The sequence below is a fragment of the Entelurus aequoreus genome, linkage group LG05 (genome assembly GCF_033978785.1).
Source record: "Entelurus aequoreus isolate RoL-2023_Sb linkage group LG05, RoL_Eaeq_v1.1, whole genome shotgun sequence".
Taxonomy (NCBI): Eukaryota; Metazoa; Chordata; class Actinopteri; order Syngnathiformes; family Syngnathidae; genus Entelurus; species Entelurus aequoreus.
Window position 1 is genome coordinate 10618821 of NC_084735.1, and position 72089 is coordinate 10690909.

A 72089-nucleotide genomic window follows, 5' to 3' on the forward strand; every position below is an offset into this window, starting at 1 on the left:
TTAAGTCATCATTTTATATATTTTTTTAACTTTCAACACTTAAGTCTCTCGATCAACTTCACATCTATTTGTCCATTATAAGTTGTTTTAATGTCTGTTGTGTGTTATTTTGTCAAAGAAAACCAATGTTTTTTTTATGGCAAAAACACCAAATATTTGATGTAGTTATGACATGTTTGTGAGTGATGACAGTTTAAATTCCCCCAAATATAGTTCAAAGTGGAATATTTTGATGTGAAGTAATTGGAGCCTTAAATATGTCAATCATTCGTAACATTTATTTTGATTCATTATTGTTGTTATTGTGATAATAGAGTCAACTTTGACATGTTTTGCTCCTGTACTCCACTTTTCAGTAGTATGTTGAAGATGTGCTGTTGACAAATGTCCCCCGTGCCACACTTTGGACACCCCTGATACACAGAACACTGACCGTGCTCCTCAGCCCACATGTGTGTGTGTGTGTGGGGGGGGGGGGGCTGCTACTACACACACACACACACACACACACATCAGCACATACTTTGGATCAATGTTCTCACACTCTCATCTCCTGGTCCTCACAGAACAATACTATAATCAACACTTATGGAGGGGTTCCTGCAAGGAATGTATACTTGGACACCCCCCCCCCCCCATACATACACACACACACACACACACACACACACACACACACGCACACACACACATGCAGTACAAGCAGCTTGTGTGCCATGCTGCCGTTGGGAATGCAGAGGGCAGCAGAAAGTTGAAGCAGCAGGTGGTGGACCTGGAGGTTGTGTAATACTAGAAGGTGGAGGTTGTGCAATACTAGAAGGTGGAGGTTGTGTAATACTAGAAGGTGGAGCACGTACACCACAAGACGATACGGTACACAGATACATGTCACCTGGTGGCAGGTGAAGGGACACAAGTGGAAGATCTGCACGAGGGAAGGAACACAGCAGCATGGCTGAGAGGGGAAGGGGAAGAAGAAGAAGAAGAAAAAGAAGAAGAAGAAGAAGAAGAAGAGGTCCATCTTTGGACGTCTATGGCGGGACTTGTCGTGTTGGCGATGGCGGGGGTCGTCGACTTGAGTGGAGGACAAGACAAGACAAGAGGAGAAGTTTCAGTAGAAGAAGAGAAGACAAACAACCTTTTCCACTACACAGGGGCCCGGGGCCCACTCAAATATGAACACTGAAGGATTGACTAAGTAGGACCTTGTCACATGACATCGCAGACTAATCACATGTAAAGAGACTCATCACAACAATCATGTCATCACATGATCAATATGTTTCTATCAACTGTCACATGATCAATATGTTTCTATCAACTGTCAATAACATCAATATGTTTCTATCAACTGTCACATGATCAATATGTTTCTATCAACTGTCACATGATCAATATGTTTCTATCAACTGTCAATAACATCAATATGTTTCTATCAACTGTCATTAACATCAATATGTTTCTATCAACTGTCACATGATCAATATGTTTCTATCAACTGTCATTAACATCAATATGTTTCTATCAACTGTCACATGATCAATATGTTTCTATCAACTGTCAATAACATCAATATGTTTCTATCAACTGTCAAAAACATCAATATGTTTCTATCAACTGTCACATGATCAATATGTTTCTATCAACTGTCAATAACATCAATATGTTTCTTGTCAATAACATCAATATGTTTCTATCAACTGTCACATGATCAATATGTTTCTATCAACTGTCAATAACATCAATATGTTTCTATCAACTGTCAATAACATCAATATGTTTCTATCAACTGTCACATGATCAATATGTTTCTATCAACTGTCACATGATCAATATGTTTCTATCAACTGTCAATAACATCAATATGTTTCTATCAACTGTCATTAACATCAATATGTTTCTATCAACTGTCACATGATCAATATGTTTCTATCAACTGTCATTAACATCAATATGTTTCTATCAACTGTCACATGATCAATATGTTTCTATCAACTGTCAATAACATCAATATGTTTCTATCAACTGTCAATAACATCAATATGTTTCTATCAACTGTCACATGATCAATATGTTTCTATCAACTGTCAATAACATCAATATGTTTCTTGTCAATAACATCTATATGTTTCTATCAACTGTCACATGATCAATATGTTTCTATCAACTGTCAATAACATCAATATGTTTCTATCAACTGTCGCATGATCAATATGTTTCTATCAACTGTCAATAACATCAATATGTTTCTATCAACTGTCACATGATCAATATGTTTCTATCAACTGTCAATAACATCAATATGTTTCTATCAACTGTCACATGATCAATATGTTTCTATCAACTGTCAATAACATCAATATGTTTCTATCAACTGTCACATGATCAATATGTTTCTATCAACTGTCAATAACATCAATATGTTTCTATCAACTGTCACATGATCAATATGTTTCTATCAACTGTCAATATCATCAATATGTTTCTATCAACTGTCACATGATCAATATGTTTCTATCAACTGTCAATAACATCAATATGTTTCTATCAACTGTCAATAACATCAATATGTTTCTATCAACTGTCAATAACATCAATATGTTTCTATCAACTGTCACATGATCAATATGTTTCTATCAACTGTCAATATCATCAATATGTTTCTATCAACTGTCACATGATCAATATGTTTCTATCAACTGTCACATGATCAATATGTTTCTATCAACTGTCAATAACATCAATATGTTTCTATCAACTGTCACATGATCAATATGTTTCTATCAACTGTCAATAACATCAATATGTTTCTATCAACTGTCAATAACATCAATATGTTTCTATCAACTGTCACATGATCAATATGTTTCTATCAACTGTCAATAACATCAATATGTTTCTATCAACTGTCAATAACATCAATATGTTTCTATCAACTGTCAATAACATCAATATGTTTCTATCAACTGTCAATAACATCAATATGTTTCTATCAACTGTCAATATCATCAATATGTTTCTATCAACTGTCACATGATCAATATGTTTCTATCAACTGTCACATGATCAATATGTTTCTATCAACTGTCAATAACATCAATATGTTTCTATCAACTGTCACATGATCAATATGTTTCTATCAACTGTCAATAACATCAATATGTTTCTATCAACTGTCAATAACATCAATATGTTTCTATCAACTGTCAATAACATCAATATGTTTCTATCAACTGTCAATAACATCAATATGTTTCTATCAACTGTCAATAACATCAATATGTTTCTATCAACTGTCAATATCATCAATATGTTTCTATCAACTGTCAATAACATCAATATGTTTCTATCAACTGTCACATGATCAATATGTTTCTATCAACTGTCAATGACATCAATATGTTTCTATCAACTGTCACATGATCAATATGTTTCTATCAACTGTCAATAACATCAATATGTTTCTATCAACTGTCAATAACATCAATATGTTTCTATCAACTGTCAATAACATCAATATGTTTCTATCAACTGTCAATATCATCAATATGTTTCTATCAACTGTCAATAACATCAATATGTTTCTATCAACTGTCACATGATCAATATGTTTCTATCAACTGTCAATGACATCAATATGTTTCTATCAACTGTCACATGATCAATATGTTTCTATCAACTGTCAATAACATCAATATGTTTCTATCAACTGTCAATAACATCAATATGTTTCTATCAACTGTCAATAACATCAATATGTTTCTATCAACTGTCAATAACATCAATATGTTTCTATCAACTGTCAATATCATCAATATGTTTCTATCAACTGTCACATGATCAATATGTTTCTATCAACTGTCACATGATCAATATGTTTCTATCAACTGTCAATAACATCAATATGTTTCTATCAACTGTCACATGATCAATATGTTTCTATCAACTGTCAATAACATCAATATGTTTCTATCAACTGTCAATAACATCAATATGTTTCTATCAACTGTCAATAACATCAATATGTTTCTATCAACTGTCACATGATCAATATGTTTCTATCAACTGTCAATAACATCAATATGTTTCTATCAACTGTCACATGATCAATATGTTTCTATCAACTGTCAATAACATCAATATGTTTCTATCAACTGTCAATAACATCAATATGTTTCTATCAACTGTCAATAACATCAATATGTTTCTATCAACTGTCAATAACATCAATATGTTTCTATCAACTGTCAATATCATCAATATGTTTCTATCAACTGTCAATAACATCAATATGTTTCTATCAACTGTCACATGATCAATATGTTTCTATCAACTGTCAATGACATCAATATGTTTCTATCAACTGTCACATGATCAATATGTTTCTATCAACTGTCAATAACATCAATATGTTTCTATCAACTGTCAATAACATCAATATGTTTCTATCAACTGTCAATATCATCAATATGTTTCTATCAACTGTCACATGATCAATATGTTTCTATCAACTGTCACATGATCAATATGTTTCTATCAACTGTCAATAACATCAATATGTTTCTATCAACTGTCACATGATCAATATGTTTCTATCAACTGTCAATAACATCAATATGTTTCTATCAACTGTCAATAACATCAATATGTTTCTATCAACTGTCAATATCATCAATATGTTTCTATCAACTGTCAATAACATCAATATGTTTCTATCAACTGTCACATGATCAATATGTTTCTATCAACTGTCAATAACATCAATGTGTTTCTATCAACTGTCACATGATCAATATGTTTCTATCAACTGTCAATAACATCAATATGTTTCTATCAACTGTCACATGATCAATATGTTTCTATCAACTGTCAATAACATCAATATGTTTCTATCAACTGTCAATAACATCAATATGTTTCTATCAACTGTCACATGATCAATATGTTTCTATCAACTGTCAATAACATCAATATGTTTCTATCAACTGTCAATAACATCAATATGTTTCTATCAACTGTCAATATCATCAATATGTTTCTATCAACTGTCAATAACATCAATATGTTTCTATCAACTGTCACATGATCAATATGTTTCTATCAACTGTCAATGACATCAATATGTTTCTATCAACTGTCACATGATCAATATGTTTCTATCAACTGCCAATAACATCAATATGTTTCTATCAACTGTCAATATCATCAATATGTTTCTATCAACTGTCAATAACATCAATATGTTTCTATCAACTGTCACATGATCAATATGTTTCTATCAACTGTCACATGATCAATATGTTTCTATCAACTGTCACATGATCAATATGTTTCTATCAACTGTCAATAACATCAATATGTTTCTATCAACTGTCACATGATCAATATGTTTCTATCAACTGTCAATAACATCAATATGTTTCTATCAACTGTCACATGATCAATATGTTTCTATCAACTGTCAATAACATCAATATGTTTCTATCAACTGTCAATATCATCAATATGTTTCTATCAACTGTCAATAACATCAATATGTTTCTATCAACTGTCACATGATCAATATGTTTCTATCAACTGTCAATGACATCAATATGTTTCTATCAACTGTCACATGATCAATATGTTTCTATCAACTGCCAATAACATCAATATGTTTCTATCAACTGTCAATATCATCAATATGTTTCTATCAACTGTCAATAACATCAATATGTTTCTATCAACTGTCACATGATCAATATGTTTCTATCAACTGTCACATGATCAATATGTTTCTATCAACTGTCACATGATCAATATGTTTCTATCAACTGTCAATAACATCAATATGTTTCTATCAACTGTCACATGATCAATATGTTTCTATCAACTGTCAATAACATCAATATGTTTCTATCAACTGTCACATGATCAATATGTTTCTATCAACTGTCAATAACATCAATATGTTTCTATCAACTGTCACATGATCAATATGTTTCTATCAACTGTCAATAACATCAATATGTTTCTATCAACTGTCAATAACATCAATATGTTTCTATCAACTGTCACATGATCAATATGTTTCTATCAACTGTCATTAACATCAAAGTGTCAATAAAACACTTTAGTAATTTTTCTGCTGCAGGACTGCTTGTATCGCACATGATATCACACACAATTAATCCGCTGCAAGACTGCTTGTATCGCACATGATATCACACACAATTAATCCACTGCAAGACTGCTTGTATCGCACATGATATCACACACCAGTAAACACGCTGCAGGACTGCTTGTATCGCACATGATATCACACACGATTAATCCGCTGCAAGACTGCTTGTATCGCACATGATATCACACACAAGTAAACACGCTGCAGGACTGCTTGTATCGCACATGATATCACACACACGTAAACACGCTGCAGGACTGCTTGTATCACACATGATATCACACACGAGTAAACACGCTGCAGGACTGCTTGTATCGCACATGATATCACACACGAGTAAACACGCTGCAGGACTGCTTGTATCGCACATGATATCACACACGAGTAAACACTCTGCAGGACTGCTTGTATCGCACATGATATCACACACGAGTAAACACGCTGCAAGACTGCTTGTATCGCACATGATATCACACACGAGTAAACACGCTGCAGGACTGCTTGTATCGCACATGATATCACACACAAGTAAACACGCTGCAGGACTGCTTGTATCGCACATGATATCACACACACAAACACGCTGCAGGACTGCTTGTATCACACATGATATCACACACGAGTAAACACTCTGCAGGACTGCTTGTATCGCACATGATATCACACACGAGTAAACACGCTGCAGGACTGCTTGTATCGCACATGATATCACACACGAGTAAACACGCTGCAGGACTGCTTGTATCGCACATGATATCACACACAAGTAAACACTCTGCAGGACTGCTTGTATCGCACATGATATCACACACGAGTAAACACGCTGCAAGACTGCTTGTATTGCACATGATATCACACACGAGTAAACACGCTGCAGGACTGCTTGTATCCCACATGATATCACACACGAGTAAACACTCTGCAGGACTGCTTGTATCGCACATGATATCACACACGAGTAAACACGCTGCAGGACTGCTTGTATCTGTGTGAGTCTTGTGTTTTCTCCTACCCACCTGGGGATACTTGGAGGGGCCCTGTTTGGGCGGCTGGGGGCCTGAGGACTCTCAGCACTGTTGTTGAAGGGCCCCAGGGGTCCCGGGCGGTTAGGTGGCGGTGGGGCCCCACGAGGCCCGGGGCGCTGGCCTGCAGACATCCTCCTGGGACCAGTGGGACTGGGAGGCGGAGACCTTGACACCAGGGAAGGTTTAGAAGACATAGGACAAGTTCTTGATACAGGTGTGTCGGTACCTGCGACCACCGCTGGACTCGCCCACCCAGGAGTTGTCCACGGGTGGGGGCATGGGCACGGTGATGGTGGAGGTGGAGATGTCTCCAATGATGGCCAGAGCCTCCTTCAGGGCCTGGTGGGTCCTCAGCACCTCGTCCCTCCTCCGGGCCTGCTCCTGGGACTCGTCCATCAGGGCGTTCTGGTCTCCTGCAGAGTACAGCTGGGCCAGCAGCTCCGCGTTGATGAACTCCTTCACCTGTGGACAAGATGGAGGCTGCAGCGGGAGAAGGTGGTGTAGAAGGCAGGTGAGTGTTTACGTTGTTGATCATCAGGTGCATGATGGCCTTGGGCATCAGGTCTCTGATGCACTTGTTGACGATGGCCATGTAGGAGTCCACCAGGTTCCTGATGGTCTCCACCTTGCGCTCCAGCTGGGGGTCCATGGAGAAGTTGTCTGAGGCGGTACTGGTCTCACTCTCCACCTTCATGGGGGAGAAGAACACACCACACCTGTCATGCCATGTCTTGATTAATCACATTGCTAACGTTAGCTGCATTGTTAGCCACCAGAGAGCATTTTTATATGTTAGCATCTTCTTGTCTCATGGTGTTGTAACCATAGCAACCATATGTTAGCATCTTCTTGTCTCATGGTGTTGTAACCATAGCAACCATATGTTAGCATCTTCTTGTCTCATGGTCTTGTAACCATAGCACCTCGCAGCAGCGGTGACCCTCGCCGAGGACCACCTGGCCGTTCACCGCGAGGCGCAACCGGCACCCACAACGCGCGGACAAAGCACGCAACCGGCACCCACGACGGCGGACAAAGCGCGCAACAAAAGGAGGAGGGAGTATTGCAAATTCCCAAACATGACCCGTGTGACTCTCCCTCCGCAGGTCCCGGCTGCTGCCTTCAGAACATCTCCCGCGCAGACGGCCCCTCAAACGCTTGGGCAGGTGTGCTGGAGGCGTGGTCGGCCCGATCACGCGCGTCAGGGACTTCCGCAGGTGGAGACGTACTGTATCACGGTAAGGATACAAGGGAGTAGCGAGCAGACCTTGATCCACCAGAACCTGGTTCGACCCGGGGCTTTGAGGCAGGCAACACGGCTAAAAATTAGGTGTGTTCATGGGGTTGTGCACGAGTACCCTGTGGTGCCAGTGGAAATTTGGTATGAGGGTCAAAAGCATAGGGTCAAGGTAGCTGTAAGTACGCACCTTTCGCACCCCGTAATTTTGGGCACAAATTGGCCGGGGTTTAACAGTCTAGTGACACAATGCGTGGGGGTGCGTTCACGGACCGTAGGAAAGGGGAATACCCGTGCAGTTCTCAGTGGCGACGCGGGTCCATCCAACACTGCCGGGCGGGAATCGAGAGGAAACTTTGCGCGCGGCCTGGCACCAGGTGGCTTACATCGACGGTCAGCTGGTGCGCCCGGGAACAGCGCGGGTATTTCCTCATTTCTCAATTATTAGAGATAGATTATACCGGGTGAGCCGTGACACTCAAACAGGAGAGGAAACCACCCAGTTGTTGGTGCCTGGAAAACCATTTCCCGGCGGCGCACTACAATCCCATGGCTGGCTACATGGGGTAGGATAAAACACTAAATCGGGTCATGGTCCGATTCTATTGGCCGGGCATCCGGACAGACGTGCGCCGCTGGTGTGCTGCCTGCCCGGACTGCCAGCTGGTGAACCCGGTGGCCACCCCCAAGGCGCCCTTGCGCCCATTGCCGCTCTTGGAGGTCCCCTTCGAAAGAATTGGTATGGACCTCATCGGACCATTCCACCCGAGCACACGGGGATATCGCTTTGTGGTAGTCCCGGTGGATTACGCAACGCGCTATCCCTAAGCAGTGCCACTGCGCTCCATCTCTGCAAAGAGTGTCGCGCAGGCCCTGTCTCAGGTCATCTCCCAAGTTGGAATCCCGAAAGAGATTCTGACTGACCAGGGCACGTCCTTTATGTCACGCACGATAAAGGAACTATACGGATTATTGGAAATTAAAGCGATCCGCACCAGCGTATACCACCCACAAACAGATGGGCTGGTGGAGCGGCTAAATAAGACGCTGAAAACCATGATCTGTAAGTTTACGCACGAGGACAAACCCATCCATTCATCCATTTTCCAGGGTATACCCCGCCTTCCGTCCGATTGTAGCTGAGATAGGCTCCAGCGCCCCCCGCAACGAGGACAAACCAAATTGGGATAAATAGCTGGATCCCTTACTGTTTGCAATGCGGGAGGTACATCAGGCCTCTACAGGCTTTGCGCCTTTTGAGTTATTATACGGCAAGAAACCGCACGGGGTTTTGGATGTAATTAAGGAAAGCTGGGAGGAGGGGCCAGCTCCAGCAAAAACGAAATTCAATACGTCATGGACATGCGAGCAAAACTCCCCACGGTGGGGCACTTGTCACGCGAGAATTTGCTCCGTGCCCAGGAACGTCAGCAGGGCGTGTATAACAGGGGCACTCAGCTAAGAAAATTTTCACCGGGAGAAAGAGTGCTTGTGTTACTTCCAACATCCAGCTCGAAATTACTCGCCAGGTGGCAAGGACCCTTTGAGGTCACACGGCAAGTGGGTGATGTGGACTACGAGGTCCGGCGCTCGGACCAGGGCAGAGCCACCCAAATTTATCATATAAACCTCCTGAAAACATGGAAGGAGGCGGAGCCTGTTTCCATGGTGACGGTGGTTGAGGAGGAGGAGGATTTCGGGCCAGAGGTCCCGCGCTCTGTTCTGCCCTTCCCCCTCCTCTGTGACAATCTGCTCACGTTAGCGCAGAAAGCGGATGTTGCCAAGCTGCAGCAGCGCTTCTCTGATGTGTTCTCCCCTCGGCCCGGGCGCACGAACCTCAACCAACATCATATTGAGACCAGCGCGGGGGTTACGGTGCGCTCTCAGCCCTACAGGCTCCCTGAACACAAACGCAAAGTGGTTCGGGAGGAATTAAAATCCATGCTGGAGTTGGGGGTAATAGAAGAATCCCCCGGGGCGTGGTGCAGCCCCACCGTTCTGGTAGGGAAAAAGGATGGGTCTGTGCGGTTCTGTGTGGATCACCATAAGGTGAACGAAATATCACGTTTTGACGCTTACCCAATGCCTCGGGTCGACGAGCTCCTGGATCGGCTGGGTACTGCTCGTTTTTTTACGACACTGACCACCGACCAAGGGCTACTGGCAGATTCCCTTGTCACCAGAGTCCAGGGAAAAAATGGCCTTTTCCACTCTGGAAGGTTTGTACCAATTTGTGACACTTCCGTTTGGCTTGTTCGGTGCGCCCACCACGTTCCAGCGCCTCATGGACCGGGTGCTGAGGCCTCACGCTGTATACGCGGCTGCCTACCTGGATGACGTCATCATCCAGAGTAGCGGCTGGGAAGAGCACATGCGGCGGGTGGGGCGGTGCTCGAGTCCCTGAAGCAGGCAGAGCTCACCGCCAACCCGGCAAAGTGTGTTGTTGGCCGGAGGGAAGTACAGTATTTGGGGTACCACTTGGGAGGAGGGCAGGTGCGCCTGCAGGTAGATAAAACAGCGGCAATTGTGGCCTGCCCAATCCCCAAGACGAAAAAAGAGGTGAGGCAGTTTTTGGGTCTGGCAGGTTACTACCGGAGGTTTATCCCCCGGTTTGCGGACCTGACCAGCCCACTAACTGACCTCACCCAAAAGGGTGCTCCAGATCTGGTCCAGAGGACGGAGCAGTGCCAGCAGGCGTTAGAGAGGGTTAAAAAGGCCCTCTGCGAGGAGCCGATCCTGCACATGCCTGATTTTTCTCTCCCGTTTTGTCTGCAGGCTGACGCGTAGGGCAGGGGACTGGGAGCTGTTTTGTCCCAGCAGGTGGAGGGCGTCGACCGACCCATCCTTTGTATCAGCCGAAAGCTATCCGAAAGAGAGGCCAGGTATAGCACAGTGGAGAGGGAGTGCCTCGCCATTTGGTGGGCGGTCGGGGCCCTCCGATACTACCTCCTGGGGCGCCTCTGCACCTCTGCTCGGACCACAAACCCCTCCAGTGGCTCCATCGCATGAAAGATGCCAACGTGCGGATCACCCGTTGGTATCTACCTTTACAACCCTACAACTTCAGAGTGATTCACAGACCGGGTGCACAGATGGCCATGGCCGACTTCCTTTCCCGCTCCCTCACGGGATGGGGGGTAATGGGGGGGGGGTGGCCTGTGGACCTGCAGCGAAGCGGGGTGTGCCAGGGCCGGCTTCGAGATTAGCGACAGGTGTGTAGATGGCACACCTGGGCCGGTTTATCTGATCAGCGGTCCCTCTGTTAAAGAGCAGCAGCCGGGAAGGAGAGGCGTTAGTACGAGTACGAGCACGAGCATGAGAGAGAGCCACGTAACGCAATGACTGAAAAGGAACACAAAGAACATTTATTGAAAAATAAATCATTGTTCAGAACTATGAATGAAGCGGTCATGTCCGTGATTGGTGGTCTGAAGAACCCGGAAGAGCAAGTCTTCAACAAGCATGTTGAGCTACATCAAAGACTTGTAAGGAATGTACTTGACTCGCCGCCATGCATGTATGCGATATGATTGATTGATTGATTGATTGATTGATTGATTGATGTATGCGATATAGATGTTGACACGTATGCGATATAAATGCTGACACGTATGCTATGTAAATGTTGACATGCATGCGATATAAATTTTGACACATATACAACATAAATGTTGACACGTAAGGGATGTAAATGTTGACATGTATGCGATACAAATGTTGACAGTTGTGCGATATAAATGTTGACACCTATGGGATATAAATGTTCACACGTATGCGATATAAATGTTGACACGCATGCGATATAAATGTTTACACTAATGCTATATAATTGTTGACACGTATGTGATATAAATGTTGACACTTATGCGATATAAATGTTGACACGTATGCGATATAAATGTTGACAGGTAGGCGATTTAACCGTTGACAGTTGTGTGATATAAATGTTGATACACATGCGATATAAATGTTTACACTAATGCTATATAATTGTTGACACTAATGCTATATAATTGTTGACACGTATGCTATGTAAATGTTGACACGCATGCGATATAAATGTTGACACGTATGCGATATAAATGTTGACACGTATGCGATATAAATGTTGACAGGTATGCGATATAACCGTTGACAGTTGTGTGATATAAATGTTGACACGCATGCGATATAAATGTTTACACTAATGCTATATAATTGTTGACGTATTTATTATTATTTATTTATAACACGTATGTGATATAAATGTTGACACTTATGCTATATAGATGTTGACATGTGTGCGATATAAATGTTGACACATATGCGATATAAATGTTGACACGTATGCGATATAAATGTTGACACATATGCGATATAAATGTTGACACGTATGCGATATAATCGTTGACAGTTGTGTGATATAAATGTTGACACGTATGCGATATAAATGTTGACAGGTATGCGATATAAATGATGACACGTATGCGATATAAATGTTGACACGTATGCGATATAAATGTTGACACGTATGCGATATAAATGTTGACACGTATGCGATATAAATGTTGACACGTATGCGGTATAAATGTTGACACGTATGCGGTATAAATGCTGACAGGTATGCGATACAACCGTTGAAAGTTGTGTGATATAAATGTTGACACGCATGCAATATAAATGTTTACACTAATGCTATATAATTGTTGACACGTATGTGATATAAATGTTGACACTTATGCTGTATAGATGTTGAAACGTATGCGATATAACCGTTGACAGTTGTGTGATATAAATGTTGACAGTTGTGCGATATAAATGCTGGCAGGTATGCGATATAAATGCTGACACGTATGCGATATAAATGTTGACACGTATGAGATATAAATGTTGACACGTATGCGATATAAATGTTGACAGGTATGCGATATAACCGTTGACAGTTGTGTGATATAAATGTTGACATGCATGCGATATAAATGTTTACACTAATGCTATATAATTGTTGACACATATGTGATGTAAATGTTGACACTTATGCTATATAGATGTTGACATGTGTGCGATATAAATGTTGACACATATGCGATATAAATGTTGACACCTATGCGATATAAATGTTGACACGTATGCGATATAAATGTTGACACATATGCGATATAATCGTTGACAATTGTGTGATATAAATGTTGACACGTATGCGATATAAATGTTGACAGGTATGCGATATAAATTATGGCACGTATGCTATGTAAATGTTGACATGCATGCGATATAAATGTTGACACGTATGCGATATAAATGTTGACACGTATGCGGTATAAATGTTGACACGTATGCGGTATAAATGTTGACACGTATGCGGTATAAATGTTGACAGGTATGCGATATAACCGTTGAAAGTTGTGTGATATAAATGTTGACACACATGCGATATAAATGTTTACACTAATGCTATATAATTGTTGACACGTATGTGATATAAATGTTGACACTTATGTGATATAAATGTTGACACGTATGCGTTATAAATGTTGACACGTATGCGATATAAATGTTGACACGTATGCGATATAAATGTTGACACATATGCGATATAATCGTTGACAGTTGTGTGATATAAATGTTGACACGTATGCGATATAAATGTTGACAGGTATGCGATATAAATGATGACACGTATGCTATGTAAATGTTGACATGCATGCGATATAAATGTTGACACATATGCGATATAAATGTTGACACGTATGCGATATAAATGTTGACACGTATGCGGTATAAATGTTGACACGTATGCGGTATAAATGTTGACAGGTATGCGATATAAATGTTTACACTAATGCTATATCATTGTTGACACGTATGTGATATAAATGTTGACACTTATGCTGTATAGATGTTGACATGTGTGCGATATAAATGTTGACACATGCGATATAAATGTTGACACGTATGCGATATAAATGTTGACACATAAGGGATGTAAATGTTGACACGTATGCGATACAAATGTTGACAGTTGTGCGATATAAATGTTGACACCTATGCGATATGAATGTTCACACTTATGCGATATAAATGTTGACAGTTGTGCGATATAAATGTTGACACCTATGCGATATGAATGTTCACACTTATGCGATATAAATGTTGACACGTATGCGATATAAATGTTGACAGGTATGCCATATAACCGTTGACAGTTGTGTGATATAAATGTTGACACGCATGCGATACAAATGTTTACACTAATGCTATATAATTTTTGACACGTATGTGATATAAATGTTGACAATTATGCTATATAGATGTTGACATGTGTGCGATATAAATGTTGACACATATGCGATATAAATGTTGACACGTATGCGATATAAATGTTGACACGTAAGGGATGTAAATGTTGACACGTATGCGATACAAATGTTGACAGTTGTGCGATATAAATGTTGACACCTATGCGATATGAATGTTCACACTTATGCGATATAAATGTTGACAGTTGTGCGATATAAATGTTGACACCTTTGCGATAAGAATGTTCACACTTATGCGATATAAATGTTGACACGTATGCGATATAAATGTTGACACGTATGTGATATAAATGTTGACAGGTATGCGATATAACCGTTGACAGTTGTGTGATATAAATGTTGACACGCATGCGATATAAATGTTTACACTAATGCTATATAATTGTTGACACGTATGTGATATAAATGTTGAGTTATGCTATATAGATGTTGACACGTATGCGATATAAATGTTGACACATATGCGATATAAATGTTGACAGGTATGCGATATAAATGTTGATAGGTATGCGATATAACTGTTGACAGTTGTGTTATATAATTGTTGACACGTATGTGATATAAATGACAAAGAAGCAGTAAGAAGGTAAGTGCAGGTGCTGACCGTTGTGATCTTCTCAGGGTAAACTCCAGCACGTAGCAGAGAAGACTTCCAGCTGTCCACATCATCCTGGGAGTCACACGCCAGCTCCAGTGTGCGGTTGTCCTTGTACACGTTCCTGCAGTACACACATACATGGCTAGTACAAGTACACCTTCCTGCAGTACACACATACATGGCTAGTACAAGTACACCTTCCTGCAGTACACACATACATGGCTAGTACAAGTACACCTTCCTGTAGTACACTACACACATACATGGCTAGTACAAGTACACCTTCCTGTAATACACACATACATGGCTAGTACAAGTACACCTTCCTGTAGTACACACATACATGGCTAGTACAAGTACACCTTCCTGCAGTACACACATACATGGCTAGTACAAGTACACCTTCCTGCAGTACACACATACATGGCTAGTACAAGTACACCTTCCTGTAGTACACACTACACACATACATGGCTAGTACAAGTACACCTTCCTGTAATACACACATACATGGCTAGTACAAGTACACCTTCCTGTAGTACACACATACATGGCTAGTACAAGTACACCTTCCTGTAGTACACACATACATGGCTAGTACAAGTACACCTTCCTGTAGTACACACATACATGGCTAGTACAAGTACACCTTCCTGCAGTACACACATACATGGCTAGTACAAGTACACCTTCCTGCAGTACACACATACATGGCTAGTACAAGTACACCTTCCTGTAGTACACACATACATGGCTAGTACAAGTACACCTTCCTGCAGTACACACATACATGGCTAGTACAAGTACACCTTCCTGCAGTACACACATACATGGCTAGTACAAGTACACCTTCCTGTAGTACACACATACATGGCTAGTACAAGTACACCTTCCTGTAGTACACATATACATGGCTAGTACAAGTACACCTTCCTGTAGTACACATATACATGGCTAGTACAAGTACACCTTCCTGTAGTACACACATACATGGCTAGTACAAGTACACCTTCCTGCAGTACACACATACAAGTACACATGAAGTACAAGTACATAATCCTACACATATTTGCAGCGCTGCATGCAGGCCTTTAGCTCTTTGGCTTGATAATTGCCACGTGGTGACTAATAATGATCATAATAATATTAATCATAATAATAATCATAATAATAATAACAACAATCATAATAATCATAATACGCATAATAATATTCATAATAATATTAATAATAACCATAATAATGTAATAATCATATTATAATAATAATCATAATAACACCAATATAAAAAATGTTGATTATAATAATGATAATAATCATATTCATAATAATATTAATGACATTGATAATAGTAATCATAATAATAATAATCATAGTAATATTAATTATTATAAGTCATAATAATAATTAGAGATGTCCGATAATATCGGTCTGCCGATATTATCGGCCGATAAATGCGTTAAAATGTAATATCGGAAATTATCGGTATCGTTTGTTTTTTTCATCAGTATCGTTTTTTTTTTTTTTTTTTTTTTTTATTAAATCCACATTAAAAACACAAGATACACTTACAATTAGTGCACCAACCCAAAAAACCTCCCTCCCCCATTTACACTCATTCACACTCATTCACACAAAAGGGTTGTTTCTTTCTGTTATTAATATTCTGGTTCCTACATTATATATCAATATATATCAATACAGTCTGCAAGGGATACAGTCCGTAAGCACACATGATTGTGCGTGCTGCTGGTCCACTAATAATACTAACCTTTAACAGTTAATTTTACAAATTTTCATTAATTACTAGTTTCTATGTAACTGTTTTTATATTGTTTTACTTTCTTTTTTATTCAAGAAAATGTTTTCAATTTATTTATCTTATTTTATTTGATTCATTTTTTTAAAAAGTACCTTATCTTCACCATACCTGGTTGTCCAAATTAGGCATAATAATGTGTTAATTCCACGACTGTATATATCGGTTGATATCGGTATCGGTTGATATCAGTATCGGTAATTAAAGAGTTGGACAATATCGGCATATCGGATATCGGCAAAAAGCCATTATCGGACATCCCTAATAATAATAATAACAAAAACAAAGATGGTATTTCAGTGATTGTGACATGACTTGCAGCTGACCTGGACTCGGTGTTGAAAATGCAGAAGATGTGTTTGCTGGACATGAAACTCTTCTCCACATCACGGACCTTCAGGTTGTCCAGAGGCAGCATGTACTTCTTCTCCTTCTCCTGTCAGGATGCACACACACTTCTTACTGCGTGCTGGCGACAACACACAAGGTCAGTGTCAGGATGCACACACACTTCTTACTGCGTGCTGACGACAACACTTCACACACAAGGTCAGATTAAATGACAGCCTGGCATTAAAAGTCAACATCTGGTAGTACTTAGTACACAGCACTGGTAGTACTTAGTACACAGCACTGGTAGTACTTAGTACACAGCACTGGTAGTACTTAGTACACATCACTGGTAGTACTTAGTACACAGCACTGGTAGTACTTAGTACACAGCACTGGTAGTACTTAGTACACATCACTGGTAGTACTTAGTACACATCACTGGTAGTACTTAGTACACAGCACTGGTAGTACTTAGTACACAGCACTGGTAGTACTTAGTACACATCACTGGTAGTACTTAGTACACAGCACTGGTAGTACTTAGTACACAGGAGAGAAGTTCCCCAGAGGAGGCCACAACCAGCGACACCAAAGTGGATTTGGATTTGAAGGCCATGTGGTGTCAGACCTGGTGTGATTTGGAGTCAATGTGGTGTCAGACCTGGTGCGATTTGGAGACCATGTGGTGTCAAACCTGGTGTGATTTGGAGTCCATGTGGTGTCAAACCTGGTGTGATTTGGAGTCAATGTGGTGTCAGACCTGGTGTGATTTGGAGTCAATGTGGTGTCAGACCTGGTGTGATTTGGAGTCCATGTGGTGTCAGATCATGTGTGATTTGGAGTCCATTGTGGTGTCAGACCTGGTGTGATTTGGAGTCCGTGTGGTGTCAGATCATGTGTGATTTGGAGTCCATGTGGTGTTAGACCTGGTGTGATTTGGAGTCAATGTGGTGTCACACCTGGTGCGATTTGGAGTCCATGTGGTGTCAAACCTGGTGTGATTTGGAGTCCATGTGGTGTCAGACCTGGTGTGATTTGGAGTCCATGTGGTGTCAGACCTGGTGTGATTTGGAGTCAGTGTGGTGTCAGATCATGTGTGATTTGGAGTCCATGTGGTGTTAGACCTGGTGTGATTTGGAGTCAATGTGGTGTCACACCTGGTGCGATTTGGAGTCCATGTGGTGTCAAACCTGGTGTGATTTGGAGTCCATGTGGTGTCAAACCTGGTGTGATTTGGAGTCAATGTGGTGTCAGACCTGGTGTGATTTGGAGTCCATGTGGTGTCAGACCTGGTGTGATTTGGAGTCCGTGTGGTGTCAGATCATGTGTGATTTGGAGTCCATTGTGGTGTCAGACCTGGTGTGATTTGGAGTCAATGTGGTGTCACACCTGGTGCTATTTGGAGTCCATGTGGTGTCAAACCTGGTGTGATTTGGAGTCCATGTGGTGTCAGACCTGGTGTGATTTGGAGTCCGTGTGGTGTCAGATCATGTGTGATTTGGAGTCCATGTGGTGTCAGACCTGGTGTGATTTGGAGTCAATGTGGTGTCACACCTGGTGCGATTTGGAGTCCATGTGGTGTCAAACCTGGTGTGATTTGGAGTCCATGTGGTGTCAGACCTGGTGGGAACGCTCACATGGAAGGACGGGAGCGCTAAGATAGACCGACTCTGCAGACCCACATTGGGTTCCTATTCCCAAAGGGGTCACAGCACTCCATATATGGTCAAGCAGGTCTCCTCCCTCCCTCCTTGGAGTGTCCCTCCCAGAGCGAGCAGCAATCCATCTATGCAAGAGTGCCACGTCAGGACTGGATCCTCGTGTGGACCGGACTCTGCCGACCAGCAAACACGCCGACCTAAAAGCCGGAAGCGCCATCGCAGACGGGACCCTTGGCGCCAAAACAGAGAGGTTGGAAAGGGAGGGGCCCCAAGAGGACTGACCTTGGACTCCGGCTCCTTCCACCCAGTGTTCAGACTACCAGTTCATGGTCATGCTGGTGTACAGTAGTCTGCACACTGGTTAGACTGGGCTTGGACCTTCTTCCTCCTCTCACTCTCTTCATCTCCTTCACCGCCATTTCCTACTCTCCTCCTTTGACTTGGACCATGGAGATAAACCCTCCTCTGAGGAACCTGGAACTGGAGTCTAGGCTCCTCTTTTGACTTGGACCATGGAGATAAACCTTCCTCTGAGGAACCTTGAACTGGAGTCTAGGCTCCTCCTTTGACTTGGACCGTGGAGATAAACCTTCATCTGAGGAACCTGGAACTGGAGTCTATGCTCCTCCTTTGACTTGGACCATGGAGATAAACCTTCCTCTGAGGAACCTGGAACTGGAGTCTAGGCTACTCTTTTGACTTGGACCATGGAGATAAACCTTCCTCTGAGGAACCTGGAACTGGAGTCTATGCTCCTCCTTTGACTTGTACCATGGAGATAAACCTTCCTCTGAGGGAACTGGAGTCTCGGCTCCTCGTTTGACTTGGACCATGGAGATAAACCTTCCTCCGAAGAACCTTGAACTGGAGTCTAGGCTCCTCCTTTGACTTGGACCATGGTGATAAACCTTCCTCTGAGGAACCTTGAACTGGAGTCTAGGCTCCTCCTTTGACTTGGACCATGGAGATAAACCTTCCTCTGAGGAACCTGGAACTGGAGTCTCGGCTCCTCGTTTGACTTGGACCATGGAGATAAACGTTCCTCCGAAGAACCTTGAACTGGAGTCTAGGCTCCTCCTTTGACTTGGACCATGGAGATAAACCCTCCTCTGAGGAACCTGGAACTGGAGTCTAGGCTCCTCCTTTCACTTGGACCATGGAGATAAACCCTCCTCTGAGGAACCTGGAACTGGAGTCTAGGCTCCTCTTTTGACTTGGACCATGGAGATAAACCTTCCTCTGAGGAACCTTGAACTGCAGTCTAGGCTCCTCCTTTGACTTGGACCGTGGAGATAAACCTTCCTCTGAGGAACCTTGAACTGGAGTCTAGGCTCCTCCTTTGACTTGGACCATGGAGATAAACCTTCATCTGAGGAACCTGGAACTGGAGTCTATGTTCCTCTTTTGACTTGGACCATGGAGATAAACCTTTCTCTGAGGAACCTGGAACTGGAGTCTAGGATCCTCCTTTGACTTGGACCATGGAGATAAACCTTCCTCTTAGGGAACTGGAGTCTAGGCTCCTCCTTTGACTTGGACCATGGAGATAAACCTTCTTTTGAGGGAACTGGAGTCTCGGCTCCTCGTTTGACTTGGACCATGGAGATAAACCTTCCTCCGAAGAACCTTGAACTGGAGTCTAGGCTCCTCCTTTGACTTGGACCATGGTGATAAACCTTCCTCTGAGGAACCTGGAACTGGAGTCTAGGCTAATCCTTTGACTTGGATCATGGAGATAAACCTTCCTCTGAGGAACCTGGAACTGGAGTCTATGCTCCTCCTTTGTCTTGGACCATGGTGATAAACCTTCCTCTGAGGAACCTGGAACTGGAGTCTATGCTCCTCCTTTGACTTGGACCATGGTGATAAACCTTCCTCTGAGGAACCTGGAACTGGAGTCTATGCTCCTCCTTTGTCTTGGACCATGGTGATAAACCTTCCTCTGAGGAACCTGGACCTGGAGTCGAGGCTCCTCCTTTGACTTGGACCATGGTGATAAACCTTCTTCTGAGGAACCTGGAACTGGAGTCGAGGCTCCTCCTTTGACTTTGACCATGGAGATACACCTTCCTCTGAGGAACCTGGAACTGGAGTCGAAGCTCCTCCTTTGACTTGGACCGTGGAGATAAACCTTCCTCCGAGGAACCTTGAACTGGAGTCGAAGCTCCTCCTTTGACTTGGACCACGGAGATACACCTTCCTCCGAGGAACCTCCGACAGCTGCAGAGATGTAAACTTGAAATATGCTCGCCTCGCACTTTGAGGGCGATGTGGTCACCGGGAGGGGGAGGAGCCAAGGTGCCTGCAAAGTCCTAGTTGTGAAGTCAGTGGTGTTGGAGGAAGGAGAAGGAGGATGTAATGCTGTTGGAGGAACATCTAGTGAGGCTGCAGTGTAGCTCCACCTGCTGTGCACAACAACAACAACAACAACAACAAGAAGCTGCACAGCGGGCAGAGAAGTGAAGAACATGGCCGCCAGCAGAACCTTGTGGATGTGTGAAGAATAAAAACTACATTTGACTCCTGGTCACGACTGGTTCTAGTGATCAGACGCACCTCGTCATCCTTGAACCAGGACAGGCTCTCAGCGGTCAGCACAAACCAGTACTCCTTGGCCCCGCCCTTCATGATGCTGATGTTGTTGATGGTCAGCCAGCCTTTACGGATCACCTGCAGGGAGGGGGAGGAGCTTAGAAGGTCGCCACATGTCACACCTGGAGGAACCACAAGATGTGTGTGTGTCACCTGGTTGGTGGCAGAACTCTGGCTCTTGTTGGTCTGACTGCTCCTCTGCTGAGCGCTGTGCACCGGGGTCACACCCAGGTCACACCCAGGTCACGCCGAGGTCACACCCAGGTCACACCCAGGTCAGGTCGGACATGAGGAAGGGAAGAAGGGTGAAGGTGAAGACAACCTGCTCACTACAGTAGATCACTCAGCATTTCTGTGGACTTCTAGGGTTGTACGCTATACCACTACTAGTATAGTATACTGCTACTAGTATAGTATACCGCTACTAGCATAGTATACCTCTACTAATATAGTATACCACTACTAGTATAGTATACTGCTACTAGTATAGTATACCGCTATTAGCATAGTATACCTCTACTAATATAGTATACCACTACTAGTATAGTATACTGCTACTAGTATAGTATACAGCTACTAGCATAGTATACCTCTACTAATATAGTATACCACTACTAGTATAGTATACTGCTACTAGTATAGTATACAGCTACTAGCATAGTATACCTCTACTAATATAGTATACCACTACTAGTATAGTATACCTCTACTAATATAGTATACCGCTACTAGTATAGTATACTGCTACTAGTATAGTATACCGCTACTAGCATAGTATACCTCTACTAATATAGTATACCACTACTAGTATAGTATACCGCTACTAGCATAGTATACCTCTACTAATATAGTATACCACTACTAGTATAGTATACCGCTACTAGTATAGTATACCTCTACTAATATAGTATACCACTACTATTATAGTATACCTCGACTAATATAGTATACCACTACTAGTATAGTATACCACTACTAGTATAGTATACCTCTACTAATATAGTATACCACTACTAGTATAGTATACCGCTACTAGCATAGTATACCTCTACTAATATAGTATACCACTACTGGTATAGTATACCACTACTAGTATAGTATACCTCTACTAATATAGTATACCACTACTATTATAGTATACCTCGACTAATATAGTATACCACTACTAGTATAGTATACCACTACTAGTATAGTTTACCAGTAATTGTATACTACTACTAGTATAGTTTCGGTTCTAGTATAGTTTACCAGCAATAGTATACAGCTACTAGTATAGTATACCATTACTAGTATAGTATACCATTACTAGTATAGTTTACCAGTACTAGTATAGTTTACCAGTAATAGCATACCGCTACTAGTATAGTATACCACTAATAGTACACCACTAATACAAACCCCGTTTCCATATGAGTTGGGAAATGGTGTTAGATGTAAATATAAACGGAATACAATGATTTGCAAATCCTTTTCAAGCCATATTGAGTTGAATATGCTACAAAGACAACATATTTGATGTTCAAACTGATTAACATTAACATTATTATCATTAACTTTAGAATTTGATGGCAGCAACACGTGACAAAGAAGTTGGGAAAGGTGGCAATAAATACTGATAAAGTTGAGGAATGCTCATCAAACACTTATTTGGAACATCCCACAGGTGAACAGGCTAATTGGGAACAGGTGGGTGCCATGATTGGGTATAAAAGTAGATTCCATGAAATGCTCAGTCATTCACAAACAAGGATGGAGCGAGGGTCACCACTTTGTCAACAAATGCCTGAGCAAATTGTTGAACAGTTTAAGAACAACATTTCTCAAGCAGCTATTGCAAGGAATTTAGGGTTTTCACCATCTACGCTCCGTAATATCATCAAAGGGTTCAGAGAATCTGGAGAAATCACTGCACATAAGCAGCTAAGCCCGTGACCTTCCATCCCTCAGGCTGTACTGCATCAACAAGCCACATCAGTGTGTAAAGGATATCACCACATGGGCTCAGGAACACTTCGGAAACCCACTGTCAGTAACTACAGTTGGTCGCTACATCTGTAAGTGCAAGTTAAAACTCTCCTATGCAAGGCGAAAACCGTTTATCAACAACACCCAGAAACGCCGTCGCTTCGCTGGGCCTGAGCTCATCTAAGATGGACTGATACAAAGTGGAAAAGTGTTCTGTGGTCTGACGAGTCCACATTTCAAATTGTTTTTGGAAACTGTGGACGTCGTGTCCAAAGAGGAAAAGAACCATCCGGATTGTTATAGGCACAAAGTGTAAAAGGCAGCATGTGTGATGGTATGGGGGTGTATTAGTGGCCAAGACATGGGTAACTTACACATCTGTGAAGGCACCATTAATGCTGAAAGGTACATACAGCTTTTGGAGCAACATATGTTGCCATCCAAGCAACGTTACCATGGACGCCCCTGCTTATTTCAGCAAGACAATGCCAAGCCACGTGTTACATCATAGTAAAAGAGTGCGGGTACTAGACTGGCCTGCCTGTAGTCCAGACCTGTCTCCCATTGAAAATGTGTGGCGCATTATGAAGCCTAAAATAGCAGAAGGGAGACCACCGGACTGTTGAATAACTTAAGCTGTACATCAAGCAAGAATGGGAAAGAATTCCACTTCAAAAATGTGTCTCCTCAGTTCCCAAACCTTTATTGTTTACTGAGTCAATAAATATCATCCCTTCTGCTCATTGAGTCAATAAATATCATCCCTTTTCACACTCACTTTCTGCACGACAAAACACTTAAGTCATGATTGTCTTCAGGTTAAAGTAGAGTGGTAATTGTTTTATTTGGCGAAAGCGAGTGGTCACTATAATTCATTAGGTCAAGCGCATGACGCAGTAAGTTGAATGATGCGGACACGTTTGTTACTGGATACTTTCTAACACGCCTTGGAGACGTTGTATGTGTAAGTGATATACCAATATCAATATTTGATGTATTGACTCATGTTTCATTTATCAATGAATATTACTCAAGTGTGCTTAGCTGTTGTGTAGCCGCTAGGTCCTAGCATGTTTACCTTTAGTGAGTGACTAAAAGACACAACAAGTGTGTTTATTGGAGCGTATGTAGATGTTACCACCCTCGTATCAGAGAGGATATTTACATGATATAAGTGGATACAATCTGATACTTGATGTTCTGCTGATATCAGGGCCCACATCCCCAGTATCACAAACATGCATGTTTACAGTCATTATTTGGTCCAACCCAAGTGAAGAGTCAGTATCTAACTTCAATCATTCATATTTAAATCAGCACAATAATAATAATAATAATAAATAATGATTTTTACTTTGCAAAGCCAATGAAGTCCTCATGGTTGGTGTTGATGTAAGACAGTTGGATGTCAATCACCAGCAGAACCTGCAACAATACAACACATTTACTCTAGCAATCATACATACACACATACATACATACATATACACATACATACATACATGTACACATACATACATACATATACACATACATACATACATACATATATACATATACACATACATATATACACACATATACATACATACATACATATACACATACATATATACACACACACACACACACACATACATACATACATACATACATACATACATAGTATGCATAAATCAAGTATTTGAACTTTAAAATATAAAACATGACAACAATAGCTGCTGTATAACATTATTTGTGTATACAATTATATTGTTGTGTGTAACATTATATTGTTGTGTGTAACATTATATTGTGTAAACAATTATATTGTTGTGTGTAACATTATATTGTTGTGTGTAACATTATATTGTGTAAACAATTATATTGTTGTGTGTAACATTATATTGTTGTGTGTAACATTATATTGTTGTGTGTAACATTATGTTGTGTGTAACATTATATTGTTGTGTGTAACATTATATTGTGTATACAATTATATTGTTGTGTGTAACATTATATTGTGTATACAATTATATTGTTGTGTGTAACATTATATTGTTGTGTGTAACATTATATTGTTGTGTGTAACATTATGTTGTGTGTAACATTATATTGTGTATACAATTATATTGTTGTGTGTAACATTATATTGTGTATACAATTATATTGTTGTGTGTAACATTATATTGTTGTGTGTAACATTATATTGTGTATAAAATTATATTGTTGTGTGTAACATTATATTGTTGTGTGTAACATTATATTGTGTGTATAACATTATATTGTTGTGTGTAACATTATATTGTGTATACAATTATATTGTTGTGTGTAACATATTATGTATAAAATTATATTGTTGTGTGTAACATTATATTGTTGTGTGTAACATTATATTGTGTATACAATTATATTGTTGTGTGTAACATATTATGTATAAAATTATATTGTTGTGTGTAACATTATATTGTTGTGTGTAACATTATATATTTTTTTGTTATAATTTTGGTCCAGTATGACTTTCAACATTTATGTTGGCGACCTCTGTCACAACATGTTGACCACCATCACATGTTGACCACCATCACATGTTGACCACCATCACACGTTGACCACCATCATACGTTGACCAACATCACACGTTGACCACCATCACATGTTGACCACATCACACGTTGACCACCATCACATGTTGACCACCATCACATGTTGACCACCATCACACGTTGACCACCATCACATGTTGACCACCATCACATGTTGACCACCATCACATATTGACCACCATCACATATTGACCACCATTACATGTTGTGTTGACCACCATCACATGTAGACCACCATCACATGTAGACCATCATCACATATTGACCACCATCACATGTTGACCACCATTACATGTTGACCACCATTACATGTTGACCACCATCACATGTTGTGTTGACCACCATCACATGTAGACCACCATCACATATTGACCACCATCACATGTTGACCACATCACATGTTGACCACCATTACATGTTGACCACCATCACATGTTGTGTTGACCACCATCACATGTTGACCACCATCACATGTTGACCACCATCACATGTTGACCACCATTACATGTTGACCACCATCACATGTTGTGTTGACCACCATCACATGTTGTGTTGACCACCATCACATGTAGAAAACCATCACATATTGACCACCATCACATGTTGACCACCATCACACGTTGACCACCATCACATGTTGACCACCATCACATGTTGACCACCATCACATGTTGACCACCATCACACGTTGACCACCATCACATGTTGACCACCATCACATATTGACCACCATCACATATTGACCACCATTACATGTTGTGTTGACCACCATCACATGTAGACCACCATCACATGTAGACCACCATCACATGTAGACCACCATCACATATTGACCACCATCACATGTTGACCACCATTACATGTTGACCACCATTACATGTTGTGTTGACCACCATCACATGTTGACCACCATCACATGTAGACCACCATCACATGTAGACCACCATCACATATTGACCACCATCACATGTTGACCACCATTACATGTTGACCACCATTACATGTTGACCACCATCACATGTTGTGTTGACCACCATCACATGTAGACCACCATCACATGTAGACCACCATCACATATTGACCACCATCACATGTTGACCACCATCACATGTTGACCACAATCACATGTTGACCACCATCACATGTTGACCACCATCACATGTTGACCACCACCACATGTTGTGTAGACCACCATCACACGTTGACCACCATCACACGTTGACCACCATCACATGTAGACCACCATCACATGTTGTGTAGACCACCATCACACATTGACATCCATCACACGTTGACCTCCATCACACGTTGACCACCATCACATGTTGACCACCATCACACATTGACCACCACCACATGTTGTGTAGACCACCATCACATGTTGTGTAGACCACCATCACACATTGACATCCATCACACATTGACCTCCATCACACGTTGACCACCATCACATGTTGACCACCATCACACATTGACCACCACCACATGTTGTGTAGACCACCATCACATGTTGTGTAGACCACCATTACATGTTGTGTAGACCACCAGGAAGTCTTCAAATGTAGAAAATAAACCATAATGTGTGGCCTAGCGCACCTGAGTGCCCACAGAAGGTGTGGCCTAGCGCACCTGAGGGCCCACAGAAGGTGTGGCCTAGCGCACCTGAGGGCCCACAGAAGGTGTGGCCTAGCGCACCTGAGGGCCCACAGAAGGTGTGGCCTATCAAGGTGCATCTAAACACTAGAGTCATTATTGTCATGCATTATTATGATGGTTAATTAAAGGTGTGAGTGGACACACCTGTGCCAGGTGAGTGTGGAGTGTTACCTGTTCCTTGGCTCGACTCTCCCTGTCCCGGATGTGAGACGTGACGATTCTCTCGGTTTCTTCCCTCAGCATGGGGAAACTTTCCAGCTGGCAGAACGGAAAACTCTTTCAATGTCAGCAGCAAAAAAAGGCTTCGCCACACATCCTAAAAACCACCCGCACGTCGGCTGCAGCCACCTTCATTTTAGTTTTTTTCGCTAGCAAACATGCTAACTGGCAATGGTGGCCTGTGGTTTCAGACGCTAATGTTAGCATGCCTGTGCTACCGTTGTCCTCACCTGACCTTACCTGCTAGCATTAGCTCGTAGCTACGTCCCTTTGTTCTTCCACTCAGCGGGAAGGAAGGAAGTGTGCGTGAAGGAAAATGTTCAAATAATATCTACACGGCGGACATTTATCCATGAAAATATGTAAAAAAAAAAAAAAAAAAAAGCTGCAGATGGTGTGTTTGACAGGGATTCAGCTGGCAGGAGATATCATAGAAGTAAATGTCGTACTTTATCAATATCATTACATTAATACAGTAAAAATTTGAACCGATACAGTATCAATTCTCGGTAATCGATACCAGAACAATTTTTGGTACATTTGAGTTGCAGTATTTCTGTGAAAAGCACATGCTGACCTTGGAATGACCTTGTCCGCATTGACTCGACATGCAAGCATCTCGTTGCTCATTTAGCAAGGCACCATTGTTGCGTCATAGGCTCTCCCCCCCCCCTCCGGACTGAGCCTCCCCTCCCCCTTCAGCTCTCACTCCTTACCTACTTTGCCTTTAAACCAATGGAAGAAAGACCATTTAGTTGCACTTCATATAAATGTTTTGATAAATACCAGTTGTTTATGACATCTCATGTTTTATTGCAACGTTTTGTTCTCACACTCCTGAGTCTCACTTGCCAAGACGTTAGCGGTGTAAAGTTTACGCTCGTCGGTTCAGTCTTTGCCGTCTGTTGCCCCCCAAAAAGTGTCAACAATGTAAGTATTGCACTTATCACGTGCATCTTAAAGGCCTACTGAAATTGTTTAAAAAAATTTAAACGGGAATAGCAGATCCATTCTATGTGTCATACTTGATCATTTCGCGATATTGCCATATTTTTGCTGAAAGGATTTAGTAGAGAAAATCGACGATAAAGTTCGCAACTTTTGCAGTGCCTTTTATCTCCACGACAATACATCGGCGAAAGGCTTTAGCTACGAGCTAACGTGATAGCATCGTGCTTTAACTGCATATAGAAACAAAAAAATAAACCCCTGACTGGAAGGATGGATAGAAAATCGACAATACTATTAAACCGTGGACATGTAAATACACGGTTAATGCTTTCCAGGCTGGCGAAGGTTAACAATGCTGTGCTAACGACGCCATTGAAGCTAACTTAGCAACTTAGCAACGGGACCTCACAGAGCTATGCTAAAAACATTAGCTCTCCACCTACGCCAGCCAGCCCTCATCTACTCATCAACACCCGTGCTCACCTGCGTTCCAGCGATCGGCAGAAGGACGAAGGTCTTCACCCTATGCGTTTGGCGGCCCGGAGACGTAGGAAGTCAAGGTGAGGTCGGCGGCTAGCGCGGCTAGCGCGGCTAGCGCGGCTAGCGCTCCAACAAAGTCCTCCTGGTTGTGTTGCTGTAGTCCGCTGCTAATACACCGATCCCACCTACAACTGTCTTCTTTGCAGCCTTCATTGTTCATTAAACAAATTGCAAAAGATGTCCAGAATACTGTGGAATTATGAAATGAAAACAGAGCTTTTTGTATAGGATTCTACGGGGTACCATAACTTCCGTCATCATACCGCGACGTTTCAGCCGGATATTTCCCGGGAAGTTTTAAATGTCACTTTATAAGTTAACCCGGCCGTATTGGCATGTGTTGCAATGTTAAGATTTCATCATTGATATACAAACTATCAGACTGCGTGGTCGGTAGTAGTGGGTTTCAGTAGGCCTTTAATTGTAGTTTCCATGAACAAATTAGGAAGCGTTGAAATCGCCATGTAAAACTGCTAATGCTAGTCAATAGCACCTTACGTTGGGGCATTTTGACTTTGTAGTTTGGCTGAGTCTGCTCTCAGTGCTGCTGGAGTGATGGCCAAAGTGACTTGGATTTGACAAGAAAAGTACAGTATTGGGCCAACTTGGCCAATACTGTACTGTACTAAGGCTGGACTCTTGGCCAAAGCTGGTTCTCCTGGCGTCTTAGTGACCAGTGTTGATGAGCCTGGTGTCTTAGTGCACGCTCACCTTGTGGGAACACTGGCGCACGGTGTTGATGAGCTCCTGGATGACCATGTCCACACACTTGACACACGGCTCCTTCAGCTTGATGACCTGCTTCTTCACGATGGCCTCAAACGCCATGTCAGGCGTGAACAGTCCCGTCCTGTCACATGAAACATGTTTATTATTGTCCTTCAATAAAATAGTCAACATACTAGACAACTTGTCTTTTAGTAGTAAGTAAACAAACAAAGACTCCTAATTAGTCGTATGCAGTAACATATTGTGTCATTTATACACCTATTATTTTGTACACATGAGGGACAAACTGTAAAAATTGATTATTACTCTACTTGCTCATTTACTGTTAATATCTGCTTATTTTCTCTTTTAACATGTTCTATCTACACTTCTGTTCAAACGTAATAATCACTTATTCTTCTCTTCTTTGATACTTGACATTAGTTTTGGATGATACCACACATTTAGGTGTGGATCCGATACCAAGTAGTTACAGGATCATAAATTGGTCATATTCAAAGCCCTCATGTGTACGTGAAGAAGATTTTGCGATGCTAAAAAATATCGATGTAATCATAGTAGTATCGACTGGATACGCTCTTGTACTTGGTATCATTACAGTGGATGTCAGGTGTAGATCCACACATGGCGTTTGTTTATATTGTAGCATCCCAGAAGAGTTAGTGTATCTGTTGTGTAGTGGTTATGTTGTGTTGTGGTGCAAATATTCTCACAAAATGTGTTTGTTTTTGTTGTTTAGCGTGGTTTCACTATATGGCACATGTTTATGACAGTGTTGTTTAGTGTGGTTTCACTATATGGCACATGTTTATGACAGTGTTGTTTAGTGTGGTTTCACTATATGGCACATGTTTATGACAGTGTTGTTTAGTGTGGTTTCACTATATGGCACATGTTTATGACAGTGTTGTTTAGTGTGGTTTCACTATATGGCACATGTTTATGACAGCGGTGTTTAGTGTGGTTTCACTATATGGCACATGTTTATGACAGTGGTGTTTAGTGTGGTTTCACTATATGGCACATGTTTATGACAGTGTTGTTTAGTGTGGTTTCACTATATGGCACATGTTTATGACAGTGGTGTTTAGTGTGGTTTCACTATATGGCACAAGTTTATGACAGTGTTGTTTAGTGTGGTTTCACTATATGGCACATGTTTATGACAGTGTTGTTTAGTGTGGTTTCACTATATGGCACATGTTTATGACAGTGTTGTTTAGTGTGGTTTCACTATATGGCACATGTTTATGACAGTGTTGTTTAGTGTGGTTTCACTATATGACACATGTTTATGACAGTGTTGTTTAGTGTGGTTTCACTATATGGCATATGTTTATGACAGTGTTGTTTAGTGTGGTTTCACTACATGGCACATGTTTATGACAGTGTTGTTTAGTGTGGTTTCACTATATGGCACATGTTTGTGACAGTGGTGTTTAGTGTGGTTTCACTATATGGCACATGTTTATGACAGTGTTGTTTAGTGTGGTTTCACTATATGGCACATATTTATGACAGTGTTGTTTAGTGTGGTTTCACTATATGGCACATGTTTATGACAGTGTTGTTTAGTGTGGTTTCACTATATGGCACATATTTATGACAGTGTTGTTTCACTATATGGCACATGTTTATGACAGTGTTGTTTAGTGTGGTTTCACTATATGGCACATGTTTATGACAGTGTTGTTTAGTGTGGTTTCACTGTATGGCACATATTTATGACAGTGTTGTTTTGTGGTTTCACTATATGGCACATATTTATGACAGTGTTGTTTAGTGTTGTTTCACTATATGGCACATGTTTATGACAGTGTTGTTTAGTGTGGTTTCACTATATGGCACATGTTTATGACAGTGGTGTTTAGTGTGCTTTAACTATATGGCACATGTTTATGACAGTGTTGTTTAGTGTGGTTTCACTATATCACACACGTTTATGACAGTGTTGTTTAGTGTGGTTTCACTATATGGCACATGTTTATGACAGTGTTGTTTAGTGTGGTTTCACTATATGGCACATATTTATGACAGTGTTGTTTAGTGTGGTTTCACTATATGGCACATATTTATGACAGTGTTGTTTAGTGTGGTTTCACTATATGGCACATATTTATGACAGTGTTGTTTCACTATATGGCACATGTTTATGACAGTGGTGTTTAGTGTGGTTTCACTATATGGCACATGTTTATGACAGTGTTGTTTAGTGTGGTTTCACTATATGGCACATATTTATGACAGTGTTGTTTAGTGTGGTTTCACTATATGGCACATATTTATGACAGTGTTGTTTAGTGTGGTTTCACTATATGGCACATGTTTATGACAGTGTTGTTTAGTGTGGTTTCACTATATGGCACATGTTTATGACAGTGTTGTTTAGTGTGGTTTCACTATATGGCACATGTTTATGACAGTGTTGTTTAGTGTGGTTTCACTATATGGCACATGATTATGACAGTGTTGTTTAGTGTGGTTTCACTATATGGCTCATGTTTATGACAGTGTTGTTTAGTGTGGTTTCACTATATGGCATATGTTTATGACAGTGTTGTTTAGTGTGGTTTCACTATATGGCACATGTTTATGACAGTGGTGTTTAGTGTGGTTTCACTATATGGCACATATTTATGACAGTGTTGTTTAGTGCGGTTTCACTATAGGGCACACGTTTATGACAGTGTTGTTTCACTATATGGCACATGTTTATGACAGTGGTGTTTAGTGTGGTTTCACTATATGGCACATATTTATGACAGTGTTGTTTAGTGTGGTTTCACTATATGGCACATGCTTATGACAGTGTTGTTTAGTGTGGTTCCACTATAGGGCACATGTTTATGACAGTGTTGTTTAGTGTGGTTTCACTATATGGCACATGTTTATGACAGTGTTGTTTAGTGTGGTTTCACTATATGGCACATGTTTATGACAGTGTTGTTTCACTATATGGCACATGTTTATGACAGTGTTGTTTAGTGTGGTTTCACTATATGGCACATGTTTATGACAGTGTTGTTTCACTATATGGCACATGTTTATGACAGTGGTGTTTAGTGTGGTTTCACTATATGGCACATGTTTATGACAGTGTTGTTTAGTGTGGTTTCACTACATGGCACATATTTATGACAGTGTTGTTTAGTGTGGTTTCACTATATGGCACATGTTTATGACAGTGTTGTTTAGAGTGGTTTCACTATATGGCACATGTTTATGACAGTGTTGTTTAGTGTGGTTTCACTATATGGCACATGTTTATGACAGTGTTGTTTAGTGTGGTTTCACTATATGGCACATGTTTATGACAGTGTTGTTTAGTGTGGTTTCACTATATGGCACATATTTATGACAGTGTTGTTTAGTGTGGTTTCACTATATGGCACATGTTTATGACAGTGTTGTTTAGTGTGGTTTCACTATATGGCACATATTTATGACAGTGTTGTTTTGTGGTTTCACTATATGGCACAAGTTTATGACAGTGTTGTTTAGTGTGGTTTCACTATATGGCACATGTTTATGACAGTGTTGTTTAGTGTGGTTTCACTATATGGCACATATTTATGACAGTGTTGTTTTGTGGTTTCACTATATGGCACAAGTTTATGACAGTGTTGTTTAGTGTGGTTTCACTATATGGCACATATTTATGACAGTGTTGTTTAGTGTGGTTTCACTACATGGCACATATTTATGACAGTGTTGTTTAGTGTGGTTTCACTATATGGCACATGTTTATGACAGTGTTATTTAGTATGGTTTCACTATATGGCACATATTTATGACAGTGTTGTAGTTTTGGATGATACCACACATTTAGGTATGGATCCGATACCAAGTAGTTACAGGATCATACATTGGTCATATTCAAAGTCCTCATGTGTCCAGGGACATATTTACTGACTTTATAAATATAATATACTTCTTTTTTTTTAAAAAGAGGATGTAATCATAGTAGTATCGACTAGATACACTCTTGTACTTGGTATCATTACAGTGGATGTCAGGTGTAGATCCACCCATGGCATTTGTTTACATTGTGACGGCGGTGAGCTATTGTATCCTCCTACGGTGTGTAGTGAAGCATGTTTAGCTATTCCTCGTCCTCCAGTGATAATAATACTTGTAAGAAACTTACTTTACTTGTCGCCATGGAGATGAGGATTAGTGATTTAGAAGTAGCTAAAGCTAGCTAGCCATGTGTTAAAGCAGCTCTTCCTGAGGGTGTTTCAGTGTTATAACTTCACCTTTATCTTGACTTTTTACACCAAAATGCGTCCATTCTCCCTTTTCGGTCTACACACTGTGTCTGCTTGTAAGTACTCTGTGTGTGTGCCAGTAAGTGGACGTGTAACAAAAGCAACTCCCACCTGATTCCGTGGATGTTTTTGATGGCGTAACTGATCTCACGACGCATCTCCTTCTCGTCACACTCCATCTGCAGGCAGAGAGTGCTGACAATACTGGCAGGAAGTAGTGCTGCCTTATTGTGTAGTCACAACTTATTGTGTAGTCACATCTTATTGTGTAGTCACATCTTATTGTGTAGTCACATCTTATTGTGTAGTCACACATACAACACACTAGTTGTGTTGGCAAAGAGTTAAAAGGTGCAGGGATGTTAGCATGAAGATGTTAGCATGAAGATGTTAGCATAAAGATGTTAGCATGAAGATGTTAGCATAAAGATGTTAGCATAAAGATGTTAGCATAAAGATGTTAGCATGAAGATGTTAGCATGAAGATGTTAGCGTGAAGATGTTAGCATAAAGATGTTAGCATGAAGATGTTAGCATGAAGATGTTAGCATAAAGATGTTAGCGTGAAGATGTTAGCATAAAGATGTTAGCATGAAGATGTTAGCATAAAGATGTTAGCATAAAGATGTTAGCATAAAGATGTTAGCATGAAGATGTTAGCATGAAGATGTTAGCACCTTGACCAGTTCAAAGGGAAAGCGCTCGTGGAAGATGCGGTTGATCTTGGCTCCACCCGACAGCTCCACCGTGTCCACCTGGTCTCCTGAACCCTCGATCCTCTTCTCAAAGTCCACGGAGAACTGCTGCACCATTCTGGATGGACATGAAGGACGGAGGTCAAAGGTCAGTCCGGGACAAGCGTGCGGCCCTAGGGCCCAACACGGACGTGACATCACTCATGAGAGGGTGGAGGTGGAAGGTGTGAATATTCACACTTCATTTTTGACATTGTTGACATTTCCACAATTGCATAAGTTGCATTTTTGCATGAACACAAAAAGGCCCGAGAAAGTTGATATCAGTAAAGATAAAGTGTTAAAACAAAGTTGATATCAGTAAATATAAAGTGTTAAAACAAAGTTGATATCAGTAAATATAAAGTGTTAAAACAAAGTTGATATCAGTAAATATAAAGCGTTAAAACAAAGTTGATATCAGTAAATATAAAGTGTTAAAACAAAGTTGATATCAGTAAATATAAAGCGTTAAAACAAAGTTGATATCAGTAAATATAAAGCGTTAAAACAAAGTTGATATCAGTAAATATAAAGTGTTAAAACAAAGTTGATATCAGTAAATATAAAGTGTTAAAACAAAGTTGATATCAGTAAATATAAAGTGTTAAAACAAAGTTGATATCAGTAAATATAAAGCGTTAAAACAAAGTTGATATCAGTAAATATAAAGTGTTAAAACAAAGTTGATATCAGTAAATATAAAGCGTTAAAACAAAGTTGATATCAGTAAATATAAAGCGTTAAAACAAAGTTGATATCAGTAAATATAAAGCGTTAAAACAAAGTTGATATCAGTAAATATAAAGTGTTAAAACAAAGTTGATATCAGTAAATATAAAGCGTTAAAACAAAGTTGATATCAGTAAATATAAAGCGTTAAAACAAAGTTGATATCAGTAAATATAAAGCGTTAAAACAAAGTTGATGTCAGTAAATATAAAGTGTTAAAACAAAGTTGATATCAGTAAATATAAAGTGTTAAAACAAAGTTGATATCAGTAAATATAAAGTGTTAAAACAAAGTTGATATCAATAAATATAAAGTGTTAAAACAAAGTTGATATCAGTAAATATAAAGTGTTAAAACAAAGTTGATATCAGTAAATATAAAGTGTTAAAACAAAGTTGATATCGGTAAATATAAAGTGTTAAAACAAAGTTGATATCAATAAATATAAAGTGTTAAAACAAAGTTGATATCAATAAATATAAAGTGTTAAAACAAAGTTGATATCGGTAAATATAAAGTGTTAAAAAAAAGTTGATATCAGTAAATATAAAGTGTTAAAACAAAGTTGATATCAGTAAATATAAAGTGTTAAAACAAAGTTGATGTCAGTAAATATAAAGCGTTAAAACAAAGTTGATATCAGTAAATATAAAGTGTTAAAACAAAGTTGATGTCAGTAAATATAAAGTGTTAAAACAAAGTTGATATCAGTAAATATAAAGTGTTAAAACAAAGTTGATATCAGTAAATATAAAGTGTTAAAACAAAGTTGATATCAGTAAATATAAAGTGTTAAAACAAAGTTGATATCAGTAAATATAAAGTGTTAAAACAAAGTTGATATCAGTAAATATAAAGTGTTAAAACAAAGTTGATATCAGTAAATATAAAGTGTTAAAACAAAGTTGATATCAGTAAATATAAAGTGTTAAAACAAAGTTGATATCAGTAAATATAAAGCGTTAAAACAAAGTTGATATCAGTAAATATAAAGTGTTAAAACAAATTTGATATCAGTAAATATAAAGCGTTTAAACAAAGTTGATATCAGTAAATATAAAGTGTTAAAACAAAGTTGATATCAGTAAATATAAAGTGTTAAAACAAAGTTGATATCAGTAAATATAAAGTGTTAAATCAAAGTTAATATCAGTAAATATAAAGTGTTAAAACAAAGTTGATATCAGTAAATATAAAGTGTTAAAACAAAGTTGATATCAGTAAATATAAAGCGTTAAAACAAAGTTGATATCAGTAAATATAAAGCGTTAAAACAAAGTTGATATCAGTAAATATAAAGCGTTAAAACAAAGTTGATATCAGTAAATATAAAGCGTTAAAACAAAGTTGATATCAGTAAATATAAAGTGTTAAAACAAAGTTGATATCAGTAAATATAAGTGTTAAAACAAAGTTGATATCAGTAAATATAAAGTGTTAAAACAAAGTTGATATCAGTAAATATAAAGTGTTAAAACAAAGTTGATATCAGTAAATATAAAGTGTTAAAACAAAGTTGATATCAGTAAATATAAAGTGTTAAAACAAAGTTGATATCAGTAAATATAAAGTGTTAAAACAAAGTTGATATCAGTAAATATAAAGTGTTAAAACAAAGTTGATATCAGTAAATATAAAGCGTTAAAAGTATTGAAAGTAAAAGAATATAAGACAGGAGTTTACTGACTGCAACAGCTGCTTGGTTTTGCGGGACGGGTCATCCGGTCGGTATCCCCGGTATTCCTCCGCCTCCTTGTCCAGAGCCAGCAGCTGGGACTGCAGCTTGCTGCGGAAGGCTGGCAGGGTGTCCCGGATGTGGTTGGTCAGTTGCTATGGCAACAAATGGACGTCAGGTACAATCATGTTCATGTGGTACATGAGTGTGGAGAACAATGTACTGCATCATCAAGGTTCTTTTCACACTATTTTGTCTTTACGCTTCGTTTTTCCACCAATGTGCACATCTCATTGTGCAACATGTGAATGTTGTCATGGGAACTAAATGTGATGCGCCGTGGAGGTGTCGGTTTCTTTGATCTATTGGACAGCCACGGGAAGGACCTCATCAGGACCCGAAATCTACAAGCAGAGAGGGGGGCAAACCTGACACAGCTTCAAGCACCTTTTTGTTTGAACTGTTTATGACCCAGCGCAGCAGCTATTTATGACCCCCCTTCCCTTAGAAGCAGCTGCAGCCATGTAATCAGGAAATGGCCAAATAAATGAGGAGGCCTCAGAGCGGCGGGGTGACACCGTACGAGGGTGCAGGTCGACACGCTCTCATGAGCTAAATTGAATCCTGTCTCTGTTTTATTCCTTGCTTCTTGTCTTGTTTACTAGATAGTTTGGTGCCTGAACCTGACACAGTCCCATGTCAGATTTGGCTCAGTTTTCCAATCGCCTGAGAAATGTGCGACATGGAAAGGTTTGTAATTTGCTTATTCATTCGCAATGGGGGGAAATTCCGGGAAATCCAGGTAATCAGGGAATTTTCGGACCCCGGAGTCATGCTGGCTTGAATGTCCAGGGTGAGTGGAGTGTGTGGATGTTGGAACGGTTCAAATCGGGTGAGAAATGTGGGATATGCAGTAGATTGTATATTTCCCATTCACTGTCAATGGGGAAAGAATCCCTGGAAATTCCAGGGAAACAAGGAAACATGTTTTGCATTTGATACTTGGGAAGAGTAGTATGTGTGAATGGTTAAAAGGTTGGAATCAGGTTTAAAAATGGCACAACATTTAGAGAATTTAGGGCATTGTAGAACTATTAATGTGAATTTCCTGGAAATTTGGGAATTTCGGAAAAAAATGGATATTTGAAAATATTGATACTAGCATAATTGTGCTAGATGATACAAAAGGTTTGGTGTTGGAATTGGTTGAAAAATGTTGACGTAGTAATTGAGAATGGGTATTTCGGAATTCCTGGAATTTCAGGAAAACCGGAAATGTATACAGAAAAATAGGAGTATTTGTTGTCCCAAATAAGAGGAATGTTTTTAAGGGTCAAGAACGGTTGAAAAATGGCTTGAATGTCCAGGGTGAGTGGAGTGTTGCAACGATTCAAATCAGATGAAAAATGTGGGATATGGAAGTTTGTATATTTCCCACTCATTGTCGATGGGAAATTCCGGGAAAATTTGGGGAAAAGGAAAACATGTTCTGCGTTCGCTACTTGGGAAGAGTAGTGTGGGTGGATGGTTGAAAGGTTGGAATCTAGTTTAAAAATGGCACAACATTTAGAGAATTTAGGGCATTGTAGAACTATGAATTTGAATGGGAATTTCCTGGAAATTTGGGAATTTTGGGAAAACTAGGAGTTTTTGAAAATATTGATACTGAAAACGGCTTGAATGTCCAAGGTGAGTGGAGTGTGTGGATGTTGGAAGGTTTCAAATTGGTTGAGAAATGTGGGATATGGAGAGGTTTGTATATTACCCACTCATTGTCAATGGGAAATTCCAGGAAAACATGGAATTTGGGGAAAGGGAAAACATGTTTTGCATTCAATACATGGGAAGAGTAGTGTGGGTGGATGGTTGAAAGGTTGGAATCGGGTTTAAAAATGGCACAACATTTAGAGAATTTAGGGCATTGTAGAACTACGTGTTTGAATGGGAATTTCCTGGAAATTTGGGAATGTCATGAAAACTGGGACTTTTTGAAAATATTGAAACTAGCACAATTGTCCTAGATGATATAAACTGGTTGATGTTGGAATTTTTCCAAATCAGTTGAAAAATGTTGACGTAGTAACAGTTTGAATTGAGAATGGGTATTTCGGAATTCCTGGAATTTCTGGAAAAACTGAAATTTATACAGGAAAATAGGAGTATTTGTTGTCCCAAATAAGAGGAATGTTTTGAAGGGTCAAAAACGGTTGAAAAACAGCTTGAATGTCCAGGGTGAGTGGAGTGTGTGGATGTTGGAACGGTTCAAATCGGGTGAGAAATGTGGGATATGCAGTAGATTGTATATTTCCCATTCACTGTCAATGGGGAAAGAATCCCTGGAAATTCCAGGAAAACAAGGAATTTGGGGAAAGGGAAAACATGTTTTGCATTTGATACTTGGGAGAGTAGTATGTGTGAATGGTTAAAAGGTTGGAATCAGGTTTAAAAATGGCACAACATTTAGAGAATTTAGGGCATTGTAGAACTATTAATGTGAATTTCCTGGAAATTTGGGAATTTCGGAAAAAAATGGATATTTGAAAATATTGATACTAGCATAATTGTGCTAGATGATACGAAAGGTTTGGTGTTGGAATTGGTTGAAAAATGTTGACGTAGTAATTGAGAATGGGTATTTCGGAATTCCTGGAATTTCAGGAAAACCGGAAATGTATACAGAAAAATAGGAGTATTTGTTGTCCCAAATAAGAGGAATGTTTTTAAGGGTCAAGAACGGTTGGAAAATGGCTTGAATGTCCAGGGTGAGTGGAGTGTTGCAACGATTCAAATCAGATGAAAAATGTGGGATATGGAAGTTTGTATATTTCCCACTCATTGTCGATGGGAAATTCCGGGAAAATTTGGGGAAAAGGAAAACATGTTCTGCGTTCGCTACTTGGGAAGAGTAGTGTGGGTGGATGGTTGAAAGGTTGGAATCTAGTTTAAAAATGGCACAACATTTAGAGAATTTAGGGCATTGTAGAACTATGAATTTGAATGGGAATTTCCTGGAAATTTGGGAATTTGGGGAAAACTAGGAGTTTTTGAAAATATTGATACTGAAAACGGCTTCAATGTCCAAGGTGAGTGGAGTGTGTGGATGTTGGAAGGTTTCAAATTGGTTGAGAAATGTGGGATATGGAGAGGTTTGTATATTTCCCACTCATTGTCAATGGGAAATTCCAGGAAAACATGGAATTTGGGGAAAGGGAAAACATGTTTTGCATTCGATACATGGGAAGAGTAGTGTGGGTGGATGGTTGAAAGGTTGGAATCGGGTTTAAAAATGGCACATTTAGAGAATTTAGGGCATTGTAGAACTACGTGTTTGAATGGGAATTTCCTGGAAATTTGGGAATGTCATGAAAACTGGGACTTTTTGAAAATATTGAAACTCGCACAATTGTCCTAGATGATATAAACTGGTTGATGTTGGAATTTTTCCAAATCAGTTGAAAAATGTTGACGTAGTAACAGTTTGAATTGAGAATGGGTATTTCGGAATTCCTGGAATTTCTGGAAAAACTGAAATTTATACAGGAAAATAGGAGTATTTGTTGTCCCAAATAAGAGGAATGTTTTGAAGGGTCAAAACCGGTTGAAAAACAGCTTGAATTTCCAGGGTGAGTGGAGTGTGTGGATGCTGGAACGGTTCAAATCGGGTGAGAAATGTGGGATATGCAGTAGATTGTATATTTCCCATTCACTGTCAATGGGGAAAGAATCCCTGGAAATTCCAGGAAAACAAGGAATTTGGGGAAAGGGAAAACATGTTTTGCATTTGATACTTGGGAAGAGTAGTATGTGTGGATGGTTAAAAGGTTGGAATCAGGTTTAAAAATGGCACAACATTTAGAGAATTTTGGGCATTGTAGAACTATGAATGTGAATTTCCTGGAAATTTGGGAATTTCGGGAAAAAATGGATATTTGAAAATATTGATACTATCATAAATGTGCTAGATGATACGAAAGGTTTGGTGTTGGAATTGGTTGAAAAATGTTGACGTAGTAACAGTTTGAATTGAGAATGGGTATTTCGGAATTCCTGGAATTTCAGGAAAACCGGAAATGTATACAGAAAAATAGGAGTATTTGTTGTCCCAAATAAGAGGAATGTTTTGAAGGGTCAAGAACGGTTGAAAAATGGCTTGAATGTCCAGGGTGAGTGGAGTGTTGCAACGATTCAAATCAGATGAAAAATGTGGGATATGGAAGTTTGTATATTTCCCACTCATTGTCGATGGGAAATTCCGGGAAAATTTGGGGAAAAGGAAAACATGTTCTGCGTTCGCTACTTGGGAAGAGTAGTGTGGGTGGATGGTTGAAAGGTTGGAATCTAGTTTAAAAATGGCACAACATTTAGAGAATTTAGGGCATTGTAGAACTATGAATTTGAATGGGAATTTCCTGGAAATTTGGGAATTTTGGGAAAACTAGAAGTTTTTGAAAATATTGATATTGAAAACGGCTTGAATGTCCAAGGTGAGTGGAGTGTGTGGATGTTGGAAGGTTTCAAATTGGTTGAGAAATGTGGGATATGGAGAGGTTTGTATATTTCCCACTCATTGTCAATGGGAAATTCCAGGAAAACATGGAATTTGGGGAAAGGGAAAACATGTTTTGCATTCAATACATGGGAAGAGTAGTGTGGGTGGATGGTTGAAAGGTTGGAATCGGGTTTAAAAATGGCACAACATTTAGAGAATTTAGGGCATTGTAGAACTACGTGTTTGAATGGGAAATTCCTGGAAATTTGGGAATGTCATGAAAACTGGGACTTTTTGAAAATATTGAAACTCGCACAATTGTCCTAGATGATATAAACTGGTTGATGTTGGAATTTTTCCAAATCAGTTGAAAAATGTTGACGTAGTAACAGTTTGAATTGAGAATGGGTATTTCGGAATTCCTGGAATTTCTGAAATTTATACAGGAAAATAGGAGTATTTGTTGTCCCAAATAAGAGGAATGTTTTGAAGGGTCAAAAACGGTTGAAAAACAGCTTGAATGTCCAGGGTGAGTGGAGTGTGTGGATGTTGGAACGGTTCAAATCGGGTGAGAAATGTGGGATATGGAGAAGTTTGTATACTGCCCATTCATTGTCAATGGGAAATTCCAGGAAAACAGGGAATTTGGGGAAAGGGAAAACATGTTTTGCATTCGATACTTGGGAAGAGTAGTGTGGGTGGATGGTTGAAAGGTTGGAATCTGGTTTAAAAATGGCACAACATTTAGAGAATTTTGGGCATTGTAGAATTATGAGTTTGAATGGGAATTTCCTGGAAATTTGGGAATTTCGGGAAAACAGGACATTTTTGAAAATATTGATACTAGCACAATTGTCGTAGATGATATAAACGGGTTGGTGTTGGAATGGTTCAAATCGGTAGAACATGTTGACATAGTAACAGTTTGAATTGAGAATGGGTATTTCAGAATTCCTGGAATTTCAAGAAAACCGGAAATTTATGCGAAACAAAGTAGGAGCGTTTGTTGTTCCAAATAAGAGGAATTTTTTGAAGGTGGAATGGCCAAAAACATTAGAAAAATGTGGACTGTGGAAACATTTCAGCAAAAGGAGAAAATAGGGCTTTGGAAAACAGGGGAATCAGGCAATTCCTGGAATTTTTTTGTGGGTGGTAGAACGCTTCCAATCGGGTGAAAAATGTGGCAATTGTGCATGTTTCAAAATTGGCCCATTTATTTTCAATGGGCAACATGTCCCGGGAAACCGGGAATTCTGGGTAATCTCAGATATTTCTTTGTAGTTTTACTTTTGAGGGAGACCAGTGAGAACACTTTGATACTGGGACGGTTCTGATTGGATAGAAACTGTAAGAAGTGCATTTCTCCTTCATCATGGGAGTGAAGATCTACTGATAAGTGATCAATCCCGAATGTGCACCTGGTTGAGCACCCTCTGCAGGCGGGGAGTCCCCATCTTGTCTGCCATGTGCCTGTAAGACGGGTGGGTGAAGAAGAACTTCCTCTCCGCTTCCAGAGCTGCCTTGATGTCTTTCTTTCCATCGATGTCCTTCTGACTGCGGTTTACCACCCCAATGTAGCCTGGGGACCAGAAGAACACAGAGAGGAACATCTCATCCTGGGAGACATGGCTTCTAACACACACAGAGAGGAACATCTCATCCTGGGAGACAAGGCTTCTAACACACACAGAGAGGAACATCTCATCCTGGGAGACATGGCTTCTAACACACACAGAGAGGAACATCTCATCCTGGGAGACATGGCTTCTAACACACACAGAGAGGAACATCTCATCCTGGGAGACATGGTTTCTAACACACACAGAGAGGAACATCTCATCCTGGGAGACATGGCTTCTAACACACACAGAGAGGAACATCTCATCCTGGGAGACATGGCTTCTAACACACACAGAGAGGAACATCTCATCCTGGGAGACAAGGCTTCTAACACACACAGAGAGGAACATCTCATCCTGGGAGACATGGTTTCTAACACACACAGAGAGGAACATCTCATCCTGGGAGACATGGCTTCTAACACACACAGAGAGGAACATCTCATCCTGGGAGACATGGCTTCTAACACACACAGAGAGGAACATCTCATCCTGGGAGACATGGTTTCTAACACACACAGAGAGGAACATCTCATCCTGGGAGACATGGCTTCTAACACACACAGAGAGGAACATCTCATCCTGGGAGACATGGCTTCTAACACACACAGAGAGAGGAACATCTCATCCTGGGAGACATGGCTTCTAACACACACACAGAGAAACATCTCATCCTGGGAGACATGGCTTCTAACACACACAGAGAGGAACATCTCATCCTGGGAGACATGGCTTCTAACACACACAAAGAGGAACATCTCATCCTGGGAGACATGGCTTCTAACACACACAGAGAGGAACATCTCATCCTGGGAGACATGGCTTCTAACACACACACCTCTTCTCAGTGGCAGCAGCTTGTTCTCCAGCACGTCTCGGGCATCTGTGCCCTCGTCCATCAAGTCCAGTTTGGTGATCACTCCGATCGTTCTCAGACCTGGTAGGACACCAAAGATCACACAGTTACATGAAAGGACACCAAAGATCATGTTCCTCCACACTCCGCATCCACACTTGACCTCTGCACTCCCATCCTTCCCTCATCAACGTTCACCCTCTTGAGGCCACATGAAACATGCCAGGTTGAAGGTAAACACCAGACTTATAAACCATCCTGTCCATGGTCCTCATGGACCTTCTGGCTCACCCCAGGCTTCTACTCCTTGTTGCCTTGTTGGCAGTGAACTTCTCTCTCCTCTCCCTTTTCAACACAAAGACTCTGCTTCCTTCCTCCTCTCCTGTGTCTCCCTCTGCTGGCTGAAGGTCAAACTACCACATCATCACATCTCCACCATTGTTGATACCTTCTGTCCTTCTCCATCTTTTATCTATGATTGTTGAGGGCATCATTCCCTGTGGTCTTAGCTTGGGGATCGTTCCCTGTGGTCTTACCTTGGGGATCACTTCCTGTGGTCTTACATTGGGGATCGTTCCCTGTGGTTTTACCTAGGGGATCATCCCTGTGGTCTTACCTTGGGGATCACTTCCTGTGGTCTTACCTAGGGGATCGTTCCCTGTGGTCTTACCTTGGGGATCACTTCCTGTGGTCTTACATTGGGGATCGTTCCCTGTGGTTTTACCGAGGGGATCATCCCTGTGGTCTTAGCTTGGGGATCATCCCTGTGGTTTTACATTGGGGATGACTTCCTGTGGTCTTAGCTTGGGGATCATTTCATGTGGCCTTAGCTTGGGGATCATTTCATGTGGTCTTAGCTTGGGGATCATTTCATGTGGTCTTACCTTGGGGATCACTTCCTGTGGTCTTACCTTGGGGATCACTTCCTGTGGTCTTACCTTGGGGATCACTTCCTGTGGTCTTACCTTGGGGATCATTCCCTGTGGTCTTATCTTGGGGATCGTTCCCTGTGGTTTTACCGAGGGGATCATCCCTGTAGTTTTAGCTTGGGGATCATCCCTGTGGTTTTACATTGGGGATGACTTCCTGTGGTCTTAGCTTGGGGATCATTTCATGTGGCCTTAGCTTGGGGATCATTTCATGTGGTCTTAGCTTGGGGATCATTTCATGTGGTCTTAGCTTGGGGATCGTTCCCTGTGGTTTTACCTTGGGGATCATTCCCTGTGGTCTTAGCTTGGGGATCATTTCATGTGGTCTTAGCTTGGGGATCATTTCATGTGGTCTTAGCTTGGAGATCATTCCCTGTGGTCTTAGCTTGGGGATCATTCCCTGTGGTCTTACCTTGGGGATCATTCCCTGTGGTCTTACCTTGGGGATCATTCCCTGTGGTTTTACTTTGGGGATCACTTCCTGTGGTCTTAGCTTGGGGATCATTCCCTGTGGTGTTACCTTGGGAATCATTCCCTGTGGTGTTACCTTGGGGATCATTCCCTGTGGTCTTACCTTGGGGATCACTTCCTGTGGTTTTACCTTGGCGATGACTACATGTGGTTTTACCTTGGGGATCATTCCCTGTGGTCTTAGCTTGAGGATCATTTCATGTGGTCTTAGCTTGGGGATCATTCCCTGTGGTCTTAGCTTGGGGATCATTCCCTGTGGTCTTAGCTTGGGGATCATTCCCTGTGGTCTTACCTTGGGGATCATTCCCTGTGGTCTTACCTTGGGGATCATTCCCTGTGGTCTTACCTTGGGGATCATTCCCTGTGGTTTTACCTTGGGGATCACTTCCCTGTGGTTTTACCTTGGGGATCATCCCTGTGGTTTTACCTTGGGGATCATTCCCTGTGGTGTTACCTTGGGGATCATTCCCTGTGGTGTTACCTTGGGGATCATTCCCTGTGGTCTTACCTTGGGGATCACTTCCTGTGGTTTTACCTTGGCGATGACTACATGTGGTTTTACCTTGGGGATCATTCCCTGTGGTCTTACCTTGGGGATCATTCCCTGTGGTCTTACCTTGGGGATCATTCCCTGTGGTCTTACCTTGGGGATCATTCCCTGTGGTCTTAGCTTGGGGATCATTCCCTGTGGTCTTACCTTGGGGATCATTCCCTATGGTCTTAGCTTGGGGATCACTTCCTGTGGTCTTACCTTGGGGATCAACGTCCTTTGCCAGTTTGAGGGCGTCGGAGTTGGCAAGGTCAGAGTTGGCGGGTGTGACGGCCAGGACCAAGCAGCTCTCCCTGGTGATGAACTGCATGATCATTTCCCTGATCTGCTGCTCGATGTCGGCAGGCTGGTCTCCAACTGGCACCTTGGTGATGCCCGGCAGGTCGATGAGAGTCAGGTTCAGAACTGTGGGCAGAAGATGAGGCTCCATTTGAGAAGAATATTGGAGGTGTGTCATAAAGCCATGGAGGATATACTAACTACACAAGCAGTGAAGTTGTCAGGTTGTGTAAATGGTCAATAAAAAGAGAATACAACAAATCCTTTTCAACTTATATTCAATTGAATAGACTGCAAAGACAAGATATTTCATGTTCACACTGACAAACTAATTTTTTTCTGCAAATAATCATGAACTTAGAATGTAATGGCAGCAACACATTGCAAGAGAGGCATTTTTACCAGTGTGTTACATGGCCTTTCCTTTTAACAACACTCAGTAAAGGTTTGGGAACTGAGGAGACACATTTTTGAAGTGGAATTATTTCCCATTCTTGCTTGATGTACAGCTTAAGTTGTTCAACAGTCTCCCTTCTCATATTTTAGCCTTCATACATTTTCAATGTCTGGACTACAGGCAGGCCAGTCTAGTACCCGCACTCTTACTATGAAGCCACGCTGTTGTAACACGTGGCTTGGCATTGTCTTGCTGAAATAAGCAGGGGCGTCCATGGTAACTTTGCTTGGATGGCAACATATGTTGCTCCAAAAGCTGTATCTACCTTTCAGCATTAATGGCGCCTTCACAGATGTGTAAGTTACCCATGTCTTGGCCACTAATACACCCCCATACCATCACACATGCTGCCTTTTACACTTTCACCCTAGAACAGTCCGGATGTTTCTTTTCTTCTTTGGTCCACAGTTTCTAAAACAATTTGAAATGTGGACTCGTCAGACCACAGAACACTTTTCCACTTTGTATCAGTCCATCTTAGATGAGCTCAGGCCCAGCGAAGCCTACGGCGTTTCTGGGTGTTGTTGATAAATGGCTATGGCTTTGCATAGTAGAGTTTTAACTTGCACTTACAGATGTAGCGACCAACTGTAGTTACTGACAGTGGTTTTCTGAAGTGTTCCTGAGCCCATGTGGTGATATCCTTTACACACTGATGTGGCTTTTTGATGCCTGAGGGATCCAAGGTGTGTAATATCATGGCTTACGTGCAGTGATTTCTCCACATTCATTTTTAGAGGCTGTGAACACTGAGGATGTCATTCTGGGTGAGATGTAGCTGCTGCACCATCTTTGTGACCAATGACGTCTTCAACCTCCATCTTTTCCCTCTCTATGAAGCCAGCAAATGAGGACGACTTGTGTGAAAGAAGAGTTGTTTCTCACCGTTTGGGGAGTAGACGCGCAGGTTGATGGGCACGGGAGAGATGCCCTTGTTGCCGCCGGTGGCTCGGTCCGTCTCCGCCTCGATCTCCTGGCGCACCTCGTCGAAGTCGGTGAACTTCTTCCCTTTGCAGTGGAGAAACTCGGCCCACTCTGCCAGGAGAGAGAGAGGGCGATAGAGATGAGTGCTGACGTGATACCAGAGTGGGACGTCCACATGACAAGATCTCTGAGGATGATTTGTGCTCCAACACACCTGCACTGGCACTGATGAGCTGCAGGACCAGGGGCCTGCGGGTGACGATGCCAGACCCACGGGGCAGGAAGTCCCTGAGCAACAAGACAAACACATCAAAATCACAGGTGTATCAAATCAAGCACTTAGGCATGGAGACTGTTTCTACAAACATGTGTGAAAGAATGGGCCGCTCTCAGTGATTTCCAGCATGGAACTGTCATAGGATGCCACCAGTCCTGGCTCCTAAATATTCCAAAGTCAACTTTATTCTAAGAAAAGTGAAGAGTTTGGGAACAACAGCAACTCAGCCACCAAGTGGTAGGCCAGGTAAACTGACAGAGAGGTCAGCATAGTGCAAAGACTTTCTTGCTACAGAGCTCCAAACTTCATGTCACCTTCCAATTAGCCCACGCACAGTACGCAGAGAGCTTCATGGAATGGGTTTCCATGGTCGAGCAGCTGCATCTAAGCCAGACATCACCAAGTCCAATGCAAAGCATGGGATGCAGTGGTGGAAAAGCACGTCAAAATTTGATGGAGGAGGAATTATGGTGTGGGGTTGTTTTTCAGGAGTTAGTTCCAGTGAAAGGAACTTTGAATGCTCCAGGATACCTAAACATTTTGGACAATTTCATGCTCCCAACCTTGTGGGAACAGTTTGGAGGGGGCCCGTTCCTCTTCCAACATGACTGTGCACCAGTGCACAAAGCAAGGTCCATAAAGACATGGATGACAGAGTCTGGTGTGGATGAATCCTAATATCATCATTAATAAAAATGTGGTTAAATGGACAACATGGAAAGACAGAGGTATTACTAAACCTCATCATATTATTAATAAAAACTCTTTTAAACCGTTCAATGATTTAGTTGATCAATATAATGTACCCAGAATTTTTTTTTTTTACATTTTATCTCTTTAAAACACGCTGTAAATAAATGCATATCCTCTGAAAGTATGTCTTTAAATAGCCATGAACTGGAAGATGCACTTTTTAATCAAGATACAATTAAGAAATTAATTAAACTATTTTATGGAATAATAAATGAACACCACACTAGAAATGCAAATGATGCATGTGTTCGGAAATGGATGATGGACTTAAACATTTTAGATGAAAGAGACATATCATGGAATGATATTTGGAAAAATGCCAATAAGCCCTTTAGAAGCATTAAAGATAAACTGACTCAATTTAAGATATTGAATAGATTGTATTTTACATCTGCTCAACTGTTTAAAATTGGTGTAGTAGATAGCAAGTTATGTATAAAGTGAGGCAACTCTTGTTCATTTATTGTGGGAATGTCAGAGAATAAAAGAGTAATGGTTGAAAACAACAAAAGAAGCAATCACAGTCCTTAATATAAACATCCCAATGACACTGCAAACTTGTATTCTTGGGGATCTCCATCAATTTAGTAACGTGTCATCAAAGAGTAAAAATGCATTTCTTTCTATATGCATAATAACAAAAAGGGTAACATTAAAAAAATGGGTAGATGTTGATAGTCCAACTCATACTGACTGGTACACACAAGCTATGGAGATGATATTAGTAGAAAAAACTGCATTTAGTTTAGATAATAATGACTCATATATTGGAATATGGGATCCATTGTTTACATTTGTTTTAACTATTAAATGAACCAAAAATATGACCTATTTTATCTTTGTGAAAATATTGGACACAGTGTGTTGTCAAGCTTATGAGATGTGATGCAAGTGTAAGCCACTGTCACACTATTGTTCTTTTATTTTATTTGTTATAAATGTCTAATGATAATGTCAATGAGGGATTTTTAATCACTGCTATGTTGAAATTGTAACTAATATTGATACTGTTGTTGATAATATTCATTTTTGTTTCACTACTTTTGGTTTGTTCTGTGTGGTGTTTGTGTCTCCTCTCAATTGCTCTGTTTATTGCACTTCTGAGTGTTGCTGGCTCGGCTTTGCTTTTGGAACTGGATTGCATTGTTATGGTATTGCTGTGTATTGTTTTGTTGGATTGATTCATTAAAAAAAAATTAAAAAATCGATTTAAAAAAAAAAAAGAATTGATTCTGAATCGCACAACGTGAGAATCGCGATTCGAATTCGAATCGATTTTTCCCCACACCCCATATATATATATATATATATATATATATATATATATATATATATATATATATATATATATATATATATATATATATATATATATATATATATATATATATATATACATACATACATATATATGTGTATAAGTATATATATATATATATATATATATATGTATATATATACAGTATGTGTGTGTGTATATATAATGTATATATATCTATACATATACGTATGTGTGTATATATATATATATATATATATATATATATATATGTGTGTGTGTGTGTGTGTGTGTGTGTGTGTGTATATATATATATATATATATATATATATATATATATATATATATATATATATATATATATATATATATATATATATATATATATATATATATATATATATATATATATATATATATATATATATATATATACATACACACACACACACACACACACACACACACACACACACACACACACACACACACACACACACACACACACACACACACAGGTATATATAGATAAATGACAAGCTTTACACTGACTACTCTAAAGCATAACCAAGTTTTATTGCTACAGACTTGACCCTTGAGAAGATACAGAGCATCCACAGTGCTTCACCTTTCACACATTTGGTTGTGATATAGTCTTATTCCACCTTGGAACTTACTCCTTTTTGTCCTCAAAATTCTACACACAACAACCCATTTAGACAATGTGAAAAGTAAGAAAGAAATACCCATTCTTAATTCATACTGTTACTACGTCAACATTTCCCCCCCAAATTTCCAGTAAATTCCCACTCAAATGAATGAATGTATTCAAAGTTATAAAATGCCGTAAATACTAGGGATGTCCGATAATGGCTTTTTGCCGATATCCGATATTGTCCAACTCTTTAATTACTGATACCGATATCAACCGATACCGATATCAACCGATATAAACAGTCGTGGAATTAACACATTATTATGCCTAATTTGGACAACCATGTATGGTGAAGATAAGGTACTTTTTAAAAAAATGAATCAAATAAAATAAGATAAATAAATTAAAAATATTTTCTTGAATAAAAAAGAAAGTAAAACAATATAAAAACAGTTACATAGAAACTAGTAATTAATGAAAATTTGTAAAATTAACTGTGAAAGGTTAGTATTATTAGTGGACCAGCAGCACGCACAATCATGTGTGCTTACGGACTGTATCCCTTGCAGACTGTATTGATATATATTGATATATAATGTAGGAACCAGAATATTAATAACAGAAAGAAACAACCCTTTTGTGTGAATGAGTGTAAATGGGGGAGGGAGGTTTTTTGGGTTGGTGCACTAATTGTAAGTGTATCTTGTGTTTTTTATGTGGATTTAATAAAAAAACAAACAAAAACAAAAAAAACGATACCGATAATAAAAAAAACGATACCGATAATTTCCGATATTACATTTTAACGCATTTATCGGCCGATAATATCGGCAGACCGATATTATCGGACATCTCTAGTAAATACTCAAAGTTTTGTGCCATTTTGTACCCGATTCTGACCTGTCAACCATCCACACACACTACTCTTCACTAATATCCAACACTAAACATGTTTACCCGCATTTCTCAGAATTGTGTGTGTGTGTGTGTGTGTGTGTGTGTGTGTGTGTGTGTGTGTGTGTGTGTGTGTGTGTGTGTGTGTGTGTGTGATGAATGACAAGATTGAAGGCCACCACACCAGCAGAGCTCCTTAAGTCGTGCACGCTCAGGGTGAGCCAGGATTACCTTCTTACCTGCCCACAAAGTTCTCCAGCACGGAGCTCTTGCCCGCGCTCTGCCCGCCCACCACGGCGATCTGCGGCAGGTCCAAGTTGCAGGCCTGGCCGATGGAGCTGAAGGCGTCCTGCAGCTTGTTGACCAGCGGGATCAGATCCTCCATGCCTCGGTTCCCCATGGTGCCTGCGGGGGGGGGATGGAGGAGAGGAGGAGAGACAAGAGGAGGAGGAGGAGGTGTGGCGCTGCTATATCAGTCCAGTGGCTGTGGTGACGTCATCTAGCCGCGCATCGCCCCTAGCCGAGAAAGGGCCGGACTGGAAGAGAGAGAGAGGAGACATGAGCAGACAATTGCGCAGTTGCTTACCACCCACGCACGACAGGCCCGTGGGTCCAAGGGCGTCTTCACATCCAACATTAGTGGCATCCTCACCCGCCGCACGACCTCCTCGCTGCGGCTGCGCGGAGCTGCGGTCGCTGTCCGGTGCTGAAAGGATCAGACGCGGTGACGTGTGCAGCTGCTATGGCGGCACGACGACGACGACGACGACGACGCGGTGCTCGTCTGACTTCCTGCGCATAGACGCTGCGTCGTCAGCGCGGGTACACATTCATCATTTGACTCTCTCTCTCTCTCTCTCTCTGCCAATGCGCATGCGCATGCGCATGCGCAGGCTTGGCCTACCTGAGCCCGCCCCTTGTTTACATCCGCGCCACGGGCTCGTGAGTCACGCGGCACGGCTGCGCATTGTCGAGACACTTCACACGTACGTCATTTCTTGCGTCATCGTCACGTTATTCGATACTAAGTCGGTGCGACGACCTGCTGGCCATCGATTGAATTGATATTGTGCACTGGCCAGCCCTAGGGCCTATAGGGGGCAGTGCAGATATTGGTATTGTGCACTGGCCAGCCCTAGGGCCTATAAGGGGCAGTGCAGATATTGGTATTGTGCACTGGCCAGCCCTAGGGCCTATAGGGGGCAGTGCAGATATTGGTATTGTGCACTGGCCAGCCCTAGGGCCTATAGGGGGCAGTGCAGATATTGGTATTGTGCACTGGCCAGCCCTAGGGCCTATAGGGGGCAGTGCAGATATTGGTATTGTGCACTGGCCAGCCCTAGGGCCTATAAGGGGCAGTGCAGATATTGGTTTTGTGCACTGGCCAGCCCTAGGGCCTATAGGGGGCAGTGCAGATATTGGTATTGTGCACTGGCCAGCCCTAGGGCCTATAGGGGGCAGTGCAGATATTGGTATTGTGCACTGGCCAGCCCTAGGGCCTATAAGGGGCAGTGCAGATATTGGTTTTGTGCACTGGCCAGCCCTAGGGCCTATAGGGGGCAGTGCAGATATTGGTATTGTGCACTGGCCAGCCCTAGGGCCTATAGGGGGCAGTGCAGATATTGGTATTGTGCACTGGCCAGCCCTAGGGCCTATAAGGGGCAGTGCAGATATTGGTTTTGTGCACTGGCCAGCCCTAGGGCCTATAGGGGGCAGTGCAGATATTGGTATTGTGCACTGGCCAGCCCTAGGGCCTATAGTAGGGGGCAGTGCAGATATTGGTATTGTGCACTGGCCAGCCCTAGGGCCTATAGGGGGCAGTGCAGATATTGGTATTGTGCACTGGCCAGCCCTAGGGCCTATAGTAGGGAAGTGCAGATATTGGTATTGTGCACTGGCCAGCCCTAGGGCCTATAGGGGGCAGTGCAGATATTGGTATTGTGCACTGGCCAGCCCTAGGGCCTATAGTAGGGAAGTGCAGATATTGGTATTGTGCACTGGCCAGCCCTAGGGCCTATAGGGGGCAGTGCAGATATTGGTATTGTGCACTGGCCAGCCCTAGGGCCTATAGTAGGGAAGTGCAGATATTGGTATTGTGCACTGGCCAGCCCTAGGGCCTATAGGGGGCAGTGCAGATATTGGTATTGTGCACTGGCCAGCCCTAGGGCCTATAGGGGGCAGTGCAGATATTGGTATTGTGCACTGGCCAGCCCTAGGGCCTATAGGGGGCAGTGCAGATATTGGTATTGTGCACTGGCCAGCCCTAGGGCCTATAGGGGGCAGTGCAGATATTGGTATTGTGCACTGGCCAGCCCTAGGGCCTATAGGGGGCAGTGCAGATATTGGTATTGTGCACTGGCCAGCCCTAGGGCCTATAGGGGGCAGTGCAGATATTGGTATTGTGCACTGGCCAGCCCTAGGGCCTATAGGGGGCAGTGCAGATATTGGTATTGTGCACTGGCCAGCCCTAGGGCCTATAGGGGGCAGTGCAGATATTGGTATTGTGCACTGGCCAGCCCTAGGGCCTAGGGGGCAGTGCAGACTCCTGGCAGTCACCAGAGTGGTGTAGGAGGAGAGGACAGCCAACTCAACAGGCGCCATGTTTGCTACCAAGGACACGTGCCAGGATGTTGCAATTGTTGTCGTTTAGACGAGAGTTTTTCTGAGCAAATAAAGCGAAAAGAATCACTCTTTATGAAGTTCTCCGGATCATAAACGTACAATAAAACACGCTTTTATTTTGTATCATTTTGTGGCCGCATTTGACACGCTGTGCTGTTACGTTCCTGCAGGAAGTCGAACATGCACCCCAAGCTAACTCAAATACTCACAACCAGCAAAAGAATGACTTACTTTTGTAATATTTGACATAATCAGTGTATTGTTTGTAAACACTGCACTATATATGTAATTTTACTTTTGTAATATTTGACATAATCAGTGTATTGTTTGTAAACACTGCACTATATATGTAATTGTACTTTTTTAATATTTGACATAATCAGTGTATTGTTTGTAAACACTGCACTATATATGTAATTTTACTTTTGTAATATTGGACATAATCAGTGTATTGTTTGTAAACACTGCACTATATATGTAATTTTACTTTTGTAATATTTGACATAATCAGTGTATTCTTTGTAAACACTGCACTATATATGTAATTTTACTTTTGTAATATTTGACATAATCAGTGTATTATTTGTAAACACTGCACTATATATGGAATTTTACTTTTTTAATATTTGACATAATCAGTGTATTGTTTGTAAACACTGCACTATATATATAATTTTACTTTTTTTAATATTTGACATAATCAGTGTATTGTTTGTAAACACTGCACTATATATGTAATTTTACTTTTGTAATATTTGATATAATCAGTGTATTCTTTGTAAACACTGCACTATATATGTAATTTTACTTTTGTAATATTTGACATAATCAGTGTATTGTTTGTAAACACTGCACTATATATGTAATTTTACTTTTGTAATATTTGACATAATCAGTGTATTGTTTGTAAACACTGCACTATATATGTCATTTTACTTTTGTAATATTTGACATAATCAGTGTATTGTTTGTAAACACTGCACTATATATATAATTTTACTTTTGTAATATTTGACATAATCAGTGTATTGTTTGTAAACACTGCACTATATATGTAATTTTACTTTTGTAATATTTGACATAATCAGTGTATTGTTTGTAAACACTGCACTATATATATAATTTTACTTTTGTAATATTTGACATTATCAGTGTATTGTTTGTAAACACTGCACTATATATGTAATTTTACTTTTGTAATATTTGACATAATCAGTGTATTGTTTGTAAACACTGCACTATAGATGTAATTTTACTTTTTTAATATTTGACATAATCAGTGTATTGTTTGTAAACACTGCACTATAGATGTAATTTTACTTTTGTAATATTTGACATAATCAGTGTATTGTTTGTAAACACTGCACTATATATATAATTTTACTTTTTTAATATTTGACATAATCAGTGTATTGTTTGTAAACACTGCACTATATATGTAATTTTACTTTTGTAATATTTGACATAATCAGTGTATTTTTTGTAAACACTGCACTATATATGTAATTTTAATTTTGTAATATTTGACATAATCAGTGTATTGTTTGTAAACACTGCACTATATATGTAATTGTACTATAACACTGCACTATATATATAATTTTACTTTTTTAATATTTGACATAATCAGTGTATTGTTTGTAAACACTGCACTATATATGTAATTTTACTTTTGTAATATTTGACATAATCAGTGTATTTTTTGTAAACACTGCACTATATATGTAATTTTAATTTTGTAATATTTGACATAATCAGTGTATTGTTTGTAAACACTGCACTATATATGTAATTGTACTTTTTTAATATTTGACATAATCAGTGTATTGTTTGTAAACACTGCACTATATATATAATTTTACTTTTGTAATATTTGACATAATGTGTATTGTTTGTAAACACTGCACTATATATATAATTTTACTTTTGTAATATTTGACATAATCAGTGTATTGTTTGTAAACACTGCACTATATATGTAATTTTACTTTTGTAATATTTGACATAATCAGTGTATTGTTTGTAAACACTGCACTATATATGTAATTTTACTTTTGTAGAATTTGACATAATCAGTGTATTGTTTGTAAACACTGCACTATATATATAATTTTACTTTTGTAATATTTGACATAATCAGTGTATTGTTTGTAAACACTGCACTATATATGTAATTTTACTTTTGTAGAATTTGACATAATCAGTGTATTGTTTGTAAACACTGCACTATATATGTAATTTTACTTTTGTAATATTTGACATAATCAGTGTATTGTTTGTAAACACTGCACTATATATGTAATTGTACTTTTTTAATATTTGACATAATCAGTGTATTGTTTGTAAACACTGCACTATATATGTAATTTTAGTTTTTTAATATTTGACATAATCAGTGTATTGTTTGTAAACACTGCACTATATATGTAATTTTACTTTTGTGATATTTGACATAATCAGTGTATTGTTTGTAAACACTGCACTATATATGTAATTTTACTTTTGTAATATTTGACATAATCAGTGTATTGTTTGTAAACACTGCACTATATTTGTAATTTTACTTTTGTAATATTTGACATAATCAGTGTATTGTTTTTAAACACTGCACTATATATGTAATTTTACTTTTGTAATATTTGACATAATCAGTGTATTGTTTGTAAACACTGCACTAAATATGTAATTTTACTTTTGTAATATTTGACATAATCTGTGTATTGTTTGTAAACACTGCATTATATATGTAATTTTACTTTTTAAATATTTGACATAATCAGTGTATTGTTTGTAAACACTGCACTATATATGTAATTTTACTTTTGTAATATTTGACATAATCAGTGTATTGTTTGTAAACACTGCACTATATATGTAATTTTACTTTTTTAATATTTGACATAATCAGTGTATTGTTTGTAAACACTGCACTATATATGTAATTTTACTTTTGTAATATTTGACATAATCAGTGTATTGTTTGTAAACACTGCACTATATATATAATTTTACTTTTGTAATATTTGACATAATCAGTGTATTGTTTGTAAACACGGCACTATATATGTAATTTTACTTTTGTAATATTTGACATAATCAGTGTATTGTTTGTAAACACTGCACTATATATGTAATGTTACTTTTTTAATATTTGACATAATCAGTGTATTGTTTGTAAACACTGCACTATATATGTAATTGTACTTTTTTAATATTTGACATAATCAGTGTATTGTTTGTAAACACTGCACTATTTGTGTAATTTTACTTTTGTAATATTTGACATAATGTGTATTGTTTGTAAACACTGCACTATATATGTAATTTTACTTTTGTAATATTTGACATAATCAGTGTATTGTTTGTAAACACTGCACTATGTATATAATTTTACTTTTGTAGTATTTGACATAATCAGTGTATTGTTTGTAAACACTGCACTATATATGTAATTTTACTTTTCTAAAATTTGACATAATCAGTGTATTGTTTGTAAACACTGCACTATATATGTAATTTTACTTTTGTAATATTTGACATAATCAGTGTATTGTTTGTAAACACTGCACTATATATGTAATTGTACTTTTTTAATATTTGACATAATCAGTGTATTGTTTGTAAACACTGCACTATATATGTAATTTTAGTTTTGTAATATTTGACATAATCAGTGTATAGTTTGTAAACACTGCACTATATATGTAATTTTACTTTTTTAATATTTGACATAATAAGTGTATTGTTTGTAAACACTGCACTATATATGTAATTTTACTTTTGTTATATTTGACATAATCAGTGTATTGTTTGTAAACACTACACTATATATGTAATTTTACTTTTGTAATATTTGACATAATCAGTGTATTGTTTGTAAACACTGCACTATATATGTAATTTTACTTTTGTAATATTTGACATAATCAGTGTATTGTTTGTAAACACTGCACTATATATGTAATTTTACTTTAATATTTTCCATAGTCAGTGTATTGTGTGTAATCACTGCACTATATTTGTAATTTTACTTTTTTAGTATTTTACATAATCAGTGTATTGTTTGTAAACACTGCACTATATATACATCTAATTATACTTTAATATTTGACATAATCAGTGTATTGTGTGTAATCACTGCACTATACATACATATACTTGTACTTTAATATTTGACATAATCAGTGTATTGTTTGTAATCACTGCACTATGTATGTAATTTTACTTTAATATTTGACATAATCAGTGTATTGTGTGTAATCACTGCACTATATATGTAATTGTACTTGTTTATTATTTGACATACTCAGCATGAGTCCAAGACTTCCTCATCTCCTGTTCCTGGCTATGAGGGTGACGACAAAGCAGGTCCTCAGGTCAGAGTTTGAGGTTTAAAAATAAAGATGACATTCACACACTGCCACTCAGACCAGGGACTTGACTGTTTGTCACCTGGACCACACCAACGTTGATGGTGGAGGTTTGTACATGTCCTCTCTTACATTCTAACATGTGCAATGCTCTCCTTCTAGGTGGCTAGCAATGCAGCTAATGTTAGCAATCAATTCTACCTCTACATCACTTTAAAATACACTCAAACACTGTCAACAATACTTCAGTTACATTGTGTAACATGAATAACAACCAAACTGTAGCAACTTTGTTATTGGAAGAGTGAAGAGTTTGTAATGCACAACGCTATTTGTTATCCCCCGGGTGGAGCTGGACAAAGTGGCTGGGGCTTCCCTGCTTAGGCTGCTGCCCCCGCGACCCCACCTCGGATAAGCGGAAGAAGATGGATGGATGTATTTTTTATTTTGTATTTGTTTATTTGAAGGACAATGTGCAGTTACATGAAGAATGTGGTTGCACCATGCTAATTAGATGTAGTCCTCTTATGGTGCATCTAACACCCACAATAACATCTGTAGTCCTCTTATGGTGCATCTAACACCCACAATAAGATCTGTAGTCCTCTTATGGTGCATCTAACATCCACAATAACATCTGTAGTCCTCTTATGGTGCATCTAACACCCACAATAACATCTGTAGTCCTCTTATGGTGCATCTAACACCCACAATAACATCTGTAGTCCTCTTATGGTGCATCTAACATCCACAATAACATCTGTAGTCCTCTTATGGTGCATCTAACACCCACAATAACATCTGTAGTCCTCTTATGGTGCATCTAACATCCACAATAACATCTGTAGTCCTCTTATGGTGCATCTAACACCCACAATAACATCTGTAGTCCTCTTATGGTGCATCTAACATCCACAATAACATCTGTAGTCCTCTTATGGTGCATCTAACATCCACAATAACATCTGTAGTCCTCTCATGGTGCATCTAACACCCACAATAACATCTGTAGTCCTCTTATGGTGCATCTAAAACCCACAACAACATCTGTAGTCCTCTTATGGTGCATCTAACACCCACAATAACATCTGTAGTCCTCTTATGGTGCATCTAACATCCACAATAACATCTGTAGTCCTCTTATGGTGCATCTAACATCCACAATAACATCTGTAGTCCTCTTATGGTGCATCTAACACCCACAATAACATCTGTAGTCCTCTTATGGTGCATCTAACATCCACAATAACATCTGTAGTCCTCTTATGGTGCATCTAACACCCGCAATAACATCTGTAGTCCTCTTATGGTGCATCTAACACCCACAATAACATCTGTAGTCCTCTTATGGTGCATCTAACACCCACAATAACATCTGTAGTCCTCTTATGGTGCATCTAACATCCACAATAACATCTGTAGTCCTCTTATGGTGCATCTAACACCCGCAATAACATCTGTAGTCCTCTTATGGTGCATCTAACACCCACAATAACATCTGTAGTCCTCTTATGGTGCATCTAACATCCACAATAACATCTGTAGTCCTCTTATGGTGCATCTAACACCCACAATAACATCTGTAGTCCTCTTATGGTGCATCTAACACCCACAATAACATCTGTAGTCCTCTTATGGTGCATCTAACATCCACAATAACATCTGTAGTCCTCTTATGGTGCATCTAACACCCACAATAACATCTGTAGTCCTCTTATGGTGCATCTAACATCCACAATAACATCTGTAGTCCTCTTATGGTGCATCTAACACCCACAATAACATCTGTAGTCCTCTTATGGTGCATCTAACACCCACAATAACATCTGTAGTCCTCTTATGGTGCATCTAACACCCACAATAACATCTGTAGTCCTCTTATGGTGCATCTAACACCCACAATAACATCTGTAGTCCTCTCATGGGGCATCTAACACGCACAATAACATCTGTAGTCCTCTTATGGTGCATCTAACACCCACAATAACATCTGTAGTCCTCTTATGGTGCATCTAACACGCACAATAACATCTGTAGTCCTCTTATGGTGCATCTAACACCCACAATAACATCTGTAGTCCTCTTATGGTGCATCTAACATCCACAATAACATCTGTAGTCCTCTTATGGTGCATCTAACACCCACAATAACATCTGTAGTCCTCTTATGGTGCATTTAACACCCACAATAACATCTGTAGTCCTCTTATGGTGCATCTAACACCCACAATAACATCTGTAGTCCTCTTATGGTGCATCTAACATCCACAATAACATCTGTAGTCCTCTTATGGTGCATCTAACACCCACAATAACATCTGTAGTCCTCTTATGGTGCATCTAACACCCACAATAACATCTGTAGTCCTCTTATGGTGCATCTAACACCCACAATAACATCTGTAGTCCTCTTATGGTGCATCTAACACCCACAATAACATCTGTAGTCCTCTTATGGTGCATCTAACACCCACAATAACATCTGTAGTCCTCTTATGGTGCATCTAACACCCACAATAACATCTGTAGTCCTCTTATGGTGCATCTAACACCCACAATAACATCTGTAGTCCTCTTATGGTGCATCTAACACCCACAATAACATCTGTAGTCCTCTTATGGTGCATCTAACATCCACAATAACATCTGTAGTCCTCTTATGGTGCATCTAACATCCACAATAACATCTGTAGTCCTCTTATGGTGCATCTAACATCCACAATAACATCTGTAGTCCTCTTATGGTGCATCTAACACCCACAATAACATCTGTAGTCCTCTTATGGTGCATCTAACATCCACAATAACATCTGTAGTCCTCTTATGGTGCATCTAACATCCACAATAACATCTGTAGTCCTCTTATGGTGCATCTAACACCCACAATAACATCTGTACAGCTGTGTCTTTGGTCCAGCTAGCTGGGGGCATTTTCTCCGCTTCATTTGGGTAAGCACTCATTTTAAGTCCAAATAGCTTGTCTCCAAATTCCACATTTGCAACCTCATTCTGTCATCTTCCGTCTGCGCCAACGTCTCACTCTTCCTTTGCGCTCGCTTCCAGAAGCAGCAGTTCATCCTCAGTATGTTCAGCTTCAAAAAGATAAGGCTGTGAATCCTCATTTCTCCAAAAATAGTCGTCTTTGTTGTTTGTTACCAAGTCTGCCATGATTACGACACACATGCATGATTGGTTCCAAAAACAAGAACACACATTTGTTGCCAGGAATCAGACATGCGTTGCTATAGAAACGGAAATAAATGCGCTGAGGAAAGAAGTTACGGTTATGCATAAAATGACCAAAATGCGGTAAATATTGTATATATTACATATTGTTTTGATGGTGTCTGTTACTACACACATATACATATATATATATATATATATATATATATATATATACATATATATATATATATATATATATATATATATATATATATATATATATATATATATATATATATATATATATATATATATATATGTGTGTATATGTGTATATATATATATTAGAGATGTCCGATAATATCGGCCTGCCGATATTATCGGCCTGCCGATATTATCGGCCGATATATGCGTTAAAATGTAATATCGGAAATGATCGGTATCGTTTTTTTTATCATCGGTATCGTTTTTTTTTTTTTTTTTTAATTAAATCAACATAAAAAACACAAGATACACTTACAATTAGTGCACCAACCCAAAAAACCTCCCTCCCCCATTTACACTCATTCACACAAAAGGGTTGTTTCTTTCTGTTATTAATATTCTGGTTCCTACATTATATATCAATATATATCAATACAGTCTGCAAGGGATACAGTCCGTAAGCACACATGATTGTGCGTGCTGCTGGTCCACTAATAGTACTAACCTTTAACAGTTAATTTGACTCATTTTCATTCATTACTAGTTTCTATGTAACTGTTTTTATATTGTTTTACTTTCTTTTTTATTCAAGAAAATGTTTTTAATTTATTTATCTTATTTTACTAATTTTTTAAAAAAGTACCTTATCTTCACCTTACCTGGTTGTCCAAATTAGGCATAATAATGTGTTAATTCCACGACTGCATATATCGGTTGATATCGGTATCGGTTGATATCTGGATCGGTAATTAAAGAGTTGGACAATATCGGAATATCGGATATCGGCAAAAAGCCATTATCTGACATCCCTAATATATATATATATATATATACACATACATGCATTATATATATATATATACTGTATATATATATATATATATATATATATATATATATATATATATATATATATATATATATATATATATATATATATATATATATATATATATATATACATATATACTTGCAGTGTGTATATTGTACATATTACATATTGTTATGAAGGTGTCTGTTACTACATTTTATATATATATATATATATATATATATATATATATATATATATATATATATATATATATATATATATATATATATATATATATATATATATATATATATATATATATATATAAAGTATGGTTACAGTTACAAATGTTGGTGAACCCATCTGTTTACAAAAAGGCATGTATACTGGTGGAGTGTCAAAATAAAAGCAGGAGTTATATAATGATGTAAACATGAAGGATGGACATGTTCTCCAACCTTCTGTTTGTCTACAATTTGGACAAGTTGTCCTCCATGAGTGAAACATGTCATGTCACACTGACATTTACACACAATTACAGCTTGTGTGGAAGCAGAAGAATGCGGACAACAGCTAAAACATTAGTAACATATTTCAGTAAAAAAACGCTGCTCTTTCGAAGCCCTAACTTTCTTTTGCACGTACTTTTTACCTGCATTCTGTCTGCCGTCTCTGCGTCCTGACAGAATGATGCAGCCAGCGAGCGACCCTGCGGTGAGCGCCATCTCTGCAGGGCGGACCATCATTTGGCACAAACTCTGCGCTTCCTCCATTCCTCCCCCTGCTCCTTGACACCCAACCCGGTCTGTTGGCTCTTAGGGACCTTTGGACTCTGTCCCTTGGGGGTGGGGGTCGTGAAGACACACGGCTACTTCCTGCTCCGGTGAGGTTAATAATAATACCTGGGATTTATATAGCGCTTTTCTAAGTACCCAAAGTCGCTTTACATGTTAAAAACCCATCATTCATTCACACCTGGTGGTGGTAAGCTACTTTCGTAGCCACAGCTGCCCTGGGGTAGACTGACGGAAGCGTGGCTGCCAATTTGCGCCTACGGCCCCTCCGACCACCACCTATCATTCATTCAACATTCATTCACCGGTGTGAGCGGCACCGGGGGCATGGGTGAAGTGTCCTGCCCAAGGACACAACGGCATGGTAAGAGGCGGGGAGCGAACCTGCAACCCTCAGGTTTCTGACACGGGCGCTCTACCCACTACGCCGTTATCCACCTTTCCGCCATCGGCTACTTCCTGCTCCGGTCATATAATCTGTGGCATCGCTATCACATCAATTCCTGTCAAACTTGATTTATTTCACACTTTTTATAGTGGCGGGGCATGCTTCCGGCGTAAGAGATAGGAGATGTTTGTACCCCGCCTTGTTTATTTTTGTTCCCACTTCCTGTGTGATGTAATTTCCTGTCGCTGCCCCCCTCACCTGTCTGATTGCCAATCAGGACACACCTGTTGCCGGTGTGTCCCTTAGATGGGGCTGGATGGTTTCACTGGATTGCTACACTACCTGAACAGGTGTCGCGTCTTGTGCACTCCCGAGCCGCACTAGCTTTCTTTTGAACATGACGTAGACTTTTTGCCCGCGTTCCAGCGGTTGCCTCTGCGTGTCGGGGTCACGTTGCGGCCGACGCTTCCCGTTCTTGACAGTTTGAAGAGTGCATTGGCGAGTACACATCTTCACATTGTAGATACTCGGCGGTCTGGCTCACTTTCTAATGCCATCCATCCATCTTCTTCCGCTTATCCGAGGTCGGGTCGCGGGGGAAGCCCAGACTTCCCTCTCCCCAACCATTTGGTCCAGCTCCTCCCGGGGATCCCGAGGCGTTCCCAGGCCAGCCAGGAGACATAGTCTTCCCAATGTGTCCTGGGTCTTCCCCGTGGCCTCCTACTGGTCGGACGTGCCCTAAACACCTCCCTAGGGAGGCGTTCGGGTGGCATCCTGACCAGATGCCCGAACCACCTCATCTGGCTCCTCTCCATGTGGAGGAGCAGCAGCTTTACTTTGAGCTCCTCTCGGATGACAGAGCTTCTCACCCTATCTCTAAGGGAGAGACCCGCCACCCGGCGGAGGAAACTCATTTCAGTACCCGTGATCTTGTCCTTTCGGTCATAACCCAAAGCTCATGACCATAGGTGAGGATGGGAACGTAGATCGACTGGTAAATTGAGAGCTTTGCCCTCCGGCTCAGCTCCTTCTTCACCACAACGGATCGATACAGCGCCCGCATTACTGAAGACGCCGCACCCATCCGCCTGTCGATCTCACCATCCACTCTTCCCTCACTCGTGAACAAGACTCCCAGGTACTTGAACTCCTCCACTTGGGGCAAGATCTCCTCCCCAACCCGGAGATGGCACTCCCCCCTTTTCCGGTTAGCCTTTCAATCAACCCTTTCTTAAAGTTTCATCCCAAAATGATTGTTGAAGGTATGACTCGCACGTGTTTTGGAGGCGGGGCTTGAGTCACGTGCTTACAGTCACGTTGCGTAAGAGGGAGACGTTCAGGGTGACTGGGACTTTAAACACTCGGATGTGCAAACTTACGGGTGGGCGACTATCACGATTCTTTTGGAACAGTAATGGAGGAGCGGGTGTTGAGTACAAATTCCAAGAAAATAATACAATCCGGTTCTCTACGCTGCTGACCCGTCTCCGCTCGGGATGGTTCCTGCTGGCCCCACTATGGACTGGACTTTCGCTGATGTGTTGGATCCACTGTGGACTGGACTTTCACAATATTATGTCAGACCCACTCGACATCCATTGCTTTCGGTCTCCCCTAGGGGTCCTCTCCAAGGTTTCTCATAGTCATTCACATTGACGTCCCACTGGGGTGAGTTTTCCTTGCCCGTATGTGGGCTCTGTACCGAGGATGTGGTTGTGGCTTGTACAGCCCTTTGAGACACTTGTGATTTAGGGCTATATAAATAAACATTGATTGATTGATTGATTTTGTTTACACCCAAAATGGCGACACTAGGTTGTCTTCTCATTTTCTCTCTCAGGAGAACCAAAAACACATCCCAGACGGCTCATAAAACGGAAAGGTATACGCTGCGGGCTGAAGGTAGTACCCAAAGACAGACAACTACCGCGTGGAAGGTTAAATGACGTTAAAATGTTTACATACTTGCAGCGGTGCATCATGGGAGACAACGGAAGTTGACTTGAAGCGGTGCATCATGGGAGACACGGAAAGTTGTTGTGGTCTTAAGAAGGCAGACGAACGAGGTAAAAAAAAAAAAAAGAGAATTTATTAATAAAACCAAGAAAAAGGAAGTGGAGTGACCAGACAGACGATGAAAAAAAAAAAAAAAAACACTTACAGGAAGTGCGGAGCTGCCGGCGTCCACGCAGTACGAGTGTACTTCGCGCCCAAAAGGATCGTCTATGGCAGGGGTCAGCAACGCGGTGCCCGCGGGCACCAGGTAGCCCGTAAGGACCAGATGAGTAGCCCGCTGGCCTGTTCTAAAAATAGCTCAAATAGCAGCACTTACCAGTGAGCTGCCTCTATTTTTTAAATTTTATTTATTTACTAACAAGCTGGTCTCGCTTTGGCCGACATTTTTAATTCTAAGAGAGACAAAACTCAAATAGAATTTGAAAATCCAAGAAAATATTTTAAAGACTTGGTCTTCACTTGTTTAAATAAATTCATTATTTTTTTTACTTTGCTTCTTATAACTTTCAGAAAGACAATTTTAGAGAAAAAATACAACCTTAAAAATGATTTTAGGATTTTTAACCACATATACCTTTTTACCTTTTAAATTCCTTCCTCTTCTTTCCTGACAATTTAAATCAATGTTCAAGTAAATTTATTTTTTTTATTGTAAAGAATAATAAATACATTTTAATTTAATTCTTCATTTTAGCTTTTGTTTTTTCGACGAAGAATATTTGTGAAATATTTCTTCAAACTTACTATGATTAAAATTCAAAATAATTATTCTGGCAAATCTAGAAAATCTGTAGAATCAAATTTAAATCTTATTTCAAAGTCTTTTGAATTTCTTTTAAAATTTTTGTCCTGGAAAATCTAGAAGAAATAATGATTTATCTTTGTTACAAATATAGCTTGGTCCAATTTGTTATATATTCTAACAAAGTGTAGATTGGATTTTAACCTATTTAAAACATGTCATCAAAATTCTAAAATTAATCTTAATCAGGAAAAATTACTAATGATGTTCCATACATTTTTTCAAAATTTTTATTTTATTTTACATGAGTTATTATTTGTACAAACATGGTGCAAAGTAATTCACGATTTGTTAAAAAATGTTAGTGGCTAGCTAGTTAAAATGGGATATTGTGATTTCACAAGACTGTCTTAGAAGTGATCATTTGAAAATGTTCAATTTGAAAAAAGTGCACTTAGAGAAAATATAAAAATAAAGTGTTGCATATTGATATTTATCTGTTTCTATATATATTTATTGTGAGAAATCATTAAGATGATCAGTGTTTCCACAAAGATAAATATAATTAATTATTAATAATAACATAGAGTTAAAGGTAAATTGAGCAAATTGGCTACTTCTGGCAATTTATTTAAGTGTGTATCAAACTGGTAGCCCTTTGCATTAATTAGTACCCAAGAAGTAGCCCTTGGTTTCAAAAAAGTTGGTGACCCCTGCTCTATGGTCACCAGAGACTGGAGCACAGATAACATCAACAACAACAATGTCCCGACAATGAAGGTAGGAAAAGGACCAACTTAAATAGTCGTGATTGCAAATCGAAAACAGCTGAAGGGAAAAGCTCCGGGGCGGAAGTGAAGCAGCTAGGGGGAAAACACAGACAAAACCGGAAACGCCGCCAAAATAAAAGCACAGGACAGGAACTAACACAAAACACTGGAGAACACGAACAAAACCCAACAAAGAACCAGTCGTACTGTAACCCAGGGGTGTCAAACTCAAATACAGAGTGGGCCAAAATTTAAAACTGAACAAAGCCGCGGGCCAAGTTTTTAATAGGGACCCGAACAAGTTTTGCATTGAATATTAAACAAGCAAGGCTTATATAACTTTATAGTGACATGCAAAATCCAGTTTCAAATAATAATAATAATAATACAAAAATATCAATGGCATATCAAATACAATTTAAATAAAAATGGAATGCCTCTCTTCTATTTGCAGCCTTCTGAGGTAAATATCAACATGAACTTTTTCCACAGGCTAATAAATTTGAAAATAAAATAACAATGAATAAAACAACCATTCTGGACTTTAAACTGCTCAGTTTGCAACACACTGATCTAATCTGATGTGCCCAAGCCAGATACCTGACATCTTTTCTTGGATGCTAGTTCATTCATGTCGGGGCTCAGGCTTTGAGCTGAGGCAACCTTCATTATCCAACCAAGGTGTTCATCAGTCATTATATCTCCACCACAGTCTTAAATGCACTGCCTTTAACGTCCTCTACGAGCTGTCGTCACGTCCGCTTTTCATCCATTCTAACATCGTTCAGACCCGGTCACAAGATATGTGCGGCTTCTGTACACACACATGAGTGAATGCAACGCATACTTCGTCAACAGCCATACAGGTTACACTGAGGGTGCCAGTATAAAAAACTTTAATACTGTTAGAAATATACGCCACACTGTGAATCCACACCAAACAAGAATGACAAACACATTTCGGGAGAACATCCGCACGGTAACACAACATAAACACAACAGAACAAATACCCAGAATCCTTTGCTGCACTAACTCTTCCGGGACGCTACAAAATACACCCCCGCTACCACCAAACCTCCCCCACCACACACACACACCTTGTAGCGTCCCGGAAGAGTTAGTGCTGCAAAGGATTCTGGGTATTTGTTTTGTTTGTTGTTTTTTCTTGTGCTCCCCTTTATTTATAAAAGTATGGAAATACATTTTGGGACCAGTACCAAAATATTGGTATAGGGATGACTTATGTCTACTTTTCAGCGGTATAAAACGACTACAACATCAATACAGGATTTTGTTGTCCAGTTTGTGTTGCAAACCTGTGCTTTTTTGAGATTCATGTTACAATAAGACTTAAAATATTGGCAACAAATTCATCAAATCACAAATGAGCCTTAAAAGATTGCAACTTTTGCCACAACTTCTTGAAAAAGTGGCCCCAAATTAGGCAGCAACAATTTCACTAAAAGTACTGCAGGGAAACATCTAGACTTTTTATTCAGATGACTTTTTTTTTTTTTTTACAAAGATCCCGCTCAAGTCTATGAAAACGAGTATATATATATATATATATATATATATATATATATATATATATATATATATATATATATATATATATATATATATATATATATATATATATATTAGGGCTGCAACTAATGATTAATTTGATAATCGATTAATCTGTCGATTATTACTTCGATTAATCGATTAATAATCGGATAAAAGAGACAAACTACATTTCTATCCTTTCCAGTATTTTATTGAAAAAAAACAGCATACTGGCGCCATACTTATTTTGATTATTGTTTCTCAGCTGTTTGTACATGTTGCAGTTTATAAATAAAGGTTTATTTTAAAAAAAATTAAATTTATTATTTTTTTTTTAATTAAAAAGCCTCTGCGCATGCGCATAGCATAGCATAGATCCTAGCTTTTTAATTATTATTATTTTTTTAATTTTTTTTTTTTTTTAAATAAACCTTTATTTATAAACTGCAACATGTACAAACAGCTGAGAAACAATAATCAAAATAAGTATGGTGCCAGTATGCTGTTTTTTTTCCAATAAAATACCGGAAAGGATAGAAATGTAGTTTGTCTTTTATCCGATTATTAACCGATTAATCAAAGTAATAATCGACAGATTAATCGATTATCAAATTAATCGTTAGTTGCAGCCCTAATATATATATATATATATATACATATATATATATATATATATATATATATATATATATATATATATATATATGTATGTATGTATGTATGTATGTATGTATGTATGTATGTATGTATGTATGTATGTATATATATATATATATATATATATATATATATATATATATATATATATATATATATATATATATATATATATATATATATATATATATATATATATATATATATATATTCAGGGCCTCTGGTAGTCTGACTAATGGTTTTTAGGTGGCTAGGGATGAAATGTTACAACCACTAGATGTGATTCTGATCAATGGGATTCAAAATGGATTCAAGACAATTCTTGAGTGTAGTCAATTCTCACAATATGACATTTGGTATGAACATGATGATAAAACCTTTTCAAAGCAGGTTACAAAACGCTGCTCTTGGCCTAAAAAGCGTTTAATTTGTTTTGAGGTTGCTTCTTTAAAAAGATGTAAATACAAATAAATATAAACTGCTAAAAAAGGGAAGACTGAGGAAGCAACACTGCCTGACACTTTCACACGCGGTTGTGCAAATGTTTTGGTTTTTGATTGATTTTTGACAACTATGATTTGATTTTGAATCGGAATAAAAAAATGTTGACTATTTGATTGTTAATCAATTTGTTTGAGCACCCCTAATAGTCGACCTTAGGGCTACAATAACTAATCCATCCCTTTGATTGAAAAAAGCTTCAATTGATATCCCATTGCTTCCATTAGCCGTTTAAAAGTTTAACTAATCATTTTTAAAATGGCCGGAACTTGAAACACGCAGACATTAGTTTCCGTACGGAGAGTGAACATGAGAGCGGTGGCGTGTGGATGCCATGATCCTTGGGGTGACAAACGGTAGATAATTACTTTTTTATAAATGATTTTTGTTTTTCAATACACTGAAATAAAACGTGCAATTTCACTGTTGGCGTGAAGTGAAAAAGAATGAAGGTTACTGGGAGAAGAAACATGTTTATTTTGGTAGTGTATCTGATGACTCCGTTAATGGAACCAACCAACTAACCAATGGATAGTGGACATTAAAGATTGTCTACCAATACGATCATAAAGTGTCTGCCAATGATGGGTGTGTGAGCAGAGAGGACGACAAAAACAACTTTAGACGGGATACTAATTGGACGTTGTGAAAAGTTCATGGTTGGGTTGGAAGAACAATGAACAGGAGCACCCGTGTCTGGCAGCCGGCCTTCATTGGGATGTCTGGAAGCACAATCTGGGTCAACACGTTGTGGCTGCATGTTGACAGAGTCCTAAACACTTACCCCTCCAGCCCCGAAGTCGAACCATAGCGCTCATTAACCGCCATTAAGTGGCAGTGTAAAACTATCACTTACGGAGGAAGTCAACAACATCAAGGATGCTGTCCAGTCAAAATATCCCGTGCAAGGACGTCACCCCCTGCTGAGACGCAACCACAGGGTAAACAAAATCAAGTGGTGTGTTTTTCCACGTTGTTTGTTAGCGACCGGGCTCTGTACGGACTGCCCACACCCCTGGGCTGCTTGGCACGTACTCCTCCCACCCTGTGACCGTATAAATATCCCTCTCAGCAGGGCTGGGATACAGACTGCACTGACCCGGAAGGTAGAAGAATCCTTTTCAGGGGTAGTAACTTTAAAAAACCTGCAGAATGTGGCTCCAAGCGGCTCTTCTGGGTCTGACCTTCCTCACGTTGGTCAGTCAACTCCAGGCTGAAGACCAGGCATCCCTGCGTCACGCTAACGATGCTGCGGGACGTTGCCAGTACACCTTCAC

General features: G+C 39.6%; 2 protein-coding genes and 1 long non-coding RNA gene across 5 annotated transcripts in view; 1 reads left to right on the forward strand and 2 right to left on the reverse strand.

Annotated features, from left to right (window-relative positions):
• Positions 1-633: 633 nt before the first annotated feature.
• On the reverse strand, positions 634-53051 carry LOC133650154 (dynamin-3-like). 2 transcript variants are annotated; one of them, XM_062047073.1, is made up of 21 exons: positions 52867-53049; positions 52454-52750; positions 48571-48644; positions 48318-48467; positions 46898-47101; positions 44729-44827; positions 43690-43850; positions 37795-37937; positions 35318-35453; positions 34752-34819; positions 30355-30493; positions 28105-28191; positions 25047-25117; positions 21881-21935; positions 21692-21805; positions 17468-17577; positions 15329-15443; positions 7712-7876; positions 7415-7650; positions 7180-7353; positions 635-1074 (listed from the first exon to the last, which is right to left on the reverse strand). In XM_062047073.1, the coding sequence occupies exons 2-21, from the start codon at positions 52612-52614 to the stop codon at positions 1032-1034; spliced, it is 2505 nt and encodes an 834-aa protein (XP_061903057.1). In that variant the 5' UTR covers positions 52615-52750; positions 52867-53049; the 3' UTR covers positions 635-1031. The 2 variants fall into 2 exon arrangements, with proteins under 2 accessions (XP_061903056.1, XP_061903057.1); XM_062047072.1 differs by having other exon boundaries at positions 634-1074; positions 21692-21935; positions 52867-53051.
• Positions 53052-70531: 17480 nt separating this feature from the next.
• LOC133650156 (uncharacterized) overlaps positions 70532-72089 on the reverse strand; it is a 4289-nt gene continuing 2731 nt past the window's right edge. For both annotated transcript variants that reach the window (XR_009826190.1, XR_009826189.1), the window contains exon 3: positions 70532-72089. This exon is cut by the window's right edge and continues 273 nt beyond it. This is a non-coding gene — a long non-coding RNA (uncharacterized LOC133650156).
• The window catches only part of LOC133650155 (myocilin-like), a 2372-nt gene continuing 2069 nt past the window's right edge, over positions 71787-72089 (forward strand). The window contains exon 1 of the mRNA XM_062047075.1: positions 71787-72089. This exon is cut by the window's right edge and continues 329 nt beyond it. Within this exon, the coding sequence (XP_061903059.1) occupies positions 71965-72089 (125 nt within the window). The 5' untranslated portion in view covers positions 71787-71964.

Bases quoted from the DNA above. Each gene is read 5' to 3' on its own strand.
- LOC133650154 (XM_062047072.1), bottom strand. From the start codon at position 52,614: ATGGGGAACCGAGGCATGGAGGATCTGATCCCGCTGGTCAACAAGCTG. The intron at 30,494-34,751 runs GTGGGAGTTGCT...TTCATGTGACAG, and splicing joins AAAAACATCCACGGAATCAG to GACGGGACTGTTCACGCCTG. The intron at 17,578-21,691 runs GTGCGTCTGATC...GCATCCTGACAG, and splicing joins CCTGGTTCAAGGATGACGAG to GAGAAGGAGAAGAAGTACAT.